Source organism: Oryctolagus cuniculus, chromosome 1 (genome assembly GCF_051225735.1).
Source record: "Oryctolagus cuniculus isolate XC-2025 breed Fujian yellow rabbit chromosome 1, ASM5122573v1, whole genome shotgun sequence".
Taxonomy (NCBI): domain Eukaryota; kingdom Metazoa; phylum Chordata; class Mammalia; order Lagomorpha; family Leporidae; genus Oryctolagus; species Oryctolagus cuniculus.
In genome coordinates this window covers 209,139,764-209,211,852 of record NC_142867.1, presented here as the reverse complement: position 1 = coordinate 209,211,852, position 72,089 = coordinate 209,139,764, and the positions used below count along the sequence as shown (strand labels likewise).

Here is a 72,089-nt window from a genome sequence, read left to right as displayed (position 1 = left end):
ATCCATGAAGTACTATTGTCCATTCTTAGCACAAATATCACAGAAGCAGCTGGGGGAAAACATCAGTCTAGTTTGTTATATAAACAACACTATGTTCGAAGGTGAAAGAACAGACACATTTCCAAAATGAGATACCTTTTCAGGACTACCACATGCATCTGATTAGAATGAGAAGGCTCCCAGGTTGTCTTAGGGTGTGTTTGTTGAAATAAGTTGAAATTAATTGAATTGGATTCATTTCTGCCCTGAATACTCAAGAGGTCAGGGCTCTTGTCTTTCAAAGTGCTGTTTTTTGCTGTATTGCTTCTACTCACTGTCCAAGAAATACTCAGCTTTGCCTCTGGGAAACCCCTCCTGCTTGTCCTTAGTTCTTGTGGCTTGAGAGAGCTTGAACTAACTCTAGACACCAGAAAGGACTATGAGCTTCAGACAAGCCTAGTTATTCCAGAGACAACCAAGAATCTCTGTAAGACATGTGTGACAGAGTCTTGCTCTTTACTCTGAAGATAGATTTGAGAGTTTTAGGGACTTGGCCTGTAGTTGTCATATTGCTACTACATAGAGCCCAGGACTGAAGCCAACATGGCAGAAGGCAGAGCCAAGAGATTTGAGAGAAATAAATCCCTATAACTTTGATTAAAGTCTGAATCCAAAAGCTTTGGAATTTTCAGTTAAGATATGAATTCTCAGTATCCATTCTTGGCATAGGTTGAGTTTTTCTTCCAGCTGTAGTCAAGAGAGTCCTAATTTGTGTGAGGACATTTCTCCTGCCACTTCTTAAGTGTTTTCCCTTGAACTGTTTTCTATAGTACAGAGCCTAGACCCCAGGCAGCAGGAAGGCAATCTGGTTCATTGTGATTCTCTCTGATTTTTCTGCCTCCTCTACCTTATCACAAGTGTGAGATCTTTAAATGCAACTTGGGCTCAGAGAGGTGTTTTATCTATGATAATACAGCTAGTAAAGTGGTAAGGCCAAGACCATGGCCTGTAATTTTTGGATCTAAATTATTTTTCCACCCTTTTATTTCACTTTTCATCATAGAGCTATGGTTGTCCCCCATTTCTGGATGTAGCCATATATATATATATATATATATATATATATTTTTAGGGCTAAATTATACTATATGTAGTGGCTAGCTTTGTGTGACTATTTACATTTGAATCAATTAACATAAAATAAAATTTAAAATTCAATTCCTCAAGCACACTAGTCCTGGTCCAAGCCACAGAGGGCTAGTGACCACCATAGACATCCAACATTTCCATCATAACAGTTTTGTTAGAAAGCATGGCTCTAGAACATATTTCCTTTTTTGTCCAATGTTAGAATCAAAAAGACTATAGAATCTTTCCTCTCTCCAAATGGCAGATAAAGCCAATAGAGAGATGACAAATGATGAGTTATTTAGTCACCTACTTATTCCATACTTTCAGAACCCGTAAAAGGGATTACCAAGGCCTACCTACTCCTCTGGGGTGGGGGTGGGGTAAAACTGGAACATGCTACTTTGCTACTTAGTAAGGGATTATTAATCTATTATCATATCAAGCTCTTTGAGTGTATTATATAAATAAATACAAAATAAAATACTTATTTCTCTCATCTTCTCTGATGCATTATGTGAATATACATTTCTTGGGATTTAGAATACAGTGCTTCATTCTGAGGGTAGTGATTCATTATGGATACATTTCTCAAAGACATTTCCATGGATCTCCAAATTGGAACTAAGTTTCTGGGGTCTCTGGGTCCATTTCCCTTCCAGATTGGAATCCTCCGGGAAAAAGATCTAAGTATTTCAATTCTAAGAGGAAGTAAGGCTCTCTCCAGCTGAAAATTTGTAGCAGATATTCAAATTGGGAAATGATAACCACGGTATGAAATAAACCTTTTTTATTGGACAGGATATACAAATGAAAGATTATATTGTCACTGAGTATCACAAGTGATTTCTTCCTCTAGAAAAAAAGGAAAAGAAGCTTGAAAGATGAACACAGACAACACACGGGACCCAGGATGACCATTTCTTTTTGGTTTGACATCAATAGCTTGCATTTGCAAACATTCCCCCAGTCACTTGTGTGAAATAATTAGAAAAAAAGCACACAATTTTCACAAAATTGGAGAAGGAAGGGGGTCAGTTTGCAGCTCTAGTGCTCCCTTGTTGGGTGGGTAATTTTGTATCAGGAGGTAGCCATGGCGACCATAAAAGTTACTCATGCGACTAACGATGCAACTAATGATGCCCACAATTACTTAATTGCAGGCATGCTCCATTTTTGGATGGCGCTTATGGTTAATTGTGGCTGCAAGTGGGTAACTACAGGTGCAATCAGATGTGTTCCTCATTTTCACATTTGTGCTGACAGCAGGAGAATACACCGCCCCTTCCAAAATGGGGAATTATAAAAGGAGGGCTGAAATTAGTTTTTGCAAGTCCAGCAATGATGGACCATCCTCTCACATGGAAGCAAATGAAAGTCATTTCATGTTTAAGTACAGGAAAGTTCTGGATTATCAGCTGATCTGCCAGACTCTACCCCTACCTGTGTATTATCCCCTCTTTCCTGAATTCTCCCTCTCGGGTTGCTGCTACCACCACTACCAAAAGAGGACTTATTTATGGTTGTAACTCTATAACTCCTGTCTTGTCAAGGAATGGGTAGTAGTATTTTTATGTTACATCATCTGTGTTTGGAGATACTTTTAATGCAAGTGAACATATACCCTGGGATAGGTAATTATCTTTTGAAGTTTTTGCATCAGGAATTAACACCCTAAAGGTGGCTACATAGAAAAATCTCACTTGAGGGTTTTTAATTAGTAAAAGAGCATTAGGAATATTTTTGAATGGATAAGATGAGAGATGGCTCAAGATACATAGTTGGTTAGAAAGATAGAAATCTATTTATTTGAAGACCAGAGTGTGGAGGGAAAGTGAGAGCAAAATCTCCCATCTGCTGCTTTACTCCCCAAATAACCAGTACATCCAGGGTTTGGCTAGGCTGAAGCCAGGAACCAGAACTCCATCAGGGTCTACAAATGGGTGGCAGGAACTCAAGTGCTTGGGTTATTATCTACTATGCCCAGGCACATTAGCATGAAGCTGAATTGGAACTGGAGTAGCCAGAACTTGAACCAACTCTCTGATATGAGATGTAGGCATCCCAAATGACAGCTTAACCCACTATGCCATAAGACCAGCCCTTATAATGGTTTTAATCCTACTCAGCCAGTCACTTAATACTGGAGATTAAGTTCAACATATGAATTTGGGCAGTACACAAACATTCAGACCACAGAACCAAGATACAAAGGAAATATGTAGTTACTGAGGGCATTAAATGCAGAGAAATGGACATAATTTCAAGGTATTGGAAATTACCAATAATCAAGGAACAGGGCTTCCTTTTCCCACATCCTGCCTGGCCTATGGCCCGCCTCAGTTCTTCCTTTCTCCAAGTATCATGTATTCATCTATTCCCTGTTTCATAAAAGATGCTGATTAATCACTGAAACTGCTTGAATTTATAACCAGCATTAAATATCCATTATATGTGTTGGACACTACCCTGGACACTGCAATGACTCAGTGGAATGAATAGGAGAGGCTCCTCACCCATGGGATAATTTTCTGTGAGTAATCCTTGTGCTCTTTTAATTGTTGACCCTTCTCATTTTGGGTGGGAAGTACAAGCTTTATCCAGAGCCAAATGGCAGGACTGTGAAGACTCACAAGAAATGAGGTGTAGAAAATGTTGGTCTACAGAACCCTCTGAGGGAAAACTCTCTATTTGACTAGAAGAAATACTTTGAAATGACATTTGGGGTGGAAGGTGAAGTCCCAAGGGCCTTCTCCATCAAGAAAAGATGTCAGCTAAACTGCTGTGCATGAAACAGGAGAGGAATGGTGTAGCGCCTAAGGGAGAGTGGAGAAGGTGGAGGGCAGAGCGGTGGAGAGAAGGGGGTGCAACCGCAGTGCCACAGCAGAAGGACACTTGTTGCACAATGTAACACTTTATTCTGATGTATGAATCTTTGGTGAAGTATAGGAAATTAAGAAGGTGTTTACAATGCATGATTATCTTACGGATATTGGTGAAGAGCTTGTTTGGTGTCTGGACTGAGGCTGAGCACTGCCTTTGGAGCTGTCAATATCATAAGCTCATATCTTAAGCCAGTTTGGCTGTCCCCTTCTCTGTCACACACACACACACACACACACACACACGTTCACCTGCCTCACATTGTGAAAGAGAAGGAGAGCTGGGTACAGGCAGGTAAAAGGGGGAATATTCTATCACATTATGACCTGACAGAAGGTGGAGGGCAATTGAGGGTACCAGTAGGCTTGGAGAAATGGGCATGGTGAAGCCATGAGTCAGAGGATGATTGGACAATGGAAATCAATAAAGTTAGAGGACAAAGGCCAGGGTGATTAAAGTCCAGGCAAGCAATCACCATTTAGGGTGTGTGTCCCTGCTTTGGGATTTGAGTGAGGCACAAGATCAAATAGTTGAGTATTTCCTCAATTCCATGATGTGCCTGGCCCAGTGACTGAGATTCCAAAAGGATTAAGATGCTGCTCCCCTTCCCACCATTGTGGGGGTACGATCTTTGGAATACAGTAACAAGAGAGATTGTGGTAGTAGGAAGCCCAGAAAAGCCTGGCTGGTTAGAAGAGTCTTCCATTAGGACATGGCCCTTGCTGTGGGCTTTGGATGATGAAGAGGGATCAAGATGTTGCTGGAAGGCTTTCTGGGCAGAGGGATTGGCCTGTGTGAAAGGACAGAGGCATGGGAGTACAGGGGAACTGAGGCTGGAAATGAGGCCCTCAGAGATGAAGATGGCTTTGCTTGCTATTTGAGGTTCATAAACCTCATCTGAAGGTACTGGAGAACCATGGAAGGATTTAAAGATGGTGAAGAGTGTGATCGAATTTGCATTTTATAGAGACCTCCTTGCTTTACATGTCCTTCTTTTGAATTCTCAAAGCATTCACCTGTGTGTGTTGCAATTGTTTACTTCTCCACCTCCACTGCATTGAAACACTATAGAGGAGGAGCTGTATCTTTCATCTTTGTAGATGAACACACAGATGAGCACATTATAAGTGCTTAATGGATTTTTAAAATGTGTTCAGGAAAGAACAATTGGAGAATGGTACAATAAGACATATGAGTGAGAAAGTTAATATTGTAATCAAGATGGAAATAGGCAAAGCCTGAAGGGAAATGTAATGGTAATAAGGGTCGAGAAAAGGGATCAAAAGTAGAGATAGTTATAAAATAGAGTTAACTGGACTTTGCGATTGATTAGTTGGTTGAAAGGACTTTTGGAGAGGAAAGTTTCAAGGATGATCTACTGTTTTCTGATTTTTGGTGATCTCTTGGACCCAGATAGGAACTGCATTGGGAAGAATAGGCTTGTTTTGAACAGTGAGAGGGAAATTATTGGTTCCATGAGCTTCAACAGTTGTGGACCATCTAAAAGAGATATGACTGGGTAGATTGTGATCAATAGATTTAGATATCTAACATGGAGAATCTGGGTTGGAGGTAATAGGTCTACAGAGGGTCTTTGAAGATGTGAACATGGATAAGGAAGACACAGAAAGAATTGCTCTTGAAGGAAGAATTGGAGTTATAGGAATAACACTAGGAGAGAAAAATTATTATAAAAATTATTACAGGGGCTAGTGTTGCAGTGCACCCGGTCGAGCTGCCGCTTGTGATGCCTGCACCCCATTTTAGAGTCCTGGTGTACGCCTGGCTGCTCTGCTTCACACCGACCTTCCTGGTAATGCGCCTTGGAAGGCAGCAGATGATGGCCCGAATCTTGGTCCCCTGCCACCCACATGGGAGACTAGGATAGAGGCCTGGGTCAGATCTGGCTGTTCTAAGCATTTGAGGAGTGAGCCAGTGGATGCAAGACTTTCTCTCTCTCTCTCTCTCTCTCTCCCCCCCCCCTCCCTTTCTGGTTTTGGCCAGAGAGCTGTAAGGGGAAGCAGCAGGTATCACTTCTGAGCTGAAATATTTAAGAACTGGTGTGTGACCATCCTGCTTTGTTTCCCTTGTTTGTCTTAACAGCTATTGAGGTCTGTTTATAACTCGGCTGAGTCACAGATGGACACAGCCTGAATTACGGAGTTAGAACATAGAAGGCCCTTGAACATCCCATTTTGACATGAGTAAGAAAGGTGCCTCTATTGTGTTGAGCTTCTGAGATTTGGAGGTGTTAATTTGCTTTTGCCACATATTGTAACCAATTCTAACTATGTTGTCAATGGGAAGAGTATCCAGAAAGGGAAGGCAAAATATGACAAGGAAATTAAGAATGATTGGGAAATGACAAGTGGCTTTAAAAATTAGGAGTTGAGACACATGATAATAATGAATATTTATTGTGAGAAGTTGAGGTTTGAATGGGAGGAAGGAGAAAGTCGGAAGAGTGAATGCAGATGGAGCCCTGAGAAAGTTTGGTTAAGAAGTACTAGAGAGCAAGAAAATAGTAACCAGAGGAAGGGGGGCCATGGGACATGTAATAAACAAAGTTGCTTTTGCCTTTAAGAGGGTTGTTTATAGGTGGGGTGAGGACGGGAGTATATATAGACAGAAAGTTTCAAAATATAAGAATGGAAAGAGGTAACAGAGAGGGCAAGTCCCTGAGGGCTTAGTGACCATTTTGTCCCCTAGGAGTCAGACATGTGAGGAGAATCTGCATCCTGTTCATCCAACACCCAGGCAAGTGTTTCTTCTCATTCTGGTCATAGGTTGTTAAGGGACCCCCTCAGCTATAAACCATAGATATCTGATAACAATAGTGCATCGAGGAGCCACATGTGTCATACTCCCACAGGCAAATGTGAATTAAGCACACCTGGGTTTACCTAGGCCCATGCCCCTTTGGTGGTGGACAGTTTGGTGAGGAGAGGGTAGAGTGTGGAATCCGGAACCAGGATACACAGGTGTTATGGAATGAACTGTGTCCTCTCAAAGTTCCTATGTTAGAGCAGGCATTTATGCAGCCTGGTAACTGGGATGCTTGTGTCCCATATCAGAATACCCAGGTTCAATTCCTAGTTCCAGCTCCTGATGCTAGCTTCCTGCCATGCAGATCCTGGAAGATAGCAGTGATGACAAATAATTGGATCTGGACACTCCTGCAAGGAATATAGGTTGAATTCTTGGCTCCTGGCTTCGGTCCTGGCTTATCTCTGGTCAGTTCAGGCATTTGGAGAGTGAACCAGCAGCAGATAGGAGTGTTCTCCTCTCTGTTCCCCGCCCCCATCACTCTGCCTTTCAAACAAATGAAAATGAATACACATTAGAAAAGATACTGTGCATTTTCACTAACTTTTTGAAGACTCTACATATTCATCTGGTGTTCAAATTTCCTTTCTCATAAATGTATAATTTTTAAATGGTTTGTTTGAATGAAGACTGAAATAGTCCTCATTTATTTAAGTAAGGTCCACACATTCAAATTGGTTAGCATTCGTGTATCTTTTAGGTCTCTTCATCTACAGGTTTCTCTTCATTTGTTGAAGAAACTTGGTACCTCTGTAGAGTTGCCCACAGTATGGATTTTGCAACCTGTGACTTTGTCACCTGCAATTTTATACTTTGGTAGTTGAAACTAGAGTCTTGATTAGGCTTAGGTTCAATGTTTTAGCCAGGCTACTTCTGATTGTCTCCTGTTTTTCATTCATCCCCTCTCAGATTTTCATATCTCATTTTTATGCTTCCGGGAAGAGGATCTGGGGTTGTGGGTCTGGGGGAGGGATTTTCAGCCTTTCTGACCCATCTTAGGGTATTGCACAGCTTTATCCCCTTGCTTTCTATCAATGCCCTAAGAATGGCTTTCCCTTCCTATGGGGACAACAAGGTGCTACCTTGTGCTGGGTGGGGAACAGACATGCTGAGAAAACCTTGAAGGGTAACATTTAACTGCTTCTGCTCTTCCACCCTAGGAAGTGTAAAGTCTGAGTGCAGCCTGGCTTGCTAGTCATTGAGATAACATACAGCTCTCAGGCAAGGGAGGGACTACTGGTTAGGAAAATAGATTAAGTACTTCCTTCTTCATCCATCCAACTACAGTTTGATGCCTAAAAATCTAATTCCATGCCTGATGCCTGAACTCCAGCCATAGTTGAACCTCATAAGAATGTTCTACATATCCTAGAACTTGGTCAACAGGGGGTTGCCATATACCAAGGGTCTGCTCATCCACCTGCTGCAAACATAGATCTAGCTTCCTTAGAGGTCTAAAAGTGTTACCAGTCATCACAGCCAGCCTTTCTACAAAATAATTTTTTTTTAAAAAAATTTAGCAGCATGTAGAGTACCTGTTTTTATGTGACCTCAATTCCTTCATCAACTAGTTCTACCTTGCTGTGAGGGTTCACCTTTTTGCATACTTATTTTAACCAGCATGCAGATTCTGTTGCTGTATCACTTGGGTCTACCTTGAACTTCCACACAACCAGAGTGGAACAATTCCTGGGCATACTGACAAGTTCCTACCTAGTATGCCTTGGTTCTCTGCCTCTCTTCCCGGGACTTTCTCCATTGCACCAGAAATTACTGCTCCAGACATTGTGGAGAAGTTGGGGATTTAAGACTCCCAGTAGTAACTTTAGCCACTGAGAGATGAGAGTAAGTAGATGAATACCCAGCTTCCTCATTGTTAGGGTGCATTCTACTTGTCCTCCTGAAGATTCCTGGCCAAATGGATTTATAATGAACTTTCTAGTCTATTGATGGATTTATTGACTTTTCTCTTTTGCCAGTCTTAATTTTTTATTTCACTTGCATTTCCTGAGATCAGTTCCCAAATATGCCACTTATACCCAATTCCTTGCAACAGAGCCTACTTTGGGGGAACACAAATCAAGTCAGGAAATAATTTTGTAAACTACATCAAAAGCTTTTGGACCAAGTGTAAATAATTAAGTATTGAGCCTTATATGCTGGGTACATTATTATCCTAACCCTATTAGTGAACTGTTACCATCCCCCTTATTTTTCAGATGAGAAAATAGAGACTAGAGGATATGTAAAGAATTGCCCAAGATCACATAACTGTAGTAAGAATGGAGATTCAAATCCATAACTACCATCAACATTGTTTGAGCTCTTGTTCTCCATTTGTTTTTGGGTGGAATATTTTCTCTAACAGTCAGTAGGGTTCTTTTACTCTTTCTTTTTTGAATTGTTCTATTTGCTTATCTACACTTTGAATGGAAGAATTTCCTGCCAGTTGAACTTCAAGTTGTAAGTAAAAAGGCCCATCTTGATGTGGTTTCCTAGCAACAATTTATGAAACACTTTAAAGCAATTATTCTTCTCAAGCACGTTTCCAAATGTTGAAGCATGTTCATTCACTTCGATCATTAAAATCCCCAAGAACATTCATTGTGCAACACACAGTTCTGATAATTACAAGCTCGTCAACAGGTTGCTTAGTGAGCCTGAGAGCAAGGACAAGACCACACTCCCCGCCGGAGTCCAGCACTTTGTTTCCAGCCTAGCAGAGCAGAGGCGACCCACTGCTCTCCAAAGAAGTCTTAATTTGTGGGTAGGGGTGTGGTGTGAAGAATATTTAAATCCAAACCAGTAATGTGCAAAATGTGGAACCCATGGCAACACACATGGTCCTAGAATGGATTTGAGTATCTAAAGTCCATGAAGCAAGCAGCTTTCTGCTCCTCCTCCTCCAGACCCACTCTGTAACCCACCCCAGATCTGGAGAGTCAGCCAGATGAACCCTCTGCCCTCTCCTTGTCCCCTAATGTAGTTCTGCCCTAAATGAGCCACTGGCCCTTCAATCTGTGCTTCTTTTCTCTGTCCTTTTCAAAGAATTCTCTTTCCGTTTTACCCCCTTTTAAATGTTTTAGGACACAAATCTGGAAGGAGTATGGATTGCTGGCAGTCATCCTGTGGATTTAGCAAATAGGAATGCCAATTTGGCAAGTGACAGAGTTGTCCATCTGGGCAGGGGCTGTGGAGTCCAACTCCACAGATGAGGAAATCACCATCAGGGTAGTGCTTGGGGACAAAAGTTAAGTACCCATGAGAAGTTTTGGACTTAATAAAGAGGGAAAGGTTGGCCTTCCTGCTAATCTGGTTAGGTTTTTCAAAGTTTTTTCTTTTGAAATCTTTTAGATTTCCAAAGGAGTTCTTGTATACCCTTCACCCTGCTGTAGCACTAACATCTTTTGAAACCACCAGAGACTCATGCAAATGAAGGACCAGTTGTATTTTCAGGTGTCCTTATGGAGGGAGGTTGTATGAATCACAAACTAGTAAAGTGGCATGCACAAGCGCACACATGCAAGACAAACACAACATATATACCTACACAGTACAACATACTATATACATGTAACACTCATGCACAAATGACATCTAAAAATACAACAGGCAGGCACACAGAGCATACAGATATGTACACATGCATGCAGTGGTACAAACATAGTTACACAGAACACACATAGATATACACAGATCAAAAACACAAATATACAAACAATACACATACATACAGAGCCATATGCCATATACAACACATGTACAAATAGACAAGTGCACTACATCTACTGTGTCTTAGAATTATGAGATCACACAATCTAAGCTGAGAATGTTTCTTAATGGCATTTGAGCTAATTGAGGAGACAAATATGATGAGAAAGAACTAAAGATGGCATTGAGGGGCAGGTGTTTGGTACAGTGGTTAAGGTGTTGCTTGGGATACCCATATCCTATATTGGAGTGCCTGGGTTGGAGGTCTGCCTCCATTTTTTTTTTTTTAAGATTTATTTATTTGAAAGTCAGAGTTACACAGAGAGAGAAGGAGGGGAAAAGAGAGAGAGGTCTTCCATCTATTTGTTCACTCCCCAAATGGCCACATGGCCAGAACTGTGCTGATCTGAAGCCAGGAGCCAGGAGCATCTTCTAGATCTCCCATGTGGGCGCAGGGGCCCAAGGACTTGGGCCATCTTTCACTGCTTTCCCAGGCCATAGCAGAGAGCTGAATCAGAAGTGGAGCAGCCAGGGCCAGTGCCGCGGCTCAATAGGCTAATCCTCCGCCTGCTGCACCGGCACACTGGGTTCTAGTCCCAGTCGGGGTGCCAGATTCTGTCCCGGTTGCTCCTCTTCCAGTCCAGCTCTCTGCTGTGGCCCAGGAGTGCAGTGGAGGATGGCCTAGGTCCTTGGGCCCTGCACCCGCATGGGAGACCAGGAGGAAGCACCTGGATCCTGGCTTCGGATTGGCTCAGCGTGCCGGCCGCAACACGCCGATTGTAGCAGCCACTTGGGGGGTGAACCAAAGGAAAAAGGAAGACCTTTCTCTCTGTCTCTCTCTCTGTCTCTCTCTCACTGTCTAATTCTGCCTGTCCAAAAAAAAAAAAAAAAAAGAGTGGAGCAGCCAGGACTTGAACCAGTGCCCATATGGGATGCTGGCACTGCAGGCGGCAACTTTATCTACTACTCTGCAGCGCCAGCCCCATGCCTCCATTTCTGATCTTGGAGGCAGCAGATGGTGTCTCAACTAGTCTGATGATCCTTGCCACCCATGTAGAAGACCTGGATTGAGTTCAGGGCTCCTGCCTTAGGCCTGTCCCAGCCCTGAATGTTGTGAGCAGTTGGAGAATGAACCAGGGAATAGAAGATTTTTCTTTCTGCTTTCCAAATCAATAAATGTCATAAATAAATGTACAATGGTGATGAAATAGGGCAAGTAGGCAAGAATGATCCTTTCTACCTGAGAATTGTTATTTCTTAGTGGATATGGGGTGGCTGGTAGTTTAGGCTGCAAAATCTGACCCACCAAGCAGTTTGAGGGAGACTCATTCAGATAAGCCTCAGTTAGAAACTGTTTAGTCTGCCTCTCCAGGCTGGGCAGGGTAGATAAAGCCAGCCTAAATTGCTTGGGTCCTGAGGTGGGGGGTAGGTAGCAGGAACTAAAGATATTTTTTTCCTGAGACTTTAGGGCAAAGGTCTGGATGAAGAATAAACGAATAATAGGAGAAAGTGGACGCCAAAGTCTGCCCCAAGCCTGTTGTAAGAGCATCACTGACCTGAAGTGAGTATTATTCCCTGCAATGTAGACATAGATTGGCTTAGATGCATAGGGAAGTGAGAAAAACAAGCAAGAGTGGACCAGAAGATGTACAGAATGATACTGTAGACAAATTCCAGGACCATGGTTTGCTTCTTGGCCAGAGTTTGTGTGGGTGGGTGGATTGTTTAAAGAAATTAAGGCTATCTGTATTAAAAGGGCTTAAGAGTTGTTAGTCAGTGAATTGAGTGAATTCTTTACTCATTACTATGTAACAACAAATTACTTCCTAAACTTAGTGGCTTCAACAATAGTAAGTATTTACTGTCTCTCATAGTTTCTAGAAGTCAAGAACTGAAGAGTGTCTTAACCAGGTAGTTTTGCCTCAAGGTCACTGATGAAATTATAGTCAAAATACTGGCCCAGATGGCAGTCCTCAGAGGACTTGCTTCCAATGAGGGAAGCACAGGTGAATGGCAAGTTGATGGTGACTGCTGGCAGGATGCCTCAGTTCCTCACTGTGTGAGTCTCTCTGTAGGGCTGCTTGAGTATTCTCTTGGCAGGGTGGCTGGCCTGTTTCAGAGCAAGTGATCCAAGAGAGCAAGGAGGAACTTCAATGTCTTTTTGACTTAGGAATCCACATTGTCATATCTAGAGTATTCTTTTGCTTAACACAGGTCATCCCTATTCAGTGCAGAAAGTGACTATCTAAGGGTGAATCAGGAACCATCTTAGAAGTTGACTGCTACATGATTTTACATTTTTATAATTTCATTCAGATTTAATAAAGCACATTTTTGACTGTACCTTGAAACCAAGTTGATAGAGTTGATGAAAGTCAAAGTTAGGTATCCCTGATGAAATGAGATGAATGGAGACTTTAAAGAATTGTAAAAGTGTTGTAGAGAGTGGTGAGGAGAGATGAGAGAATTGGGAGGGAGCATGAAGGCACAGATCACGTACAACTTGTGGGCCACTGTAAAGATAAAGAGTATTTTGTTCTTTCCATAATATCAGGAGTCTCTTTTCTTTATTTCTTTTTCAAGCTTTACTTATTTCTTATTTATTTGGAAGTTAGAGTTAGAGAGAGAGAGAGAGAAAGAAAGAGAGAGAGAGAGATAGAGAGAGAGAGTTCTTCCATCTGCTGGTCCACTCCCCAAATGGCCATGGCTAGGGCTGTGCCAAGCTGAAGCCAGGATCCCACAGCTTTTTCTGGGTCACTCAAGTGGATGCAAGGACCCAAGCATTTGGGCCATCTTCTCTTACTTTCCCAGGTGGGTTAGCAGGGAGCTGGATCAGAAGTGGAAGAGCTGGATCTTGAACGAGCACCCATACAGGATGCTGGCATTGCTGCCTGCTATGTCACAGTGCCGGACCATGATTTGTTTTCATAATGCAAAAAGAGTAATGTATGATCTTTTTCTGTTTTGGTCCATGAGCATACTTTTTGACAGTTATGTTGTGGGAAGGATGATATAGCAAGAATACTTTTGGAAAAAGATCACCTCTACTTGCACAAACCTAATAGATGTTGTTTCTAATGGTTGTCTACCTGCAATCACTATGTTTTTACTTGCCTTTAATCACATATATTTACCTTCTAAAATATTTTTACATTTACTATAATGAGCACATATTCTTAATAATTCTGTCATTTTGATTTTTACAGTAATTTCAAATGCTTTTACCCTATTCAGTGCAGCCCCCTGCCTACCATCCCAACACCACTTAATACACTCAGATTTTTATTTGTGTATTTTCACTTTTTACTATGAAAAATATTAAGAAAAAGTTTAGAAAAGTTGAAACAAAACCTACATATTCACCACCTAAATTCAGTAATGGATATTTTATATTATCCATATTTTATATATACATGCATAATTTTTTCTCAACTATTTGAAATTGAGGAAGAAATATATTATTTCACTCCTAAATACTTCGCCATGTATCTCCTAAGAATTAAACTGTTTCCCAGCATAACCATAATGCCATTTTCACACTTAAAACAACTAATTATAATCCCCTAATATCATCTAACATCCAGTCCACATTTAGATTTCTTTAATTGTTCCCCCAACGTCTTGCATAGTGGCCCTTTTGGAACCAGGATCTCATTAAGCCTTATCTATTGCATTTGGCTCATTTGTCTTTTCAATCTTCTCAAATCTGAGACAGTACCTTGACATTTTTACCCCATGACACTGGCTTTTGGCAGAGACCCGGATGAGGATGATTCTCATTATTCCATAGCTTGGGTTTGCCCTGATTATTTCCTCATGATGTCAATTGAGCCATTTGTTGTTCACTGTAGATTAAGTCTAATACTGAAATTGACTCAAGTCAGACCTAAAATGATAAAAATATTTTACCATTCACTCCTTTCAACTTTGATTCATTAGAAGTTCTTTTACATATTTAAAACAATAATCCAGGTAGCATAATAGACAAAATCTGCCTTGGAATTGGAGATTTTATAGCTAGAAATCTCAGAGAAATTATTTGTTTCAAGCCTCAGTCTCCCCATATGTGAAAAGGGGATGGTAGACACTTATTAAATGTTTGTTCTCTTCCCCTGATCTGCCGGTTCCCTGGAGCTCATGAAGCACTACCAGGGCAGGTATTTCCAGTGTGTTTGAAGAGCTTGTGTTTCCTAAGTAAGACAGTAGCAGCAAGACCACAATCATTTCTGTGGAGACAGTATCATCATAATGCAATATTAGCTACTGTGATCTTCTATCATTTCCTTCCTGGAGAGTTATGACTATGGCATTGAGGATTTAAGACCTACAGCCTGAACACTACTTACTACAAATCTCTCACAAAGCTGCTGCAATAAATCTCATAGAGGAAAGTCATTGCATAAAAAATCCCCAACTCCAGGGAGCTGGCCATTTATTTTCCTAGAAAAGGGGCTGTGATGAGAGACACTCCATGCTCCTTTAACTCTATGGATAGAACCCAACAAAGCATTCATCATGCAAAATTGAGTGATGGGCCCAATGAGACTGGCTGGGAAAGGAAGATGGAAAAGGAGCGGCCCCCATCGAAGGCTGTTACCTTCCCTACCTTCATCCCCAGTGGATCTTCTCTTGGCCCAGGGACTGGCTCTGCATAGAATCAGCATAAATGAGGGTGTAGTTTCTGAAGACAAACTTTATCATGATAGATGCTAAGCCTGGGATCTACAACTGGGCCCTATCTACTCCATAGATTTATTAAGTCTTCACAGTATTTAAAAATGATTTTTTTGGTTAGTTCCCAACATCAAAATTTGAAAATCTAATGAAGAAAGATAACATCCATATTTTTGGCTACTCTAAACTAATTGGCATATTTGGTGTTTATGGATACAGCATGAGTCCCCTCCCCCCCAAAACTCAAGCAGCAGTTTAAACTCTGATGTCTTAATGTTAATGACTGGTGGTTAAGTCTGGAAACTTGATCTAATGATTGGATCTGAGAGATGGGGCCAGTGGTAGGTCTTTGGGTCATTGGAGGTGTGCCCTTGGAGAGTGAATCTTGTGACACATTTGAGAATTTAAGTGCGATTTCCATCTAGGTTCTCTCTTTCTGCTTCATGACTCACCATGCGATTGTGCCTCTGCACCTGCCACAACCACCCTCCTTTAGATGCTGCACTGGGGAGTCAAGTGATCCTGCAACCTCAACTGTAAGTTGAAATAAATCTTTGCTTTCCCAAAGAAGCTACTCTCTGATATTTTAAAGTAATGAAAAGCAGTCCAGTAGATTTCATTCCAGTGAAATATATTCCCACATTCCTGCCTCTTTAGACAGTGTGCCATCTTCCACTTTGCTACACTACCTTACCCTTTACCTTAACTGCTCTGAGTTCGCCTCCAGAATCTGCCCTTACTCTGGGTCTGTTCTCTGACTCCTCCTTTGCTATCTCTGTCCTTGCACTAAGAGTGTACTCATTGAATAGAAAATACAATTGATCAATCCCATCCACAGTATGACCTTCAGAAGATATTTCCAAAATGGCGGAGAGGCTGCTTGAGGGAAGCCAACAGCACAAGCTTTGTGTAGAGGTGACCTCAACTCCAGTTCCTTCTCTCCCTTACTCTGGGAAATGGTCCAACATGCTCCATTTCTCTCTCTCTCTCTCTCTCTCTCTCTCTCTTTCTTATATGCATGTGTATGTGTGTGTATGTGTGTGTGTGTGGAGAGAGAGAGAGAGAGAGAGAGATTGAGAGATTGATTCCCATTCACTGTTTCACTCCCCAAATGCCCACAACAGCTGGGACTGGGACAGGCTGAAGCCAGGAGTTGGGAACTCAATCCAGGTCTCCCACATGGGTAACAGGGATCTGAGTCCACGAGTCATCACTTGCTTCCTCCCAAGAAGAACATTAGCAGGAAGCTGGAATTGGAAGTGGAGCTGGGACTGGAACCCAAGTACTATGATATGGGATATAGGTGTCCCAAGCAGCATCTTAATCTTTAGGCCAAACACCTGTTGCCTTGCTCAATCTCTTGAAATTTAGTTCGCTGAAGAAAAATGGGTGTGAACAGGATTTCCTACCAAGGACTTTGTGAGGACTTAATGTAGCAATGGCTCTAAAGTGCCTGACACCTTGGATGCAATCCCTCAGCTTCTGTGACATCATTTCCTTGGTCTATTTTTTTCACATGTCTTCTTTGATTCATCTTTTCTGTCTTCTTTGAAGATGCCTCTCCCTTCCTGGGACATCCCATAAATGTTAGGGTTCTAATTTGACTTGGTCCCCCGACCCTATCCCTTACTCTTCCTTCTGTTTACTGACAAGTTATTAAATAGATTATGCCACGATTACTTTTGCTGTTTTGTGATTTTCCTCCCACTTATCATGCCATAAACTTGTTTTCTTTGCTGTGACATGTTCTTCAAAACAAGCACTTAATGGCCACACAAAAGGATATTGTAGATTAAATTTACCTAAAAATTCCTTTAATATTGGGCATTTAAGTTGTTCTCATTTTGAAAGACAAGAATGTCATGAATGTTTTCTTGAACGTGGCATTTTCCTGCTTTGAGATTATTTCTCTGTGTAGACTAATTTTTTACAGTGTACTCTGAATTCCTTTTGGCCTTTTCTTCTTTCTCTTCTCCTTCCCTCCTCCCAAGTACTCAGGGTTCTCCTATGTCCAGGACTAGTGGCTTCTTAGGATAAGATCCTGGTAAGTAAAATCTAATAAGCTTTAATAATTAGCAGTTATGAATTTTTTTTACTTATTTGTTTATTTTTGAAAGGCAGATAGAAAGAGATTGAGAGACAGAGAGAAGTCTTCCATTGATTGATTCATTCCCCAAATGCCCACAGCAACCAAGACTGGGCCAGGATCTCAAGCCTGGTCTCCCACATGGGAGATGAGGACACAAGTACTTGAGCCCTCACTTGCTTCCTCACAGGGTATGCATTAGCAGGAAGCTGGATTTGGAAGCTGATGAGCCTCAACTCAAAGGCAAGCACTCTGAAATGGGATGTGGGTGCCCCGCTAGGCATCTTAACTGCTATGTCATAAGTCTGCCCCTAACGATTGGTAAAATTTTAAGAATTAAATAGTGGGGCCGGTGCCGTGGCTCACTTGGTTAATCCTCCGCCTGCGGTGCCAGTATCCCATATGGGTGCTGGTTTCTAGTCCTGGTTGCTCCTCTTCCAGTCTAGCTCTCTGCTGTGGCCCGGGAGGGCAGTGGAGGATGGCCCAGGTGCTTGGGCCCCTGCACCCTCATGGGAGATCAGGAAGTGGCACCTGACTCCTGGCTTCAGATTGGCACAGCACTGGCTGTGGCGGCCATTTGGGGAGTGAACCAGCAGATGGAAGTCTTTGTCTCTCCTCATCTTTCTGTAATTCTGTCTTTCAAATAAATAAAAAAGAATTAAGTAGTAATTTGTATGTAATGATGTTATTCATCGAGGAGTATTTTCTTTACTCTCTTTCCCCAGCTGAAAGGAATTCTCTGACAGCCAGTCACATTTTTTCATCTCTTCTTTTTTTCAAAAGGAATATTCATGATGAAGAGAAGCCAAATAATAAGTGAACGGGCAGAGAGAGTGGAAGAAGGGAGAAACAGCTTTTGGAAATAGGATGTTAGGTGAGTCTTATGGGATTTGGGAAGAGAAAAACACTAGAGGAGCTTGAGAAAAATGAGGTGAGGAGGTAGGATTTTGGTAAATATATGAATTTACCTCAAAGTTTTCAAAAATGGCAAATCAAAGATGGAGTTCCCAGGACTGGCATGTAGTGCGTCCATTAAGATGCTGCTTGGGATGCCCACATCTCATACTGGAGTGCCTTGGTTCAAGTTCTGGCTCTGCTTTCAATTTCAGCTTCCTGATAATGTGCATCCTGGGTTGAAGTACTTGGGTACCTGCTATCCCTGGGATATACCCAGGTTTAGTTATGGGCTCCTGGGTTTAGCTGGTGTAGTCCTGACTGTTGTGGCCACTTGGGGAGTGAACGGGTGGATGGAAGAGCTCTGTTTCTGTTTCTCTGCCCTTTGAATAGAAATAAATAAGTAAATAAAAATTGGAAAATGTTATGAGTACAGTGATTTAAAAAAATGGAATTCCCTCTAAGTATCTTTAGTTACTGTACAATAATACCTAAATGTAATATTTTGAAACTCATCTATGTAGATCCTTGAATAAGAAAAATTATATTTATATCTGCCTGCCTCTTCAAAGAATTTGTGGCAGCTTACAAATATACACTAACTATTATTAGAGTAAAAAATTTTTGGGAAAATTTGAGCAAACAGAAAGAAAAAGAGTAGCAAAATTATACTAAAGCCAGAGGTAAGACTATGAGATTCAGTACATTTAAAGGTGGGCCCCCAATTGAGCTTCCTAGCAATGAATGTAAAGAGATCATATCATAATGCACATAAGATAAAATTGAATTCCACAGATTGAGAATGGAAAGAAACTTCTGTGTAATCTTCAAGAAAATTCTTTGTGACAATCTTGACAACATGTCCAAAAGCAAACTTTTTTTATAGCCTCTTAAAAACAATCTCCCTCCCTGCAGGTTAATGTCAAAACACCAGACACACCTAGCAAAAGCCAAATCAATTTTCTTTGATGGTTGGACCTGATCCTAAGATAACATTTTGACGGCTTGGAGGAATGGGTGGACTACATATCCTTCAGGTAATTCTTCATAACAGTTATTTTTTGCCACTGGAACTTGGGTAAAGATTGCAGACATGAAGGTTTAAAGTGTTTTCTTTGGTGTCAACCTGAAGGGGAGAAGTTGTGCTGTCAATAATGAAAACAGCCCATGCTTTGACAATTTGCTTGTCAGAAAAGGCCTAAATAAGCCATTTGGAATCAAGGAGTGATAACTTAATGATCAACTATTTTTTAGGTGGGATTAAAAAGCTGAATGCCTAGGATTTTTAAAGGTATGTGACATATAGGTGACACCTAGATAGGGCAATGCCTTTGAAGATAGGGATCATATATTACTCATAGAGCTGGCTCTGGAATAGTCAGATTAAACAGCATCTTGAGGAATGGAGGGGTAAATCTCATCTAGCTGTTAATTTGCAAGTAAAGAGGAAGCATTGGATTCAGTTAATGAATGTGAAGTGCTATCCGAGCGTGGGGCATATGGTTAGAGAGTGTCCTAGGTCCAGGACAGCTTGGTTGCTGACCAGAAATACGTTGATGAGTGAAGAAGACAAAGTCAGGTCTAGAGAGAGGTAGGGGGCAGCATAACCCCTGGAGGGGCTGCCAAAAAGGAAGCAGGAGGTTACCAGCTGTTTGTGACAATTACTCGTAATCCCGTGTGTAGCGAGGTGGCTGTCTCCTGACGGAGTGCTGTCTCCCACAAAGGGTCACCAGGGTGAACTAATGAAGACAGGTGCATGAGGATGTTTGGAGAGGTTATCACTGATGTGAAGCCAGCTGACAACACAGAATAGGCAATGGAATGTCTCAAAGTCAACTCAGAGCAGGAAGCCTTTCCCTACAGTTTCTACAGGTTAATTCCCTTTTCCTTACTGTAATCTCTGTTTCACTGCCCACCACATTTAGCAGCCCCTTCCTGTTGTATATTAACAACCACATTCTTTAAGTGGGACTGTGACTGAGTGGTAGAAAGAGGAGCATTCATTATTGCTCGTTGAAGAACCTATTCACGTGTTCTTCTTCATCTGATTCTTGGTGTCTTGGATTCTAATGAGTCAGTAGAGGGCTTTGGGCCTCTTAGACATCTTGGAACCAAGCATATGATTTAAAGACACGGATTCTTCGTGAAATTTAAGCAGTAGAACCACATAAACCTTCCGTACCAAAGAAGAAAGGAAGGAAGCTCTAAAATTTTGTTTTCTTTTGCAGGACTTTATTCTTTTTTTTCTTTTTTAAAAAAGATTTATTTATTTGCTTGAAAGGCAGAGTTACAGAGAGGCAGAGGCAGAGAGAGAGAGAGAGAGAGAGAGAGAGAGAGAAAGTCTTCTATCCGCTGGTTCATGCCCCAAATGGCCTCAATGACTGGAGGTGTGCCAATTCAAAGCCAGGAGCCAGGAGCTTCCTTGTGGTCTCCCAGGCTGGATGCAGGGGCCAAAGCACCCAGGCCATCTTCCACTGCTTTCCCAGGCCATAGCAGAAAGCCAGATTGGACATAGAACAGCTGAGATTTGAACTGGCTCCCATATGGGATAGTTGCACTGCCGGCAGCAGCTTTACCTGCTATGCCACAATGCCGGCCCCTAATTTTTAGTTTATTTATTTATTTTTATGGAGGAGTGGAGAGACAGAGAGAAAGGGATCTTCCATCTGGTGGTTCACTCACTAGGTGGCCATGATAGCCACTGCAGGCCAGAATGAAGCCAGGAGCCAGGAACTTCTTCTGGGACTCCCACATGGGTGGCAGAGGCCCAAGGACTCAGGCCATCTTCCAAAATAAAGCCTTTTCACTATCGACAAAGCTGGTTTTAAGAAATGACTCCAACCAAGAGGACAGAGATCTGCCTTTAGTTGCCTGACTTCCTTCCTACCTACTTCCTTCCTTCCTTCCTTCCTTTAAAATTATTTATTTGAAAGAGATCTCATGAGAGAGATGCACAGAGAGAGGGGGCTCTCTTCTGGGTCACTCCCCCAAATGCCTGCCAGGACTTTTGCTAGGAGGTGGGATGTAGGGGCTGGGATCCAATCCAAGTCTCCCAAGTGGGTGTCAGGGACCCTTCACTACTCCCTCCCAGAGTCTGCATTAGCAGGAAACTGTAATTATGACCCACAGCTGGTAGTCTAAACCAGCCACTCCTAGGTAGGACACAAGTTCTTAGCAGGTATCTTAACTAGGCCAAATACCCACCACTGCCTCCGTTCTTTACAACTGAACATGCAGCATGTTAGAGAAAGTGAGAAGAGAGGGGCACACTTCAAATTCTCTGCCTTGTACTCTAATAGTATAACTAAATTTAGCTCTGTTTGGATGTCCTCTTTTAAGCCTAAGTAAAGTCTGTACATCTACTGCAGAAGCATTGGGAAGTGGACGCTTGGTCGTGGCTGCTTGTGCATTGGGAAGCCCTGCGAGGTTCATTTTCTTCCCGAGTACCTTGGAAAAGGGAATAAAGAACATTCCTGGGGGCGGGGGGGGTGCAGACCACAGAAGAAAACCTCTGGAAACAGGATTGTTGTTGTTGTTTGTTTGTTTGTTTTATTAAATTTAGGAAAATGTCAATGTGCTGATGAATCCAGTACAGTTCCAACTAGTCTGTCATGGGAAATGAAATTTTGATCTGAGGTAACGATTTTGGGAACACATAGGTAAGTTTGTAAATCCAGGAAAATCTCAATTCAGGTGCTCTTCAGAAACATTTCACGTCTTGTCCTTTTATGTTTTTTCTTGACGGAAGTGGCTGTGGCCCTAGAGTTCCAGTGCAAAAGGGATGCCCTGCATCACTCCTCCCAGGCAGCCACACTCCTCCCAGGCAGCCACAACTGTGAAAGCACTGAACTTCTGATCTATAAAACTGAGACCAAGGCAAGGGTGTTGTCTTAAGTCATAAAGTTAGTGGTGATTTGTTACGCAGCAATCTCAGAAAACAGCAGCAGACCCATTGCTCAGCTGCGGGCTGTAGAAAAATGGCGTCCCTGGACTAGAGCACCATACTGTCCTCTGGTGTGGATCTCTGAGAAAACAGGCATTTGTGAACACTCCCTTTCTGAGAAAGGATCTGGTTGTTTGTGAAATTGTGAAAAAACGATGCTAACCTAGTACAGGAGTCTCTCCTCTTTAGAGGAACGCAGGTGCAACAGAACAGTTCTACCACATTCAGAGCCCCCTAAAACATGCAATGAGAAATCAGTTATACACAGTAACAACAGAAACCATAACAGATGTCATAGAAGGGACTCCTTGGGAGTTCCCTCCTACCCAGTCCATGGTGCATAGAGCCCCAGCTCTGAAAACTTACTCCTCACTAATTCTCAGTCCCTTGTGTGTTGTTTGAGTCCCCTGTCCCAATAGAAGCTCTAGGGAAGAGGCTTGGCTTAGTCTCCTTAGCAGATCACCCCTCCGTGGTCCCCTCAGCTTATTCTAAGTGAAGACAGATCCCACTTGGACCCTACTCTGGCTTTACTGCCTGCTGGAAGCTGAGGCAAGACCAGCTGTTTCTTTTTCTAGCAGCATTTCTGCATATATCATAGGCCAAGAACATCATGTTCTGAGAGGGCGCCAAAATATTTCTCTGTGTTGGGGGCCTTCAAACTCCCGTCTTCTATGTCTCTATAAAGGTAATAAATTGTTATAAAGTACAGTCACCCCACTGTGCTATGGAACACTGGTTCTTATTCCTCTGATCTAACTGTATTTTGGTACCTGTTGTATGACCTTTGTCCACTGGCCCCTCTCCACCTCCCTAGCTTCTAGATGATCCCTCTTCTACTCTGTGTTTCCATGATACCAACCTTTTCAGATTCCCTATATGCAGTTGCTCCTATTAACATCTTCCATTAGTATGGAACATTAGTATTGTCACAATTCTAAAGCCAGAGTGATGCATGATGATTAATAACAGTCTGTGCTTCATCCACATTCTCTCAGTTTCTCCTTAATGTCCTTCTTTCTGTCCTAGGAGCTTATCCAGGCTACCATATTACATTCAGTTGGCTCTCCTGGGGAGGACTTGTCTTGTTTTTGATGGCCTGGAGAGCTTTGACTCTTTCTCTATTCTTTCCTTATTTTTGATGATTTTGGAAGTTTTGAGGAGTACCACTCTGGTATTTAGTAGAAAATCCCTTAATTGGGATTTGTATACTGTTTTTTCTCATGATTAATCCTGGGTTACATATTTTGGAGCGAAAAACCAGAGTTAAAAATCCATTTCATTGCACCAAATCAAGTGTTCATACTATCACTGTTGAAGTTAACCTTGATAGTCTGGCTGATTTAGTGTTTGTCCAATGTAATGTAACTCTTTTACCCCTTCTTATTCTGTCTTCCTTGGAAAAAAGTCATAATACGCAGTACACAGTTGAGGCATGCAGAGTTCTGTTCCACCAAGTTAAGGGTGGACCATCTAACATATATTATTTGAAATTCTTCCACACAGGAGATGTGTCTCTTCTCCATCATTTATCTATTGAATTGTTTATTTTATCACTATGAGTGAATGGATATCCCACATGACTTTATTTCATTGTCTATCATTTTATTTTAAATTTCTGCTGGTTACAACCTATTCCTTGTGGTCTTAATGGGATGACGTGGAGTTAGCATTTGGACAGGACCTAAGATCTTGAATATTGGGATCCTCTGCTGCCACAGCTGCTCCTCTTTCAGGCTTCCAAGGAAGCTAAATGCTAGAGAACAAGACAACACAAAGAACACCCCTTTTCCCTGGGGATCAATCTCTGGCCTTCATTAAACTACAGATTTCAAAAGTGAAGTGAAAAAATGACTCTTTTAAAACTATAGGGTAAGCATTTGTCAAAGATATTATTTAACATATTAATTAGTGGGGGAATCAGTAGTCAAGGTTATCTGGATAAACAGAACTATTAGGAAACTCACCACGACACACATACACACACACACACACACACACACACACAAAGGAACTTCAAAAGTTCACAGAAAATGGAATTCAAAGATAAATTGGGGGCTAGCATTTGACCAGCAGCTATGGCACCTGCATCCATATCAGAGTACTTGAGTTTGGTACCCAGCTCTCGCTCCTGGCTCCAACTTCCTATTAATGTGTGTAGGAGGCAACAGATGACTGGTCTAAGTGCTTGAGACATTGCCACCCATATGGGAGACCTGAGTGGAGTTCCTGGCTCCTGGCTTTAGCCTACTGCAGCCATGGCTGTTGCAGGCAACTGAGGAGTGAACCAATAGTTGGAAGATCTCTTTCACGGTGTCTCTCTCCCGCTCTCTGACCCTCTGCCTTTCAAATAAATAAACTTTAAAAAATGTTAATCTCTAAAAACACCCTCACAGACACATCCAGAATAATATTTGCCCAAATGTTTGGGCCCCATAGTCCAGTAAATCAACACATAAAATTAAACATCACAGAAGGTTTAAGGAATGGAACACTTTTAGCAATTTAAAAAAGAAACATCGGAATCATGTCACTGGGTTAGATACAAAACTTGCTAATGACCTATAGGGCAATAAAACCACAGCCTTTGGGATTATCTGCTTGTCAGAAATCATTTGCTTCTCTGCTGACAATGAATCTGCAAGATAACACACAATGTCACTGATTCTGAGCTTTAATTAATAGTAAATATCAAGGTCAGAGGTGATACCTTCTCACTGGAAATTAAATAATGCTTGGATGGGTCTTTAAAACAAGGACTCAGTATGACATTCAAAGGGCAGGTTGTGCTCCTTAAATATATCATCTTTTAGATTGTTTTTCTTACTGCCTTGTACTCCAGTGTCCATCTTCCACACCAATGTTGTCTCCTAACTACAGGAAAGCATTTCAGCAGCCTAGGTAGACCCAGTGCCCTCCCTCTAAGTGCCACTCTGGTTCCATGCAAAGAAGCAGAAGGTCCTTCTGAAGAGGGAGGTAGCCTCAGTCTTCTAGTAGTCTAGGGAGAAAGAAGATTGTGAGGAGAAAATAGCAAAAAGGATACCAAAGCGGAGGTCAGAAAGAACTACAGGGAAGCTTAGAACTTTAGCTTCTGTTCTTTTCACATTTCAAAAGCTCCATTTCCTGCCGTAAGGGTCCGATATATGCTAAACTTAATCAATTCATATCAAGAGTTATTTTCTTTTAGATTTATTTATTTATTTGAAGGTCAGAGTTAAAGAGAGAGGGAGGGAGAGAGAGAGAGAGAGATACACACACACACACACACACACACACACACACACAGATCTTCCAACTGCTGGTTTACTTCCCAGATGGCCACAACTGCTAGGACTGAGCCAGGAGCAAGGAGCTTCTTCCAGGTCCCCGACTTGGGTGGCAGGGGCCCACACAATTGGGCCATCTTCCACTGCTTTTCCCAGGCCATTAGCAGGAAACTGGATCAGAAGTGCCGCAGTCAGGACATGAACCATAAAGAGGCAGCTTTACCCACTAAGCCACAAAATTGGCCCCAACAGCGATTTTGATGGTGAGGTAGAATGAAGCTTGTCATAGTGGATATATCCTTGATTTCCTTTGAGAAAGTGAAATATCCTACATGGCTTCTCAATGTTGACATCACATAATAGCATGGATTTTTATTTACTGTCCTTTAGACTGAATGTTAAGAGCAGGACTATGCGTTGTAAAACTTTGCACCTGCTCTGGCATCTGGCACCAGGCCTGGCACATTGTAGAGTTTTCTAACTGGCAGCTGCTTGCATAAGACAGTGTTGTGACTTGGGGCATTTGTTGGAAATGTGATCAGACAGGAGAACCTGCTTTAAGAAGGCTACATTGGGGCCACAGCTATGGTGCAGAAGATTAAGCAAAGGCCTGTAGCACCAGCATCCCGTATAGGTACTGGTTCAAGTCCCAGCTGCTCCATTTCTGGTCCAGCTCTCTGTTAATGTACCTGGGAAAGCAGCAAAGGATCCTGGCCCAGGCCCTAATCATTGCAGCCATTTGGGGAGTGAACCAGCAAATGAGAGATCTCTTTCCCTCTCTCTGTAACTCTGCCTTATAGATAAATAAATCCTGCCCCCCCCCCCCCGCACTTTTTAAAGAAGGCTACACAAATAACTTACTGTTGTTTGTGAGGCCATGCTGTGAGGGGTGTCTTGAGAATACAGGATCCTGGATGCATTAGCTTCTAGAAGCACAAGAAGCTTTTAATTGTTTAAAATGCGACCCAGAAGGCAATGCCAACTAATGACAATTAGGATGACTTTTTTTTTTTTAATTTTAAAGAGCCTGGGCCTGACAACATTTGTCTTTAGATTATAAATTGGCTCATTATCAGGCAAAAATATTTATTGAAACAGAGTGATGATCAATGGACTCATTACCCTAGTCAGGAGCAAGGAGCTTCTTCCAGGTCTCCCACTTGGGTGGCAGGGGCCCAGCATCCCATATAGGATGGCAGCCAAGGAATCCTGACATAAGCCTGTTGTAAAAATCAGGCAATTATTTGGACAAGTGGTATTTGGTGTATTGCTCCTCAACAGGGATAGTTCTGCTCCAAGATCAGGACCAGGGATAGGAAGCTGGCTTCAGGGTCCAGAAGTGATCAACTGGAAAACAGGGCTAATTGGGTGCCTCCTAGGGAGTTTTGCTTCGCTAATGCTTGATTGGGAGCTCAGAATGCTTTGAATCAAAGACTCCTGAGTCCTGGGCTTGGCCTTACTATTTAAACACAAAACTTCAACTACTTAGATTTTTTAAAAGATTATTTTATTTATTTGAAAGACAGAGTTACAGAGAGAGGTAGAGACAGAGAGGTCTTCCATCTGCTGATTTACTCCCCAGATAGTCACAATGGCCTGAGCTGTGCTGATCCAAAGCCAGGAGCCAGGAGCTTTTCCCGGTCTCCCATGTGGGTGCAGGGGCTTAAGCACTTGGGCCATCTTCTACTGCTTTAGCCCTTGGGCCATAGCAGAGAAGAGGATCAGAAGAGGAGCAGGCTAGGACTAGAACCGGCACCCACATGAGATGTCGGCGCTTCAGGCCAGGGCTTTAACCTGCTGCGCCACGGCACCGGCCCCTCAAACTTAGTTTGCTATACTTCTTTTTCAAGCCTCTGTTTTTGTTACTTTTAAAAAACATTTTATTTATGTATTTGAAAGACAGATTTAGAGAGAAGGAGAGATTATCTATCCACTGGTTCTTTCCTCCAAATGGCTGTACTTGCTAGATTTGTGACAGGCCGTAGTCAGGAGCCTGGAACTACATCCAGGTCTCCCAGGTGGTGGCAGGGGCCCAAGCAATTGGATCATTTGCTGCTGCTTTCTCAGGCACGTTAGCAGGGAACTGGATCAGAAGCAGGGCAGGGGCCAGCAATGTGGCCTAGGGGGTAAAGCTGCCACCAGCAGTGCTGGCACCCCATATGGGCGTCCGTTCAAGTCCTGGCTCCTGCATTTCTGCTCCAGCTCTCTTCTATGGCCTGGGAAAGCAGAAGATGGTCCAAGTCCTTGGGCCTCTGAACCCATGTGGGAAATCCAGAAGAAGATCCTGGCTCCTGGCTCCTGGCTTCAGATCGGTGCAGCTCCGGCCATTGTGGCTATTTGGGGAGTGAACCAGTGGATGGAAGACCTCTCTCTCTCTCTCTGCATCTGCCTCTTTGTTACTCTTCCTTTCAAATAAATAAATAAATATTTTTTAAAAAGACTACATGGAAGCCGGCGCCGTGGCTCACTAGGCTAATCCTCCACCTGCGGCGCCAGCACCCCGGGTTCTAGTCCTGGTCGGGGCGCTGGATTCTGTCCCGGTTGCCCCTCTTCCAGGCCAGCTCTCTGCTGTGGCCAGGGAGTGCAGTGGAGGATGGCCCAGGTCCTTGGGCCCTGCACCCCATGGGAGACCAGGATAAGTACCTGGCTCCTGCCATTGGATCAGTGCGGTGTGCCAGCCATTGGAGGGTGAACCAACAGCAAAAGGAAGACCTTTCTGTCTGTCTCTCTCTCACTGTCCACTCTGCCTGTCAAAAAAAAAAAAAAAAAAAAAAAAAGTACATGGAAATATAAAACAAAAGAACATTTTTAAAAAATCTGCCTAAATTCAGCTCATTGCCTCTCTGTTTCCTTCTTTAACAGTCTCTGTGTCTATTGGAGCATTTTAAATATTATTTAGCATAGACTGTACAGAAAGACTCAAACTACTTCCAGGGTTCCAAATGTTAAGAGAATGCACCTGGAGACCAGCAGGGGTGCAGCTTTCTACAAATAGCACCTTGAAGGAAAGAGTATAGGCTATCAGGTCAGAAGTCTCTGAAATAGAATCAGGAGCCTGAACCTACTGGATATGTGACCTTAGACATGATGTTTTGTATTATTGGGCCTCAGTTTCCTCCTCAAGAAAAATGGGAACAATACCTGCTTTGTAATACAGCTTTAAGAGTTAGAAATTGCATTGTGTAGTGTTGGAGCACAGCAAATACTTATAAATTATAGCAATGATCATCATTGCTTCCCTCAAACACAAAGGTAGGAGGCCTGGTGAAGAGAAGAGGAGGTTCGGGAATTCTGTCCTTCTTGAGCTAGGAACATAGAGAGTGAGGACCTCTGGCTGCACACATGTTGGGGCATCCCTAGGCAGCCGGGAAGCCTAACTAGCATCAGCTGTGAAATACAGGTGCCTGATGGGTTTGCAGCTAAAAAGAAAGCAGGCAGTGGAATGAGTGAAAATCAGATGGAGGGGAATGAAGGAAACACTGCATCATTGCCTTTACCTGGGGTCCACATTACCTCCCTTCACAAACAGGAAACTGGGTCTCACAGAGGTGATGTACAAGGGTACTTTGAAAAGTTCATGGAAAATGGAATGGAAAGAAGTTTGTTTTGGTGCAAATTTTTAAAAGTTTGTACATATGGAGAGCCTTCAAGTAGTTCAATAGAATAATGTGTATCATGGAAAAAACTATGCATGAATTTCAAAGCTTTTTGCATCAAAATAAATTTATCTTTTAAGCTGTATTTCCCATGAGCTTTTTGAAGTGTCCTCACTGAGCAGTGGTTTGGAGCTCAGACACTGGAACTGGACTGCTAGACGTAATCTAAAGGAGCTTCAGTTTCTTCGCTTGAAAGTGGGAATATAGCTGTCAGACTAGGTTATTCTGCAGTAACAAATGGCTCTAAAAATCTCAATGATGGACAACAGTAAGCATTTAGAACTTTTTTAAAAGATTTATTTATTTGAAAGAGTTACAGAGAGAGGTAGAGCCAGAGAGAGAGAAAGTCTTCCATCCACTGGTTTACTTCCCAAATGACCGCAACGGCCAGAGATGGACGGATCCAAAGCCAGGAGCCAGGAGCTTTTTCTGGGTCTCCCACGTAAGTTCAGGGGCTCAAGCACTTGGGCCATCTTCTCCTGCCTTCCTGGGCCATAGCAGAGAATAGGATCGGAAGTGCAGCAGCTGGGATTCAAGCGGGCGTTCATGGGATGCTGGCACTGCAGGCCGGGGCTTTAACCCACTGCGCTACAGCACTGGCCCCTGCATTTACTTCTCATTTATACTTTCTGTCCTTGTTGAGTTGGTGACGGCTGTGCTCCATTCCACCTTTATCTTCCGGCCCAGACTGACAGAGCAGCCACTACCTGGGACATTGCCAGGCAACATGGCACAGAGCAAGGGGGACATCATGATGCTTTTTAAGAACTTTTTCCTGGAAGTGTCACATGACACTTTGTTGGGCAAAGAAAGTCACTACTTAGTTTAATAGGATGATTAAACTTCCTACAGGTGGGAGTACTAAGAAGGAAACCAGAAATATTTGGTGAAGAGTTAGCTGGTTTACCACAGGTGATGATAGTGATGATAAAAGGCTCTACCTCGTGGGTTGCCCTGACAACTAAGTGAGTTAATTTTATATGTAAAGCATACAGAAGAGTGCGCCAGCTGGTATTATTGCTGACTGTCATACAATGGCCTAGTGATGAGGCGAGTGAAATAGATGCCAGGTGAAATAGATCCCCGAGCTAGCGAAATAGATTCTAATTGAAAGGCAAAAAAACAAATTTGTGTGTGTGTGCCAAGAACTATGGATCCATAGTCAACCAAGAGCTAAACATATTTCAACCTCATAGGTAGTTGATTTTTAAAAAACAAGAGGGAATGGGAGCTGAGGAAGAAGGTATAGAGAGAAGATTGAAGGAGAAAAAAGGGAGAGAGAGGGAAGAGATAAGGAGAAAGCACCCTATCTGTGAAAACAGAGGGACAGAAAGAAAGCTACATGGAGATGGGAGACTCAATAACTCTTGTAAAAATTAACTAATTTATGTGGGAGGTAGAGAGTGTCTCACACACACACACTCCCCTCCCCCCATCTGCCATTTCAATTCTCAAATGCCCACAGTGTCTGGGGCTGGATTGGAGCCAAAACCAGGAGCCAGAACTCAATACAGGTCTCCTAATGGGTGGCAGGCACCCAAGTACTTGCATTAACATTGCTACCTCCCATGGTCTGCATTGACAGGAAGCTGGATTTGATGTACTGTAACTAGGAAGCTAGCTTGGCTCTATGGGACCTGGAAGACCCTGTAAACCTAAAATGCAATGCTCTCCCTTGATCTATGAATCAAAGCACTCTCTTTCCTAGGATGCACCTGCTTCATCCAGGGCCTAAAGGGGAATGCTCCATGAAAAGATGGCTATTAAACTCCAGGTGGAACTTGTGGAGGCATCATAAAATTCCCAGCTGGCTTCACGCACATAGAGACACCAACTTCTTCCTCATAAAAGAAGCCAACAAATATAGAGAGGGGTAAGGAAGCTTCCTCTTTTGTTGCTGGCAGTGGCTTGAGGTGCTACTTAGGTATTCTCTCCCTTTCCCACCCCTTCTCCCTTAAGGCAATTCTCTTGTCCACTCTGGATGGGTATTTTTTGGTATGTGGCAGAGCATATTCACAGGAGAATGCGTTTTCTATTTTTTTAAAGACTTATTTATTTATTTGAAAGTCAGAGTTACACAGAGGAGAGGCAGAGAGAGAGAGAGGTCTTCCAACTGCTGGTTCATTCCCCAATTGGCCACAGTGACTGGAGCTGTGCTGATCTGAGGCCAGGAGCCAGGAGCTTCCTCCAGGTATCCCACGTGGGTGCAGAAACCTAAGGATTTGAGCCATCTTCCACTACTTTCTCAGGCCATGGCAGAGAGCTGGATTGAAAGAGGAGCAGCTGGGACTCGAACCAGTGCCCGTATGGGATGCTGGCACTGCAGGCAACGCCTTTACCCACTATGCCACAGCGCCAGCCCCAAGTGTTTTCTCTCTCTGTTAAATAAATCTTGTTTGTGTTTGTCCATCTTATACATATCTGCACTTAGGAATCTTTTGTGGGTTGAGAACCTGGAGAAAATGTGTTCATGCCCACATCAGAGTTAGGAACTTGAACCTAGCTACTCAGATATGGGATGTTGGTATCTTAACCACTAGGCTAACTGCTCACCGCTCAACAGCTCTTGAAGTGCTGTGCCAAAGGAGAAATGCTGCCCTTTTGAAACTCTTCCTCTCCCTTGGATAGAAGTCATCTTAGTAGATTTGCTAAGTCTTTCATTAAAATGCTGATTTCCTGCTGCTGCTAGTAACTTTTATAGTTCTTGGATTGTTCTCATCAGCCTTTGGTCAGTGCAGGATGGAACAGTTGGAGAACTCACTAAGAAGTGAAATTTCCCCAACTTCAGCCTTGGGTGATGATAGCAATAGTGTTTCAGAGTTGCTCAGGGCTGGGTTGTGCTGAGATTCAGGTAAAATCTTGGCTCAAGTTGAAGACAAAAATTCTCTCTAAGCCTCATCTGTCCGGATGTGTAAAGGGGATAAGAACTAACCTTTAAATATCGATGACTATGTGCCTAACATGCTGTTAAGTGTTCACACCTGTTAATGCGTTAAATTCACCACTTCTGTTTTACACATGGGAAAACCAAGGGCAGAGTGAAATAACTTGCCTGAATTCACATAGTTAGTAACAGCTGGGCTGGGATTTGAATCTGGGCAGTTTGCTCCAAATCCATGCTCTTTTTTTTTTTTTGACAGGCAGAGTTAGACAGTGAGAGAGAGAGAGAAAGGTCTTCCTTTTTCCGTTGGTTCACCCCCCAAGTGGCTGCTACTGCTGGCGCGTTGCAGCTGGTGCACTGTGCTGATCCGAAGCGAGGAGCCAGGTGCTTCCTCCTGGTCTCCCATGCAGGTGCAGGGCCCAAGGATCTGGGCCATCCTCCACTGCACTCCCAGGCCACAGCAGAGAGCTGGCCTGGAAGAAGAGCAACCAGGACAGAATCGGACACCCCAACCGGGACAAGAACCCGGGGTGCCGGCGCCGCAGGTGGAGGATTAGCCTAGTGAGCCATGGCGCTGGCCAAATCCATGCTCTTAACAACTATTATATAACATGTGTCTTTCCAATGCCTACTTGCAGTGTATTTCTAATTTTTTGTGGCCTAATCAAGTAGGTGAGTCTTGATTTTAGGGTCTAGACATACAAAACTTAGAACTTAGTTTGAGAAGCTCAGCTGAGAGCAAACTGCCCCTATAAAACCTGCAACACATCCAAGAGGAACGCCTACTGAGATCTGTCTGAGGAGTGTCCAGACAGCTATTAAGCCTATCCACCAGGTCAGTTTGACTCCGGTGATGTGCACATAGGGTCTGTTTCATTGTAGCCATCTGGAGCAACCGTGTGCCATCTTTTGCTCTTCATACAGTCCTTATCTATTGCCAGAAATGTCCTTAAAATTAATCAGCAGTCTTCTTTTTTCAGAGACAATGTCTGTAACCAATCACATTCTAAAGAAAGCCATTTCCAACCTGTGAAGCATTTGCCCCTCACTTACCTAAAACCCACCTCTTTGAGCCAATTCTACACATGTTCACTGTGTGATTAAAAATTTACTGCCATGGAGTACAGACTAGGATTTGAGCACTTTGGCACACTTCCCAAGACTCACTAAAAGTTGCTGGACCTGTGCCGCCTGTGCCTAGGTCACTCATATTCCAGCTTGAATGACCCTTCTATTAACCTTTTTTTTTTTTTTTTTTTTTTACAGAACTGCTTATTTTTGTTGACAGTCCTCTTCCCTGAGTAGGAAGGATTCTTTGCACATAAAATTATGGTTTTTTGCATTTTTAAAAATTGCTGTCGATTATTACATTGGTTCATTTGGCATTAATTTGCTTCCAGAAACTGCAGCAACATTAAGAGCTTCCTTAGATCCTGCCAGGAAGTGTGGGTCTCACTCCAAGGTTTCCTTTTGGGAGGTGACTTCCTAGAGTACGTGGGCACAGAACCCATTTCCTAGTCCTCTAAGGGTCAGTCTCTGCTCTGATTGCCTGCTCTCGGCTCCCACCAGCAACTGCTGCCTCTTGACTGTCATTAACTGTCACAGCCTAATTTTACTGCTGAGTCAGACAATCAGTCTTAATTGCCCATTTCCACCTCCAGCTGTGTCTTTTCCTTGTGTAAAGAAAAGCCTCTCTCGTGTATTGGTTAGGTGTACTGCTCATCCCCCAGCATCAGATGCCCAGGGTGGTAGTGCAGGCTGTCTGTAGGACATCTGACAGCTTCTAAGCCTACAATGTACCCAATGCCCTAGGCTGTCCCTGGAGGAAGATGAAGGTTTTGTTCAAGTGCTAAGCCTTTCCTCTTTATTAGCCTGCCCACTCACCTCTACTTTGTCCTCCTCTAGTAGCTGTTGGCTGCTGTGTTCCCTATCCTCTGTCCCTCCTGACTCACTCTCACTGTTCTCCATACTGCAGCCACCCTAGGAGGCTGGCCTTTGTGGATCCAATCAAAGGGATCCTTTGCTTTGTCTCCTGGCTGAGCTCAGTGGGTGAGCATCCCATGCAGAAGACCTGAGAGAAATCAGGGCATTTGTTACCCTGGATCTCTGCCGATTCCTTCAGATGCCAGGTCGAGCCCCTCTTATGGTTCTCTCTGGTTTCTCCTAAAGGCTCCCTCCCTTTGTTCTAGGAAAGTTCTATAGATGGAATGAATGGTCCGAATTCTTCGCTGCTCCTGGTACCCGTTGTTCCATGCCTGCATACGAGTTTGTAGTTACTCTCACACATAGGTATGCACTATTCCGTGCCTTTGGATTTGGCATTATGACTTGCTTTGGCCAATGGAGTATGAATGCTCCAGAGCTTCAAGTAGCATGGCATGCTTTCGTGTGTCCTTTGTGCTTCTGTCATCTCTATGGAGGAGCTTCCCCTGCACAATTGCTGCCTCTTTAGTCTGGGCCCCAGAATGAACACATGTGCAATAGACCAGAACTTCATCTGCAAAGAGGAGCCAAGTCCAGCTGGGTACCAACCAGAAGTAGAGCCCAGCTGACCTCTACTCAACCCAGATACCAATAAGAAATAGATGTGATGTCTGTATTCCACCAACAGCATGTGATAAAGGGTGGTAACATCCCATTGTTGCTAGTGCTAGCTAGCAGCTAGCATTACCACAGCATTCCTTGTGCTTTGTCTATAGACTGCTCCTTCACCATAAATACTCCTTTTATTGAACCCTCAGGGAACCAACCTAATTGGTGTCATCTGTTTCTGGTACTGACATTGAATGAATGATACAAGCCCTGAACCCAGTTCCTCCTCACCAACTGTCAGGTTGCCAGTAAAGTTCACAACATGACTCTTGATACCACCTGCCCCCTCTCTTTTTTTTCCTCCACTTACTATTCAATATTCAGCTGAAACTCTGATCTTAGAAGCCATAATTTAGATCTTATTTCAGTTTTCTTGCGTACTGATTTGTTTTTAGAATTTCAGTCTTTTTTTGGAGTCAGGCATTTATGCTAGCATTTAAAATGCTGTTTAAGATATCTGTGTACCATGTCACAGTGCCAGGATTCCATATGTGGCTTCAACCCCCGATTCCAGCTAACTGCCAATGCAGACTCTGGGAGGCAGCAGGGATGGTGCAAATGATTGGGTTCTTGCCACTACAGGGGACCTGGATTGAACTCCCAGCTCCAGGCTTTGAACATACCCAATCCTGCTGTTGTTGGCTTATAGGGAATGAACCAGTTGATGGGAGCCTTCACTTTTTAAAATATATTTTAAAATTTTTCATTTTTTATTTGAAAGAGATCGAGATGTTTCAATTGTGCTGTTTCCCCAAATGCCTACAATAGTCAGGGCAGGGCCAGGCTGAAGCCAAGAGCCTTAAACTCCATCTGGATCTCCCATATGTGTGGAGGAGACTTGGGCCAGCACCTTCTGCCTCTCAGGACATGCATTAGCAGGAATCTGGAATAGGGAGTGCAGTCAGGACCTGAACCCAGGTCCTGATATGGGATATATACATCCCAGGCAGTATCTTAACCTCTGTGCAGAAATGCCCATCCTGGAGCCTTCTCTCTCTGCTGTTTGTCTCTCTTTCTGTATCTCTCAAATAAATTAAAATTTTTCAAAAAGGAATTTCAACCTTTTATTTGAAAGATTTTTCATACACATGCACAAATAGGAATACTATTATAAAGAACACTCATGTACCCATGACCCAGCTTCAACAATGATTGATATTGTGCCAGACTCATTTCATCTATTCCCCTCTTTTATTTTCTCTGTCAACTTAACGACCTTTCAATTTCCAGAGGAACCCAGAGATTCCATCATAGTTGTAATCCTCTGTGATCTGTCTGCAACATTTGCTACTATCACTCACTCTTGTCACTGCGGTTGCTATCTCTTGATTCTCCTTTTATGTCTTGTGACTGCTCTCTGTTTCTTGTTTTTGATTCCTGATCTGGCTGTTAAATGTTGGTGTTCCTGAGGGGCTTGCCCTTAACCAGTTTTCCTTTCCTCTGTGCTGTCTTCTAGTCTCATCTATTCCCACGGCTTTATCTCTAGGCTTGCTCCACTTACCTGGGCTATGCTCTGCCTGTTAAGTATCTGTGCTTGAAGGGCTCTGTGTGTTTCATACTGAGTGTGTCCATTCTAAACCAAACCCAGCAGCTTCTCCTAGAGCCTGCCACTTCTCTGCCTTTTTTTTTTCTAGGTTCTTCATCTCTATTCACACCTTCCACTGTACCCAGTCTCATAATTAGAGATCTCAGGCCTGTCTTTGACTGTTCTGCTTCTGATTGGTCTTCCCACTGCTTCCTGTTTCCATTTCTACCTCCTTGGTTCAGGCCTTTAGCATCTTTCCCTCAGAACATTCTAGTATCTGCTTGGCTGCTGTTTCTCCTACTAAGTACCAGCATCACTATTCAAAGTCACCTATCTAATCATGCTAAAGCCCGACTTACAAGTCTCTCATTACTCCAGGATATCATCTAAGTGTGGGGAGCAGCCCGGACTAGACTGAGTTACTGGAATTAAGACTTATTCTATGCATCTGCTCTCCCACAATATGGCGCTGGGAGAGAAGTAAACAGCTTCCGCACAGCTGCCTCCAGTTCAGCTAATAAACTGTAGGACTTGCTCCTGATTGGAGGAGAGCAGCGTACTCGGCGTGTGGGCAGCCGAGTTGGGATTGGCAGAGGAGGACTATAAAGGAGGAGAGAGACGGCATGCACCGGGAACATCTATGGGTAACATCTAAGAGGAACACCTGTGCAGCCCCCGAGACGAGCCGGCCGGCGATGTGCCGCTCCCCTGCGGAAGTGGGGAATGTGGCCAGGGGGAACTGCCCTTCCACGGAGGTGGAAGGGATAGTAGCCAACCCGGGAAGAACCAGCAGCAAACCCGGGGAGGGCCGAGCAGACGAAAGAACAGCGCAGGGTCCTGTGTCGTTCCTCCACGAAGAGGGGGAGCGACATAATGGTGCCGTGACTCGGATATGAAGCCTAGGCAGGGTTTTGTGTCGTTCCTCCATGAAGAGGGGGAGCGACATCTAAGCATGTTGGTATGATTCTGAAACCTCTCAACCATTCTTCTTTCCAATCTTACCTCTTGGCACTGCCCTCCATAACCTCTATCCTCCAAAGATACAGTCCTCCTTTGTTCTCGAATATACCACCTGCTTTCGGGTGACCTTTGAAATGCTTGTCACATCCTTTTTTTTAAAAAATTTATTTATTTGAGAGGTAGAATTCCAGTCAGTGAGAGGGAGAGACCCAAAGATTCACTCCCCAAATGGCTGCAATGGCCAGAGCTGGACTGATCTGAAGCCAGGAGCTTCATCTGGATCTCCCATGTGGATGCAGGGGCCCGAGCACTTAGGCTGTATTCTACTGTTTTCCCAGGCCACAGAAGAGAGCTGGATCAGAAGAGGAGCAGCTGGGACTAGAACCGGTGCCCATGTGGGATGCTGGTGCCACAGGTGGAGGATTAACCTGTGCCACAGCCCCAGCCCCACATTTTTTTTTTAAGATGAAAAAATAAGGTTCTGGTTCTCAAATACAAATTTTCCCCAAATGCCCCCTCACTCCCCTTAGCTTTTACATCTCCTTAGCTCTTCTGAAATTCTTACTGGCATTTGAATTTGTTCCTACCAAAGGAAATAGTCAATGTGGTATTTAATGTCTTTGTCGCTCCCCCTCTTCGTGGAGGAACGACACAGGACCCTGCGCTGTTCTATCGTCTGCTCGGCCCTCCCCGGGTTTGCTGCTGGTTCTTCCCGGGTTGGCTACTATCCCTTCCACCTCCGTGGAAGGGCAGTTCCCCCTGGCCACATTCCCCACTTCTGCAGGGGAGCGGCACATCGCCGGCCGGCTCTCTCGGGGGCTGCACAGGTGTTCCTTCAGATGTTCCCCTTAGATGTTCCCGGTGCATGCCGTCTCTCTCCTCCTTTATAGTCCTCCTCTGCCAATCCCAACTCGGCTGCCTACACGCCGAGTACGCTGCTCTCCTCCAATCAGGAGCAAGTCCTACAGTTTATTAGCTGAACTGGAGGCAGCTGTGCGGAAGCTGTTTACTTCTCTCCCAGCGCCATATTGTGGGAGAGCAGATGCATAGAATAAGTCTTAATTCCAGTAACTCAGTCCAGTCCGGGCTGCTCCCCACATGTCTTGAGCAATCTCATTAGATTTTCTGTGTTCAAAGGGGGCCCATTTGCCATGGTAATGGATGTTGCCGCCATAGAAATTTTGGCAGTGTGAAGTCACTAACTTTTCTGTAGGACTTTGAGAGCCCCCAAGGCAGGAATGGTATGTTACTCATCTTTTTATATATCCCAAGTGCCTGGCACATAGGAAACACTTGGTTAGTGTTTGTTCGAATTGCATCTAAATTAGTATTGGGACCAGAGAATAAGATGTGGAGAGGGCACAAATGTTTCAGCCAATTGCAGAGAAAGCTGCCAAACATATAATCTATGAGCTGAGGCCCTGGGGTCACCCCATGCCCTGTGGCCGGGGCCTCCAAATCTGTCAGATGTCAGTTGCATTTGCAAAGCCAGGAGTTCAGGTGGAAGGTTGGATTTTTCTTCATTAAACTTGTCATTCCCCAAGGTGGGACTCTGACAGGAACCCAGTGAGATGTCAAACTGAGACAGCTGTTGCCAAGCTTGGTGGAGGCATTTCAGACAGCTGGGGATACAGCTGCTGCCCCAGACTTCATGTATAATAGCCTTTTCTTCTTCAAGGAGGTCAACATGCTTAATAGGTAAATAGCAATAGTGAAGCGGCCATGGTATCGATGGAGACAGAATTGGATCTGAGTTCACACGGATTTGAGTATCAATTCTGCTCCTTACTAGCTGTGTGACTTTGAGCAAGTTTTTAGTGCCCCTCTGAGCCTCATTGTGTTCACTCATAATATTGGTTATTCTAAAGACTATATGGAAATGTTTTATAAACTACAGTGCTCAAATGTTAAGTATAATTAGAATTTTTATTTTCTTTGTTTTTAAAGATTTTATTTATTTGAAAGGTGGAGTTGGGGGGTGGAGAGGGGAGAGGGGGAGGAGGGGAGAAAGAGAGAGAGAGAATCTTCCAACTGCTGGTTCATTCCCCAAATGGCTACAATAGCTGGGGCTAGGCCAGGCTGAAACCAGGAGCCAGGAGCTTCTTTTGGGTCTTCCAAGTGGGTCCAGGGGCCCAAGGACTTGGGCCATCTCCCACTGCTTTTCTATGTCATTAGCAGGGAACTGGATCAAAAGTGGAGCAACTGGGACTCGAATCAGGCACCCATGTGGGATGTGGGTGCTGTGGGTGGCAGCTTAACCCATTACTCCACAGCACCTGCCCCAGAATATATATATATATATATATATATATATATAATATATTTAATTTTTTTTACTTGGGGCTTGGTGCTATGGCCTAGTAGGTTAAGTCTCTGCCTGTGGTGCTGGCATCCCATATGAGTACAAGTTCCATTCCCAGCTGCTTCTCTTCTGATCCAGCTCCCTTCTTATGGCCTGGGAAAGCAGTGGAAGATGGTCCAAGTGCTTAGGCTTGTGCACCTATGTGGGAGACCCAGAAGAAGCTTCTGGCTCCTGGCTCTGGATTGGCTAAGCTCCAGCCATTGTGGCCATTTGGGGGAGTGATCCAGTGGATGGAAGACCTTTCTCTCTGTCTCTCCCTCTATAACTCTGCCCCTCAAATAAATAATTTTTTTTAAATTTATTTGAGAGAACAACAGAGAATGAGAATCTTCTGTCTAGCCTCCAAATACTACCTACAACAGCCAGGACTAGGCCAGGCCAAAGCCAGGCTCCTAGAGCTCTACCCAGGTCTCCCACGTGGGTGGCATGGACTGGAGTACTTGGGGCATTACCTATTGCCTCCCAGGGTGAGCAATAGAAGGAAGCTGGATTGGAAGCAGAACTGGGACTTAAATCCAGGCATTCTGATATGAAATGTGGGTGTTCCAAGCCGTATCTTAACAGCTGTGCCAAATGTCTGTCCCATAATTAGACTATATTGATGCTCCATTTTGTCTTCAAGACACATGCATGTGTGTGCACACACATGCACTAAGTATAAAATGGGTGACTGTTAATCAAATGTGTTAGTTTGACTAGGCTGTGGGGTTCCCAGACATTTGGTCAGACATTATCCTGGGCATATCTGTGAGGATATCTGGATGAAACTAACATTTGAATTGGTAGACTGAATAAAATATATTGTCCTCCCTAATGTGGGTCTCATCCAACCAATCAAAGATGTGGGATAGATGTGCAAAGGCTGAATAAGAATGAACTCCTGGGACAGATATTTGACCACATATTAGAGTGCTTGGATTCCATTCCTAGCTCCACACCTTTTTTTTTTTTTAAAGATTTATTTATTTATTTGAAAGTCAGAGTTACACAGAGAAAAAAGAAGCAGAGAGAGAGAGAGAGGTCTTCCATCCAATGGTGCAGGGGCCCAAGGACTTGGGCCATCTTCTTACTGCTTTCTCAGGCCATAGCAGAGAGCTGGATCAGAAGTGGAGCAACTGGGTCTCGAACCGGCACCCATATGGGATGTTAGCGCTTTAGGCCAGGGCGTTAACCCTCTGTGCCACAGTGCCAGGCCCTCCCAGCTCCATTCCTAACTTCAGCTTCCTGCTAATGCAAAATTTGGGAGGCAGTAGTGATGAATCAAGTGATTGGGTTCCTGCCATCTACATGAGAAACTTAGATCAAGTTCCTGGTTCCTGGCTTCAGCCCCAGTCAGAGGTTGTGAGCATTTGGGGAATGAAACAGTTGATGGGAACTTTTTCTCTGTCTCTTGCATGCTTGCTCGCTTGCACGCTCTTTCCCTCTCTCCCTCTCTATCTCCCTCCCTCCCTTATCTGATGCTCAAGTAAATAAATAAAAGAAGGAACACTTCCTGCCTGTCTGAGCTGATGTAAGTTCTTTCCTGCCTTAGCACTCAAATTAAAATTGACTCTTTTTAGATATTGAGCCTGGTGGCTTTTGGACTGGAACTTACACCATTGGCTCTCCTGGTTCTCGGGCCTTTCCGCTTAAATTGGAACTACATCGTTGGATCTTCTCAGTCTCCAACTGCTAACTGCAGATCTCAATATTTCTCAGCCTCCACAGTTGTGTGATTTGGAGTGGTGAGTTCCACTAGAGAAATAACAACTTATCCATCCACTCATCCTCTCTCTACCTCTCTATATCGGTTCTGTTTGTCTGGAGAACCCTGATACAAATGGTCACACTGATACATATTTTTTATTGATATGAGTTTTGATATTTATTGGCTGTCTATTATGTGTCCAGTTCTCTGCTTGGAACTGTGATTGGTGCAGAAGCTTATATAAGTCAGTTTGCTGACTTTAAGAAGTTTACCGTCTATTTGGGAGATAAGGCAAATTTATTTCTCATTCCTTTTTCTTCGATAGAAGGGAAGAAATTTCTACACTACAATCAAGGTGTGTTTCTTTCTCTTTGGAAGGGAGGAAGTGTGACTTACATGACTGGGGAGCTTAGACAAGTGTAACTCAGCGCCTTTAGGGTTTTCTATTCCAGAAATATAGATTATTGGAAATGGCATGTTTCTCTAATCTTTACCAGTTCTCTGTGACTGACTGATCAGGTTAAATTCTGAGGGAAAGTATCGTTACCAGGGATCTGTTGCCTGGGGGGTTCTTGTCTTTATGCAAGAAAGAATTCAGACGTGAGATGGAGAGTAGTGGCCAGCATGCTAGCAAAGCTCAGTGATGAGAAATAATGAAGAGAGTACACCTGACTGACCAGGTAGGCATCTCGGTAAAGAACTGAGGGCCCAGTCTGCATTCACACTGGAGTTCTTATGGATCTTGGGTATAGGCCCTCTATTTTTCCCCCTCCCTACACCCTTCTGGGATATTACTGGGTGGAGGGCTTTCTGAATATGGAATCCCACCCCAGAGCTTCATAATAGCTCCCTTGGTGAAGGGCAGATGAGATTCCCCTATGCTGCTCCCAGGGAGAGGGCTGGAACCCACCCAAACAAGTTATTGAACAATGGCAGCACTTTCCATTAATAAAGGCTAGTTTGCTTCTACATTCTTCCTCATTCCACCCCATAGAGATTCCCATTTTTCTTCTGCCCATCACACGCACACACATGGGCTCATGTCTCCTTAGCCACCTTAGTGTTATTGAGACATGCACTGTTCATTGGCACTTTATATCAGTTCCTAGCATTGACCTTGTTTCTACATAAGTTTCCTTCTTTAAATCTTTACCATATAAATCTCTAATTTTTGAGAAGCATTTGACACTTTACCACAGAACCAGGATCCAATTACTTCCCCAGGTCAGGATTATTTAAACTGGACCAATGCCTTCGGTGGGCTTGCCACTCCACATCCTGTAGCACACTTCAGAATGTGCTCCAGGTCAGATGCTCTTCTTGGTGTCCCCACCAGGGTGAGTTGCTGAGGTGCTTCTTTGTTTTTGGTTTTGAACACTGTTAGATGTCAATTTCTTCACGTTTATCCTACTTGAGGTTTGTTGAGTTTCTTGGATTTACAATCTTTCACTAAATTAAGTTTTGGCTATTATCTTCAAATATTTTTCTGCCTGTGTTAGTCATGGTTTCACCTGAGAAACATACAGAAACACAACCACATAATGTGATGTGTTTTTGTGCGTGTATGTGAAAGGATTTATTGAAAGAATTGGCTTCTATGATTGCAGGGCTAGCTAGGCAAGTCTGAAATCCACAGGGCAGGCTGTCAGGAAAGTCAGCCTGGAATCTTTGACAGGAGCTGATATATAATCCATAGATGAAACATCTTCATCAGGGAAACTCAGCTCTGTTCTGAAGCCCTTTCAGCTAACTGGATAAGACCCTCCAAGATTACCCAAGTAATCTCCTTTATATAAAGCCAGTTGCTTAAAGATGTTAATTACACCTGCAATATACCTTCATAGCAACACCTTGATTTCATGTTTGAATGTTTGGCTACTATACTCTAGATGAGTTGGCACATGAAACTGATCATGTCATGCCTCTTTCCCCACTTTCTCAGACTCTAATTACATGTATATTGAAACACTTAACTTTATTCCACAAATTTCAGAGGCTCTGATAAATTTTTCTTCATTTTTTTCTCTTAGATCTTCAGCTTGGATATTTTCTTTCTTAGCTCATTCAGGTCTGTAAAACAAAATACCATAACCTAGGTGGCTTAGAAACAGAAATTTATTTCTTACAGTTCTGGAGGCTGGTAAGCCAAGATCAAGGCACTAACAGATTTCGTGTCTAGTGAGGGTCTCCTCACAGCTGTCTTCTCACAGTAACCCCATATGGCAGAAAGACCATTGGTCTCTCTTGGCTTCTGTAAGAATACTTCTATCAATCATGAGGGCTCTGACCCATGACATTCTCACCTTCCAAATACCCCGTCTCTTAACATCATCACCTTAGCATGAGGAGTTCATCATGTAAATTTTGGGGTAACATAAACTTTCAGACTGTAGCAATTTCTATTGATCTTTGAATTGATTAGTCCTGCCATCTCAGATTGGTATTGATCGATCCCATCTGGTAAAGGTTTTGTTACAGTTATTGTAACTTAACTTTAGACTGTAATTTGATTCTTTTTTTATTTTATCGGTTGAAATTCCCAATTTGCATACATACCATTTTATATTTGTGTAATTAGCATGTTTTCTTTTAGTTCCTTAAATATATTTTTCCTTAGATCCTTGAACATATTTGTAATACCTGCTCTGAGTTCTTTGTCTTTTACAATGTGAGTCCATTGAGAGCCAATTTCTGTTTACTTTGTTTCTCTGCATGTGAGTCACATTTTCTGGTTTCCTTACATGTCTAGATTGTCAGTTGAAAAGAGGATATTGTAGATAGTATATTGTAGATAGCCCATTGTAAGCTACAAGTTCTATTCTTCTGAATGTTTTTGTTTTTATTGTTTGCTGGGCAATTAATTTTACTGAACCCAAACTGTGAAATATCTCTTCCCTGTAGCATAGCCACTGTGGTCTCTGCTCATTTTTTAAAATCTGGATCCCTAGTGATCTCCACAGTGCCTGTGTACTTTAGCAGTCTCAGCCAATGAGCTGGGCAAAGCTAATTCCTAGACACTTCGAGTCAGTAATGCTTTCACCCTCTGCTGTCAGACCTGTGTGTGCATTGAAGAATTATTGAAAAGCACAGCAAACTCACAAGTCATCCCAGCCTTTCAATATTTACCCAGTGCTGTGAATCCTCTGTGTGCATATGTAATTTAGCAGACAGCTAGAGAAACCCCTTGAATTTATAGCTGCTCTGCCACCTTCTCTGAGCTGATGTCACTACCCCTGGCTGTTAAAAGTGTGTCTGGAAGAGGCCAGGAAAACTTGAGGTGGAGGGAAGGGGAACATTTCCAAGTTAGAAAGCCACAAACTCATCATTCTTACTTCATCCAGAGCAAAGTGTTTTTTTTAAATGAGTATCCACTTTTTTTTTTAAAGAATTATTTTATTTATTTGAAAGAGTTACAGAGAGATGTAGAGCCAGAGAGAGAGAGAGAAAGAGAGAGAGAGAGAGATCTTCTGTTCTGCTGGTTCGCTCCCCAAATGACCTCAACGGCCAGAGCTGAGCTGGTCTGAAGCCAGGACCAGGAGCTTCTTCCAGGTCTCCCATGCGGGTGCAGGGGCCCAAGGACTTGTGCCATCTTCTACTGCTTTCCTAGGCCATAGCAGAGAGCTGGATCAGAAGTGGAGCCTCTGGGACTTGAACCAGACCTCATATGGGATGCCGGCACTGCAGGCTGGGGCTTTAACCTGCTGCGCCACAGCGCCGGCCCCAGTAACCCCTTCTTGAGTCATTGCTTACTTCTAGCTGTTTTCAGTGTCTTGAGTGATTGATTTTAAATGATTTTGTCCAGTTTTACATTTGCTATGAAAGCAAATTGTTTGCATTCTTCATCTTGTCATTACTGAAAGGAATCCTCCTGAAATGCTTCTTTATCTTCCTGAGGGTTTAATCCAGGGATTCTCATCTGTTTTGTTCCAATGCTCCCTTCTTAAAAACATTTGCAATGTAGCCTTCAGTATCCTGAAATGAAATTCATAGGCAATGTAATTTAACTATAGAGATAATTTAAAAATAGCAATGTAATGCCTTAGGTTTAATATAATGGAATTATGAAAAAATAATTTAGGGGTGAACATTTATTCTAGCAATTGAGATGCCTGTTAAGATGCTTGTACCCTGGTATTGGAGTACTTGGGTCCAATTTCTAGCTCCACCTCCTCATTCTAGCTTCTTACCAACACAGACCCTGAGAGGAAGTGGTGATGGCTCAAGTATTTGTGCTCCTGCCATGATTGTGGGAGACCTGGATTGGGTTCATGGCTCTTGGGTTCAGCCCAGCCCCAGCCATTGTGGGCATTTGGGAAGGAAACAATAAATGGTAGCTGTCTGCCTGTCTCTCTCCCTGTGTCTCTCTAGTAAATAAAACAAAGATAGTTTTACATAAAATTATATATGAAATTTGTATTCCCGAAGGTCATGCTAGAAGGCAAAACAAACAAACAAATAACATTATTTCTGATTTCCAGAACTTCTCATGGGGGCGCCACCACCACCTCCTTTGGGGGACATAAACATACACTCTGTTATCAAAAAGAGAAATATTGATTTTCAGATAAGGTACGTTTCAACCCTGCAAAAAGAGGAGTGCCACCTTTTACCAACCATTTTACAATTTGCAAGTCCACCACTGCCCACAGTGCCCTGATCTTTCCTTATTATGAAGGGGAATGTTTGTGTCTCATTTAGTCTCCTCCTGCTTTCAAATTTTCCATGTCTTCAAGCTGCACAGAAATCATAAATCGGTCTATTAGAGAAACCCATCTAACTGCCTGATGGCTGCTATGAAGGCTACCCAAAAACCAGATCAGAGCCTTGAATTTGCTCAGAGACTGATTAAGCCCTTGGATAAGGCTCTGTCCTGTCGTCCTGCTGGGTCTAGGCTGGAGTAGAGGAGTGGGGAGGTGAAGAGGAAACTACAATTCTTTATTCTTTGAGTGGTTTTGTTTGGATTATTTTATTCTGCTAATTTTTAAAGTCTTACCTTTAATTTGACAAGTAGCATTTAAGTGGCAGATAGTATGTCCATCTGGGCAGCAGTTGGGAATAGAGTGTACATTCTAAGGGGGCCTGGATGATACTTTTCTTCTCTAATGTTGTAACACTTCTGGCTCATATCAAGGTCAATGTTTTATATTTGCTTGTTGTTTTGTCCAACATATCATTTTAGTAACAACTCCTATTTCCTGGCCACAAGGATGGATATGTGATTCTTATTAATTAATCTAGCAATTTTTCCACCCTTCTAGGCACAGTTATCGACTTAAGGGGTGGCAGCATATCCATGCCAGTCCAATGAGTGATCTAAAAATTTTTCAACAGAATTTTTTTTTTACTAGAACATATTATTTGCATTATATTTAAGATTCTCTAAGAATTTTAAGATTGGGACCAGTGTCGTTGTGTAGCTGGCTAAGCTGCTGCTTGTAAGCCAGCAGCCTGGGTTGAGTCCCAGCTGCTGTGCTTCAGATCCAGCTTCTTCCTAATGCATCTGGGGAGCAGTGGAAAATGGCCCAAGTAGTTGGGGCCCTTCCACTCACGTGGGAGACCAGGATGGAGCTCCTGGCTCCTGGCGTCCACCTGGCCTGGGTGTTGTGACTGTTTGGGGAATGAATCAGAGCATGAAGATCTCTGTTTCCCTCCCTTTCTCTCCCTCTCCGTCTTTCTCTGCCTTTCAAATAAATAAGTAATAAATCTTAAAAACATTAAGATGATTATACATATAAAATACTATATGGAAGTGCATATGCTGTATACCCTCACACATACACACACGGACACACACACGTATTGTCCAGTTTAAGAAAGAGTAGTTAGTGTTTGAAGGCTTGTAAGCTTTTTTTTCACTTGTATTCCCCCTCCTGCTATATATAAAGTCTAAAACATAAAAAATATTGTATGTTATACAAAAGTTTTAAAACACGTATAAAATGATAAACACCAAATTCAACACTGAAGCTTATCTCTAGGAACAGAAATAGGGTTGTAAGGAGTATACAGGCATTGCAACTATATTTGTAAAGTTTTCTTTTTTTTTTTTTTTTTTTTTTAAGATTTATTTATCCGGGGGCTGATGTTGTGGCCTGATGGACTAAGCCTCTGCCTGCATTGCTGGAATCCCATATGGGTGCCGGTTCATATCCCAGCTGCTCCTCTTTTGATCCAGCTCTCTGTTATTGCCTGGTAAAGCAGTAGAAGATGGCCCAAGCCCTTGGCCCCTGCACTCACATGGGAGACCCAGGAGAAGCTCCTGGCTAGAGATCAGCTCAGCTCTGGCCATGGCAGCCATCTGGGAGAGTGAATCAGCAAATGGAAGACTTTTCTCTCTGTCCTTCTCTCTGTCTGTAACTCCACCTCTCAAATAAAGAAAATCTTTAAAAAATATTTTTTTGAAAGAGAACATGAGCAAGTTAGCTTCCATCTGCTGGTTCACTCTTCAAATGGCCTCAATGGCTGGGGCTGGGCCAGGCTGAATCCAGGTCTTGCATGTGGGTGGCAGAGACTGAAGTACTTGATCCATCTTCCACTGCTTTTCCAGGTGCATTAGCAGGAAGCTGAATCAGAAGTGGAGCAGTGGGTACACAAATAGGAGCCCATATGGGATGCTGGCATTGCAGGCTGTGGCTTAACCCATTACACCACACTGCCAGCCTTATGAAGTTTTACTTTTATAAATGAAGTCAAAGAAATGAAGCATTTGACTGGGTGTTTACTATATTACTCCTAAAGGGCACAAAAACCCAAACATCACAATGAGTTGATTACACATGTTCTAGGGTCAGTAGGATTTAGATGCAATTTTGGCTAGGTGAATTGTTAACTCTGGAAACTGTGCAACTTCTCCATGATGCAGCTTTTTTTCATCAGTGACATGGAGATCATAATAATACTTCATAGGAAGTGTGAGATTGCAGATTGTATTAGTATAGGAAAGCAGTAGAACAATGGCACTAAATAAGCACTTGATAAGTATTAGTAATAGTGAACCCAAGAATGTAGGATTTAAACAAAAAAGGGGTTCCTGGGACACAGGCTGAGAATCTGAATCAATAAACTTATTTTGCAATATTGTACTGAGAGGGGCCAGACCACCATGCATAAGAAACTGTTGAACCTGTCATAAGCTAGCTGGACTCAGAGTGGTTTTTTTTTTTTTTTTTTTTTTGACATGCAGAGTGGACAGTGAGAGAGAGAGACAGAGAGAAAGGTCTTCCTTTTCGTTAGTTCGCTCCCCAGTGGCTGCTGTGGCCAGCGCACCGAGCTGATCTGAAGCCAGGAGCCAGGTGCTTCTCCTGGTTTCCCATGAGGGTGCAGGGCCCAAGGACTTGGGCCATCCTCCACTGCACTCCCGGGCCACAGCAGAGAGCTGGACTGGAAGAAGAGCAACCGGTACAGAATCCGGCGCCCCAACTGGGACTAGAACCTGGTGTGCCAGCGCCGCAGGCGGAAGTTTAGCCTATTGAGCCATGGCGCCAGCTGAACTCAGAGTTTTGAACATACAACGTAGAAAGATATAAACTGCAAGCAGGTGTGGGCCTCCTCCTCCTGCTGTTTCACATCCTGGATACTTCCCTAATCTTGCTATGAAAGCCCTGGCAAAATGCTTCTTGGGAGACAGTTTCCTTTAGGGAGCTATACCTTCCTACCACCTGTCTCATTTACTTGTCACAAGTAAATAAAGCTTTCCTCTGGGCTTGAGGATGATTATTGGTGACATCCTAAGCAAAAGGATCCTTTGTGTCTGCTAACAGTGGTAAGTTTTACATACTTTGTAAACTTTTCTTAAATTGTCAGTGCACACACACACACACACACACAAACTGTAGGTAGATAATCATCTATTTAAAATTCTTGGGGGCAGATTCCTATCATAATTTAGAAATTTTGGTTGTATATTATGAAATTTCACTAGTTGGGGTTGGGAAAAAGCACTCTAATCAAGCACATTATTATTACTGCATTGAAAATTGTGAATATGCAGTAAGTGGGATAGAGACTCTAAAATGCTTCATGCCAGTTCAGGTTATATTTTACTACCAAATGGGTGTGCTGAGAACTTAAAAAAGCTTCCAGTTTTCAGGATATTTTGAATTCTGGAGTTTTGTATAAAATAAAGGAAAATAGACATATTTTATAATGCACCAACCATATGAATACTGGCTTGTCTTTAAAAAGAATGAGGTGGTTCTATACTGAAATGGAAAGTTAAGATACATTATTAAAAATAATATCACATATGTTACAGTATTTTAGTTTTATTTATTTGAAAGGCAGAATGATGGATGGGGATGAGAGGAAGGGAGAGATAGACACAGAGAAATCTTCCATTTTCTTGTTCATTCCCCAAGTGGCTGAATGGCTGGGCCTGGGTCTGGCCCAAGATCCAGGAACTCCATCTAGTGGCAGGGGCCCAAGTGCTTGAGCCATCATCTGCTACCTTCCCAGGTGCTACCTATCCAGGGAGCTGGATCAGAAGCAGAGCAGCCAGGACTCAAACTAGCACTCTGATATGGGATGCCAGCTTCACAAGTAGAGTTTAACCCACTGAGCCACAATGCTGGCCCCAAATGTTATAGTATTTAGTAATTAACAATGCATGTTACATGATCTGTTACATTTATAAAAAGAAACTTCCGCATTTCCCTGGATATGCATTATATTGAAAGTAGATCAGACAGCACCTGTTAAACTGATGAGAGTGGCTGCCTCTGGAGAGGGGAGAGTGGGAGACTAAAGGGGAGCTGTCACTGCTTTCTCCATTTATTTATGAACTTGAGTCTTCTATGAGAAGGTTTTCACATGTATTTGGGTATTAAAAATAGGAAAACTTCTTGGAAAAGTAATTCAAGACAGTCTTGGGGAGAACTTGGGAAGTGTGTATTTAACTCAATGAGCTCAAGGAACTACGGATATTTCTTAGCAGAGTAAGAAGGTTCAAGAGAAAAGTAGACTAGAGCTGTCTGGTTAGAATTTAGATGTGGAAAGATGATATATCCAGGATCAGGCTGAGCAAATTTTCCACTTGAGTTCTACTCTCAGGATCAGAATAGCAATATTCTAAACTACTGGTTCCTAGTGTGTGCAGCTCATGAAGTATCCAAGAGATGTTCTGTGATAACAATAGCAATGAATCTAATGAGCTTCTTAGCCTCAGCCAGAGACCTGTGATATTTCTGTGTCATAGCAGGCAAGAGAAGAGAGGGTTTCATGAAGGAATTGGCCAACAGGGTGTCGCTCCCCCTCTTCACGGAGGAACGACACAGGACCCTGCACTGTTCTTTTGTCTGCTCGGCCCTCCCCGGGTTTGCTGCTGGTTCTTCCCGGGTTGGCTGCTGTCCTTTCACCTCCGTGGAAGGGCGGTTCCCCCTGCCACTTTCCCCACTTCCGCGGGGGAGCGGCACACCGCCGGCCAGCTCTCTTGGGGGCTGCTCAGGTGTTCCTTCAGATAGATGTTCCTGGTGCATGTTGTCTCTCTCCTCCTTTATAGTCCTCTTCCACCAACCCCAACTCTGCTATCCACATGCCGAGTACGCTGCTCTCCTCCAATCAGGAGCAGGTCCTGCTGTTTATTGGTTGAACTGGAGGCAGCTGTGTAGAAGCTGTTTCCTCCTCTCCCAGCGCCATATTGTGGGAGAGCAGATGCATAGAATAAGTCTTAATTCCAGTAACTTAGTCTAGTCCGAGTTGCTCCCCACACTTAGGGCTCCCTGGGGCCATGTTTCCCTTACATTTCCCTATTAGAAGAAGCCAGCTTGAGAAGGAGATGCTGGGATACAGATGAAAAACAGAGGAAATGGTGGCTAAGAGGAGGGCACCAGTACTGAAGATCCAGATCTGGTCTCACCGGAAAGCCCAGTCCACCACAGCTCTTTCTGAATTTTGGTTACAATTGGTTTTTGACCACGCTGGATTTCTTTCTTTAGGAACTTAAAGAATCCCCTGACTAATATCTACCCCTTCAGTATGGGATTCCCTAGAATGTTTAACTGGCATTCAGATTTTATCTGTGTTTATGAGCTTTTTATGGGATCAAAAGTCCTTAGTCCCTGCAAAGAGATTTTTACAAAGAATGCTACATAGTGGAAATGTAAGCAGTGGGAAGAGACTCAAGGAGTCATCACACTTAAATCTTAATTATATCTTCATTGTCATTGTGATATGATGTAACTAGGCAGTTAGTTAAAGTTTAGGTGAGCTGGAACTCTTCTATCCCTGCAAATTGCTGTCTCTTTAACTATCAGTTTGATATGCTCACCTCCTCACCTCCCCAGAATGTATTTGTCACATCTGGGATCAGGGCACATGCTCACATCCCACCCTGTTCGTATATTCAATTGGGATACCATCCTGTTCCTTACAAAAAGAGGGAGAAGGCAGGAAAGAACTCTCTTTCCACTGCAGCATGCACCTGGATATATTGCTCTCGTTTTCCCTTTCTGCCACAGACGCTCTGAAACAGACCTCTCCCATACTCACAGGTAACTATTTTTAGGTTTTTCCTTTCTTTCTTTATGGGCAACTCTTTGGAACTCTCATGTTGGGTATTTCTCTATGTGGGGTGTCCCCCCCCCCCAAGAATGCATGTTTATTCCCTGTTAAATAAGTGCCGTTCCTGTTTGCACACAATGCTAGTCTCTGCTTAGTGTTATTACCTCTGTAGGTGGGTAAGAACCTGGATTGGAAATTAATATATTCATTGCTCACATCAATTGTGGTAGTCATTAGAACTGCTTTCTGTGATTGTAGTTCCCTTGTCAGTCATCTTTCTCTTTGACATGGGACATAACCATTTTACATTCCTTTGACAAATAGAAAGGAAGTGGAAGTGACATGTGCCACTTTCAGACAGAATCTTTGAGAGCTGATGTGCGACTCTGGTGTTTCCTTCTTGCTGCTCTACACATTGTGGAAGCACACATTAGATGAAGTCTCTGAGTAATTATGATGAACTGAGACCACCTCCAACCCCACCTACCTACTGTTTTTCATGTAATTGGGGAAAAAGCTTTGTTAAGACACAGAAATGTTGAGGTGTTTGTTACTACCATAAAACCTCCCCCACTCTAAATGATACAGCCATTGAAAATAGAGTATCTTGAGTTCTAGAATCTTTGAATTTGGACTTGAATCTATAATGAACATAATTATGGGGATGTTAAAGATTTCAACTGATGCCTAGAAGAATCATTCCTCTTAACTATCTCAGCGTTTCTAGAACCTACATTAATTTTTTGGCAAAGTCTGGTAGTTATTCCTTTTAAATCCTTCTTAAGGCTGGTGCCGTGGCTCAATAGACTAATCCTCCGCCTTGCGGCGCTGGCACACAGGGTTCTAGTCCCAGTCGGGGCACCGGATTCTGTCCCGGTTGCCCCTCTTCCAGGCCAGCTCTCTGCTGTGGCCCGGGAGTGCAGTGGAGGATGGCCCAAGTGCTTGGGTCCTGCACCCCATGGGAGACCAGGAGAGGCACCTGGCTCCTGGCTTCAGATCAGCTCCGTGCGCCGGCCGCGGCGGCCATTGGAGGGTGAACCAACGGCAAAGGAAGACCTTTCTCTCTGTCTCTCTCTCTCATTGTCCACTCTGCCTGTCAAAAAAAAAAAAAAAAAAAATCCTTTTTAAAGCTCTGTATAAAGTTTTACTTTCTGTGTTTTTCCAAGTCTGTTGTTGGTGGTGATTTCTGATTCTTATCAAATTTCTTCATTTTTAAAAATAAAGGTTTAGTTATTTATTTGAAAGGCAGAGTTATGGAGAGAGAGATTGAGAGAGAGAGAGAGAGAGATTGATTGATTGATTGATTTTGGATTGCTGGTTCACTCCCCAAATGGCTGCAATGGCTGTGGCTGGGCCAGGCTAAAGCCAGGAAGTGTGAACTTCATCTGGGTCTCCCCTGTGGGTGTCAGGGATCCAAGTATTTGGGCTATATTTTGCTGCTTTTTTTCAGGTATATTAGCAGGGAGCTGGGTCAGAAGTAGAGCATCTTGGACACAAACTGGCACCCATTTGGGATGCCAGCATCACGGGTGGCAGCCTAACCCCAATGTGCCACAACACAGGCCCCAAACTTTTTCATTATTAACTCCTCAAATACAATTCAATTTGCATATACTAAAAAAAAAGCCAGGGCAAGTGTTCAGCTTAGTAGTTGGGTTGCCTGCAACCCATATCAAAGTGCCTGGGTTAGAGACCCAGCACTTCCTGCTGGTGTGTACCCTGGGAGTTAGCAAGTCATGGCTCAAGCAGTTTAGTTCTTGCCATTCATGTGGAGACCTGTGTTAAAATATCAGCTCCAGGCTTTTGCCTAGCATACATTTGGCCATTGTAGATATTTGGACAGTGAATCAGTGGATGCCAGTGCTCTTTCTCTCTTCAAGGAAATAAATATTTAAAAATTCTGTATAAAAAAGCCAACTCCACTAGATTTTTATGAAGGGAAACCTCAAGTCCTCAAAACTCCATTTTTATTTCTGTGGTTTGCTGTATTTGTCTTCAGGCTTTGTAACAACCTCGTTCTAAAGAAACTGCTTGCCTGAGATTTTAGGCCATGATTTTACATATACAAAAGTGAATTTTAGGCATATTTACCATATTATTTGTTGGAGGTGAGATACATAAAACTTTCTAAAGGATTTTGGGTGAATTGTACTCAGTTTAAGAAACAGAAGTTTGCAATTATATCCCAACCCACAGAACATTTATAACTTTATATTCTCTCTCTGTGTATATATGACATTAATGCATAAAGTTACCCTATATTAATTAGAATTTCTCTGTATCTGGTAGTTGCACTAAGTAATTCAATTTGACATTCTTTAATTTCCAAAAATTTGAGATACAGATTTTGGTATTCACTGTTGCTCACTATTAAACATATTTAAGTAATACCTAACGCCAACACAGAGAACACCAAGTTCCAATTGGGTAATTTTACAATGTTTATAAATATTAATAACAGGCTGCAATATGCCAAGATCTCACAAGAATGTAAATAATTAGATGAGATCCTCAAAAATTAGTACCTGGAGCCTGCTAGAAAAGCTCAAATCTGTAGATGATGCTGTGTGTGTGTGTGTGTGTGTGTATCTTGAATTTAAACTTGGGTTTGAGAGGTCACATTGTCAATTACATGACACGAGGGGCTCTCACAAAGTTGAAAAAATTATTATGATTCTGTGAGCCAGATTGTTTTTGTCTCTTATTATGCAGGAAACTCAAGGGATGCCACACTAGCAAAGGGAAAGAAAATCCCAGAAGTGGTAATGCTATTGATCACTGTGCAGAATGATCTTTGCAGAAATCTGATGAGAACAATATGACTGTAGACTTTATTGATCCTTTATTGGCTTGTGCTGCTAAGTAGCACAAACTCAATAAAGATACTACATCATCAATTCTCCAACAAAACTTGCATTTTAATACCCTTCAAGAACTTAGGATTGATGTAAATAGTTTCATTTCCTAAGGATCTCAAACTGTAAGTAAAAATAGACGGTTGCCCATCCAGAACAGGAGGATAAGTGTTCTCCTGGGTTCCAGTGTTGTGGTTTCAATGTCATGGCCCAAGAATGGCCTCGCTAATTGGTTCTGAGTAGTTAGCCTTTGTCAGTGCCTTTTTTCTTTACTATTTTCTTTTTATTTTTTATTTTGACAGGTAGAGTAATAGACAGTGAGAGAGAGAGAGAGAGATAGAGAAAGGTCCTCCTTCCATTGTGTTCATTTCCCAAATGGTTGCCATGGCCAGCACTGCACCAGCCCAAAGCCAGGAGCCAGGAGCCAGGTGCTTTCTCCTAGTCTCCCATGTGGGTGCAGGGGCCCAAGCACCTGGGCCATCCTCCACTGCCCTCCCGGGCCACAGCAGAGAGCTGGACTGGAAGAGGAGCAACCGGGACTAGAACCTGGCGCCCATATGGGATGCTGGCACCGCAGGCACAGGATTAGCCAAGTGAGCCACAGTGCTGGCCCCCAGTGCTTTTTTTCTTTAAAGATTTATTTATTTATTTGAAAGGCAGAGTTACAGAGAGGCAGAGGCAGAGAGAGAGAAAGGGAGAGAAGTCTTCCATCCGATGGTTCATTCCCCAGGTGGCTGCAACAGCCGGAGCTGAGCCCACCTGAAGCAAGGAGCTTCTTCTGGATCTCTCACCTGGGTGCAGGGACCCAAGGACCTGGGCCATCATCTACTGCTTTCCCAGGCCTCGGAGAGAGCTGGATTGGAAGTGGAGCAGCCAGGACTTGTACTGGTGCTCATATGGGATGCTGGTACTGCACCACAGCACCAGACCCTGTCAGTGCTTTTTATACAAATTTTTCCAAAGCTAACGTCACGATCATTGGTAGATATTTTCCCAAATTCAACTGATTTGAATAAATAATGAAATAAAATAAAAATGACAATTACAATGAAACAGAACCCAAATCTTACTAGTAAGTATAGTCATTTAGTTTTCCTGGGATTAATTAATCTTGTCATACCTATTGAAAAAAACATGTGATTCACTGATATATTATTGAGTGTTTTTAACAAGCATTGAGATTACTGTTGACATCTGCTTTGGCTGTTTTCTAGTTCAGAATAGTTTCAACCCTACTTTGTGGTACATCACTTTGTGTAGAGAGATACAGGCTACTTTCTGAAGAGAAAAACAGCTTTGGCAATAGGTTTACTTCTATGTGGGCCCCAGATTGGCCATTTGGGTAGTGAACCATGGAAGATTTTTTTTCTGTGTCTGTCCCTCTCTCTCCTTCTCTAACTCTGCCTTTGAAATAAATAAATAAATCTTAAAAAAAAAAAAATCCCACTTCACAGGAAGGACATCTCTGTGTTTACTCTTCTTTCTGCTTGCAGTGAAACTTTCGGATTAAAATGTTCAGTGACAGCTGTGCTCTTTTTTAATCTTGCTATTTCCCCTGGAATCTCTTAGCAATGGACAAGAGGTAGCAAAGGGGCTGGTGGACTGTGCTGAGTTGCAGAGCATGGGATGTCTTGGCCACACAGTGAACAGCTCTGTGGCTTTGGACCATATTTACAATGTCCCCTAGAATTGGGAGCAGAAGCAGAGAGGATCACGCTTGTTCCGGAGTGGTCAGGCGTGACTGTGGTGTTCAGGTGGTGGAGGACAGCCCTCTCTGCTGTTGGAGCCTGGCTAAGCAAGTATGTTAATGTTCCCTTGTCACTAGGTGGCAGAATATAATTAAGATGGCAGAATTTCTTCCTTAGCGATGGAAGACCTTTCTACCTTCTTGTTAATGGCCTCCTTCATTACTTTGCAATATTTGCTAATGACATTTAGGGCCAAGACAATGCAATAAAATGTCTTTCTGCAAACACTTCCTGTATTTATCCAGGATTTTGCTTTTTGAGTTTAACTGGCTTGCCTCTTAGGGGGAAGCCTTGTTAATGTAAAGCACATTCTCTCCTTAAGGACTACCTTGGACAATCCACGCTTTTTCTTTTTACACATCATTACTCTTTGGAGGGTAGAAATAAATGCCTTCCTGTCACCTGTAAAATTTCAAATTTTATTGTAATGCATCATGACATAATCCATTTTATAAAATAAAACCTCATGAGTTCATATTGCTAATAAATATATTTCTTTTCCAAATCATAAAGTGGATGCTCATCCAAAAACTTCTGAAAATATAGAATAGCGTAAAGAAAAAAAAAAAAAACAAACAGTAATCACATTATCCAGAAAGACCAATAAAATAGAGGATATAGTGTCCCAGAATAATTTATCTTAACATGTTGATGATGCAAAATTCTGAAAAATCATGTGGATTAACATAAATTCCATAAAATACAATCTTTGGTTACTTGAAGTACTGAGTCAATGCTTAAAACAATAAGTGCTTTTTTTTTTAACTAACATTTTAACAAGATTTGCTTATTTGTTTGAAAGGCAGAGTGACAGAAAGAAGAGAGAGATCTTTCATCCAATGATTCACTCTTTAAATACCTGCAATAGACAGAGGTAGGCCAGGCTGAAGCCAGGAGCCAGGAACTCCATCAAGGTCTCCTGCATGGGTGACAGGAACCCAAGTACTTGGGCCCACATCCACTGCTCCCCAGACACATTAGCAGAAAGCAGGCTCAAAAGCATGGAGTATCTAGGATTCAAACCAGGTGCTGGGATATGGGATGCAGGTATTCCAAGCATAGCTTAATCTGCATCACAGTGCCTGCCTCTGTTAACATTTCAGGCATACTGATATACAAAAATGTAGAGAAAACTTTGTGATAAACCTGATGTAGCCACATATGGCTTCAAAAGTTATCCACACAATACCAATCTTATTTTATCACACATGCCATCCTTCTCTCCTCCTTCTAGGTTATTTTAAAGTAAATCCCAACATTATTTCATGTCAATTAAATCTGATCTGGTATGAATCTCTAAAATACGAACTATTGAATCTGGGCAGTTTTGATGATAGACACAATGGAATAATGAATGATCTTCCTGTGAGTCATAGTAAGGATAGCCTCACTGTCCACAGAAGCACAGCTTTGTAAAGGGTGGGATGATCTGACTGGAGAGGGACGAGTCACCTGCGTATGGATTCCAGCACTTACCCTGCTGGGGAAAACACACCCCTGACCCAGTGTGGTTCTTCCTCCAGCTCTCAGATGAGTGAGTACAGAATTTAAAGGAACAGAAAGCAACAGACCAGATGCGTGCCTGGCCTATGCTATCTGTGAGTCTCCTCCAATGCTGATGTTTCCTGTGCCCTTGCTCCATTTTCAGTAGTCAGAGGGTGGAGCATCTTTGGGTGAATCTCCTGGGCTGGCAGCAGTGCCTTCTGGGGGTCTTAGTTGCATGTTCTGTTTCTTGCCCTCCCAGGGCCAGGCACACTTGTCAGCATTTCCTCAGCCCTGTGTTCCCCTTCCGTCATTACCCCTGATTAGCACTGGCCCTGGAACCCTCGTTCCCCTTTTGCCTTAGTTGGGTTGAAGACACCTTTTCTGCACGAGTTGTTGTATTTTCCTACCTCTTCACTTCCTCTTCAAACTCCCACTATTACATGAAAGGCCCAGTCAATTCCTCTTTGCAGAGCATCTAGTACTACTAAATGTGGCTGGTCTGCACCACTTCTCTTTTGCCTCATTACTTCTTGGTGCGCGGCCAGGGACTGCACTTTGTGCTAGAGATACAGGAGTGGGGGAAGTCAAGAAACATTTGCTTAGGACAATAATTTGCTTTTTGCTTTTGCATTTTTTTTTTGACAGGCAGAGTTAGACAGTGAGAGAGAGAGACAGAGAGAAAGGTCTTCCTTCCATTGGTTCACCCCCCAAGTGGCTGCTACGGCCGGTGCGCTGACCCAAAGCCAGGAGTCAGGTGCTTCCTCCTGGTCTCCCCTGTGGGTACAGGGCCCAAGGACTTGGGCCATCCTCCACTGCCTTCCTGGGCCACAGCAGAGAGCTGGACTGGAAGAGGAGCAGCCAGGACAGAATCCAGCACCCCGACCAGGACTAGAACCTGGGGCGCTGGTGCTGCAGGCAGAGGATTAGCCTAGTGAGCCACGGCGCCGGCCTGCTTTTGCATTTTAATTTTAGGTCTCATTAATATAGTACATATATGTTTCATACATATACTTTAACCCCCATTACTCATTTGCTCATCCTGTGTTCTCCCAATGTAACTACTGCTATTAGTTTCTTGAATGCCCTTCTGGAATTTCCGTATGCATATACAAGCAAGCATAAATTTTAAATTTCTTTCCAAACATAGCATATTATACTTATTAGTGTGCACATTGTATTTTTTTGGAAAGATTTATTTATTTTGAAAGAGTTAGGGGCCGGCGCTGTGGCACAGCAGGTTAATGCCTTGGCCTGAACCGCCAGCATCCCATATGGGCGCCGGTTTGAGCCCCCGATGCTCCACTTCTGCTCCAGCTTTCTGCTATGGCCTGGGAAAGCAGTAGAAGATGGCCAAGTCTTTGGGCCCCTGCACCTGCATGGGAGACCTGGAGGAAGCTCTTGGCTCCTGGCTTCGGATCGGCACAGCTCCGGCCGTTACAACCAAATGGGGAGTGAACCATCCAATGGAAGACCTCTCTCTCTCTCTCTGCCTCTCCTCCTTTGTGTAACTTTGATTATCAAATAAATAAATAAATCTTAAAAAAAAAAAAGAGTTAGAGGGAGAGACAGGGGGCTCTTCCATTTGCTGGCTCACTCCTCAGGAGGCCACAATGGCTAGGTCAAAGCCAGGAGCTTCATCCAGTTCTCCCATGTGAGTGTCAGGGGTCTAAACACCCGGGGCATATTCCAATGCTTTCCCTAGGCCATTAGCAGAGAGCTGGATCAGGAGTGAAACAACTGGGACTCCAACTGACACACTTATGGAATACAGACAATGGCTTAACTTTACACCACAATGCTGGCCCTCCATTTAAAACTTAATATTATCATTTGGTGGCTGATAAAAAGAACTCTGGAATCAGAATCTTATATCCAAAGCACAGTTCTGTAATTTAATGCTGTGAATTTGGCAAGTTACTTAACCTCTCCTAGTCTTAATTTCTGCATCTATATTTGAGGTTTTCAAAATCTTGTTACTTTATCATATATGAGTATCAAACTTCATATCATTATCAGATGTTTTATGCATATATGTATGCAACTTTGTCATATACTAAAATCTCTTATGCTTGCTCTATTCTGATCTATTGGTCTATCTATTCATGTACCTATACCACTCTGCTTTAATTTTTGAGATTTTACATTATGTTTACTATCTGAGAGGGCTGTTCCCTAGATGTGCACTTGAAAGGTAAATGGAATTCTCCAGTAAGAGATGACAACATTAACATTGAGGACTAGTGTAATCGGTACAAACTGTTCACCAACATTTTACTGTATGCCTACTACAAGAAAGATGCTGTAGCTCATTCCTTGCTTATTCTACTTTTAAATATTTTTTTATTTTTTTAAAAATTTTTAAAAGATTTTATTTATTTATTCATTTGACAGGTAGAGTTACAGACAATGAGAAACAGTTACAGACAGTGAGAGAGAGAGAGACAGAGAGAAAGGTCTTCCTTCCATTGGTTCACTCCCCATGTGGCTGCAGTGGCTGGAGCTGTGTTTATCCAAAGCCGGGAGCCAGGTGCTTCTTCCTAGTCTCCCACGTGGGTGCAGGGGCCCAAGCACTTGGGCTATCTGCCACTGCTTTCCCAGGCAAAAGCAGAGAGCTGGACTGGAAGAGGAGCAGCCGGGCCTAGAACTGGCGCCCATATGGGATGCTGGTGCCGCAGGCGGAGGAGGATTAACCTACTGCTGGCCCCTAAATATCTTCTGTTTCTTTTTGCACTGAAATTTTTGTCTCTTTATTTTAAACTCCCTTACTTCATTGTAGGCAACTTTTTAAGCCACTTTAAATCCTTTTGGAAACAAGGAGAGGCATATACAGAAAAGAAACCAGGAATTATATGAAGTACTTTGCATAATAAATCCCTAATCCTCATAACAACCTTCATCCATTCCTGCTGCTTATAACAAAATACCTTAGCTTGGGTAATTTATAAGCAAAAGAAATTTATTGCACACTGTTCTGGAGTCTGGGAAGTCTAGGATTGAGCTACCAGCAGATTCAGACTCTGGGGAGGCCCCTTCTACATGGATGGTGTTTGCTGTGTGTACCCCTTGACAGTTGACAGAAGGGCTGATGGGGCTTCTTTTGGCTACTTTTATAAGGGCACTAATCCATGCAGGAGAGCTCTGCTCACCAGGCACCTCTTAGAGGTCTCATGTGATCCCACATTGGGGTTTGCAACATGAATTTTTGGGGGACACAAATATTGAAATGATAGAAAAGCCATACAAAGTAGATATTATCATCTTCTTTTTACAAATGAAGATACTGAAGCTTGCAGAGGTCCCATAATTTTCTCCAGGCTCTAAAGCAAAGAAGTGTGGAGTAGCAAAGTGAGGTCTGTTCATTTTATTTTCTCTGTGGTTCCTGGTGTTTCTTTAAATCATACTGGATGAGGGTCCTTATAGAAATAGTAGGAAAAATAGCTGAAAATAAGCTGAAGGGGCCAGTACTGTGGCATAGTGGGTTAAGCCACCATCTGCAGTGCTGGCATCCCATAAGGATACTGATTTGAGTCCCGGCTGTTCCACTTCCAATCCAGCTCCCTACAAATGTGCTTCAAAAAGCAGCAGATTATGGTCCAAGTGTTTGAATCCCTGTATCCATGTGGGAGACCCTGAAGAAGCTCCAGGTTCATGACTTCAGATTGGCTCAGCTCCAGCTGTTGTGGCCATTTGGGGAGTGAATTAGCAGATGGAAGACCTCTCTCTCTCTCTCTCTCTCTCTCTCTCTCTCTCTCTCTTCTTTCTCTCTCTAATTCTCTAACTCTTTCAAATAAATAAATGCTAAAAAAAACCCATAAGAGGGAATTATTACATACAATTTTTAAAAAAGATTTATTTATTTATTCCCTCCCCAGTTGGCTGCAATGACCAGTTCTGGGCCAGACTGAAGCCAGGAGTTCGTCTGGGTCTCCCATGTGGGTATTAGGGGCCTGAACATTTGAGCCATCTTCCTCTGCTTTTTCCAGGCCATTAGGAGGGAACTGGATGGGAACTAGAGTAGTGGGTCCATGAATTGGCACCCACGTGGAATACCAGCCCAGGTAGGCAGCAGCTTTACCTGCTGCACCACAACACCAGCCCCACATACAACTGTCTTAATAGCTAATATACTTGTGTAGTAACTACGGAGTGTGTAAAAGCATCCCTACCATGTGACTTGGCTGTTAATTCATTTATTCACCAAATATATGCAGCATCAGCCATCTCTCAGACACTGTGCTAGATGCTGGGGATCCAATGACATACCAGCTCCACTCCCTAGCCCTTAATTCCTCGTCTAGAAGGGAGCAGATCTTTCTGTTTTGTAATCGTTTTTATCTGTTGTGTCCTGAGAAATATCCAGCTTACATATTTACCCTCTGCATGTTTATTGAAGCCGTTTTCTGTTTCAAAGCTGATAATGTATTTATGATTAACCAGTAGTAGCCTTTTAGGGTGCTGTTTTAAAAACTGTGATGCTGGCGTCAGTGGCAAAGAGGGCAGTGATTCGTCATGCTTGCCCCAGAGGCAAGAGGTAGAAATGAAGACAAACATGCCATGTTATTTGTCATACCAGAACTAGTGGTCTAGAATGATCAGTTTCTCTCTGCAGTGTTACAGATGACATCAAATGTGTTTTATTGCTAGAACTCGCCATTTCTTAAAATTGCTGTATAAGCTATTCCCCTCTTGGGAAATCCTGGAATAAAGAAGTCCATTTAACTTGGTTGAGTCAGAGTTTCTTAAATATCTTTTTGTCCCTTCATTGCTAACTCTGCAAACTCATATTGAAGGTAGAGGTATCACATGGCTCCAGTTCTGTAAAAATGTCCACCATCACTGCTCATGGGTGTCCTGGATTTCCCAATGTTGCTGAAGTGACTTTTTTTGGGGAAGAGAAACTCTTGGGCTGAGTGCTAACCTGCTCTCAGGAGACTATATCTGATAATTTCTTTCTTTATCTTTTCTCTTAAATTCTTCTTGTGGGGTAGGCATTTAGCCTAGTGGTTAAGGTGTCCTTCTATCAGGGTGCTGACTTCGATTCCTGGCTCTAGCTCCTGATTCCAGCCTCCTGCTAATGCAGACCCTGGGAAGTAATGATGATGTTTCAAGTAATTAGAGTCCAGCTACCTATGTAGGATTGAATTCTTATCTCCCAGCTTCCACCAAGGCCCTAGCTATGTGGGCATTTAGGGAGTGAACCAACAAATGGGAATTCTGTCCCTCGAATAAATCAATAAAATAATAAAAATAAATTATTTTTGTTGTCACAGCTGGAGTTAAAAATGGTTACTGGTTCCCTATCTGGAATTTTACTTTTTAACTTCTTCATGGCCACACACAAATGCATTCTTGCATCTCTGGAGTGTTCTAGAGGTAGTTTTGTTTGCCCTATTTGTTGGCTGAAAGCCACACTCATTAATAAAATACAGTCCTCAGATGGTTGTTAACTCATGCATGTGGGCTGTGGAGCATATTTCTCTCCACTCACAGTTGCCTCTCTGGCCACCAAGGATAGGGAGGTGATGGAGTTTGCTCTATAGTTTGATAGGGTCAGGCAGAGTATTGCATTTGAAGTTACCAGCTCGGTGCACAAGTCTTTGTATTGTTGCTTAGTGGCTCTGTAAACTTGAGTCAATCATTTAAACTCTGAACATCAGTTGACTCAACTATAAAATGAAATTATAATAATAACTCTGCCCTTCCTACTTTAGGGAGTTGTTGAGAGGGCTACATGGGATGATATATGGAAAGCATCTTGGCTTTATTGTTTGCGTTTCTTCCTGCTGGTTTCCCTATTACTCTTGTCTTAACCAGATGCAGTGTGTGAAATACAGTCTTTCTTCCAGTATCCAGATGTGATTTTTATGAAAAGTGAATAAACCAAGCACCTGACACTAAACAGTAATGTTTTTCCCTCACTACTCTTCTTGATGATTCTATAGATCTTAAACATACTATGGACCCTAATTCATAAATTATACCTTAACATCTTTGAATATATTTGTGAAGAGGAGGACAAAGGTAGTGTTCTTTTCTCCTAAACCTTTACAAAGGATTTTGTTGCATAACCACTCCAGCTATTAGAAGCTCTGGGAGAAATGAGAGCCTAAAAGGTAACAGGTGGAGTGTTGAAACAGAATTACTGATTTGGACAAAATGTGGAGAGTCTGCACTCTGTGCCTTAACGTGAGTGAAGATGGGGAGTTATTTGAGGTGGGTCCCAGGACACAATGTGCAGCTTCCTAGCTTCTTCTGGGCTCTGTCTCTTGTGCTCTAATTTTCTCCTGTCAACTTCTCTTTCCTTTCAGGAACACTGTCACATTCCTTGCCTAGTGGTCCTCAGGATATTTAAATGTACATCCCCATTTAAGAAGGACTTGTTGCCTATCTGCAGGGAGTGGGTCAGCAGGTAGCCTCCAGTTGTCAGTTCCTTCAGGGTCTGTTCAAGCAGCAAAGGTGGCCATGCCTGAGGTCATATCGTTTCTGGGGCAGCCCTCCTCCAATGACTGAGCAGGATGGAGACACAGAGGCTGAGCCACTTTGGCCTAAATGAGCCCCTCTGACAGGTGCTGCTTGCTTCGGAGCTCCTAGCCTGGTTAACTGAGGCTTTGTTATGCCTCTACTCAATTCCTCCTCTTTTCACAGATACTTATGCCTGACAAACACCTTTTAAAATGTTTTTTTTTATAACAGTTTTATTGAGATATAATTTTATACCACAAAATATCCCCCTTTAAAGTTTACAGCTGAGAGGTTTTTAACATAATCAAGAAGTTGGACCTCCATCACCACCATCCAATTCCAGAATATTTGCTCTGCCCATCAAAGAAACCACGTACCCATTAGTAGTCACTCCCTTCCTTCCTCCCCCAGCCTCTTAATCTATCTGTCTCTAGATTTGCCTAGTATGGGTGTTTCATATAAATGTAGTCATATAATATGGGGTTACTTTTGACTACTTCCTTTCACTTAGCATAGTGGTTTCAAGGTTTATCCATGTGTAGTATATATCAGTACTTCATTCCTTTACATGGGTGAATTATGTTCCAAAATATGGTAAAAATTCAGATTCCAGTTTATTCATTTATCAGTTAATAATAATTAATAATGAAAATAATTGATAATAAACATCTTGGGCCTGGGGTTGTGGCTCAGTTAGTTAAACTGCTGCCTACAACACCAGCATACCATATCGAAGTGCCAATTCAAGTACTGGCTGTTCCATTTTCAATCCAGCTCCTTGCTAATGTGCGGGGGAAAGCAATAGAAGATGGCCCAATTGCTGGGCTCCCACCATCCATGTGTGAGGCCAAGATGGAATTCCTGGCTCCTGGCTTCTGCTGGCCCAGTGCAGACCATTGTAGCCATTTAGGGAGTGATCCAGCAGATGGCAGATCAATCTCTCTCTGCAACTCTGCGTTTCTAATAGATAATTTTTTTTGAAGTAAACATCTTGCTCTACACTTCATCTCAGCCTCTACTTCTGTAGAGCCCTGCTGCAAACTCCCCACACTTGCGATGTTTAAGACTTCACTTTCTGCACTGATTTGAAAAACTTATTGTTTGATGGTTTGGGAGAGAGAAAGAGACTGAGAGATCAAGACCTCATTGGCTACTTTATTCCCCAGATACCCACAGCAGCCAGGGCTGGGCCAGGAGTCATGAACTCAGTCTGGGTCTCCAATGTGAGCGGCAGCAAGGACCCACGTCCTTGAGCCATATCTGCTACTTCTCATGGGTGCATTATCAGGAAGCTGAAATCAGGCGAGGAGTTGGGACTTGAATCAAGGTACTCTGATGTGGGATGTGAACATACCAAGTGGTGTTAACTGGCAGGCCAAATGCCTTCTCCCCAGTGGGGATTTTTAAGGAATTTCTCAGTGAATATGGTCCTGTCCAGAAAAAAAATTTTAGCACCAGACACCAACTTAATAAAAAGTCTCCATATTATTACAATAAATACTGTAGGTCAATTTGTTGGCTACTTAGTCTTGGAGAAGGCTTGTTCAGGGAAGAGATTTAGTGTGGCTGAAACATGCTAAAAGAAGGAGAAAATAGGAAGGCTAGGTGAGCTATGTGCCCAGAGGCACTTGTACAGGCTGCACTTTAGGGCATTCGGGTCATGTGGAGGTATTTGAATCCTTTCTTGTATCCATAGAGACCCATGAAGGGCAGGTGAGGTGAGAGCAGGAGAATTCTCACCTCATTTATTGATTCCAAGTGGTTGGCAGCTCTTCTAGTAGAGGAGGCATTTTGAGCTGGTTGGAGTCTGGGAGAAGGGAGCTTGCTGGAGGTGATGGAATGAACTGTAGGCTGAAGTAGGAGTCAGAATGAATATCAGGGGTGGGGCCTCAACTAATGAGACTCAAGAAGAGGTGGAAAGGAATCATAGAGAGGCAGTGTAGCATGTTGGAGAGCGTGGACTTTGGAGTCTGACCCATCCGGGTTTTAATTCTGCTTTCATCCCTTAGTAGCTCTGTGACTTGATGCAAATGACACAACTTCTGGTTCACCATTTCCTCATCTTTCGTAGGAGAATAACAATCCTTACCTCATAGCATTTTATTGTGAGGTTGAACTGAGGGAGACTGTAATGCTACCGCTCTTCTTAGCTCATTTTCCCTGTTCCCCATTCCGGGGGCTGGCAGAGAGACAGGATCCCGGCTGGAAATGAGTTGTGTCACAAGGTAACCAAGCACAAGGGGCAGGAGAGGACACGGGAGCTCAGGAACAAGGAGCAGGAACAGAGAGGGAGAGGAGGGCCAGAACCCGAGCAGATGCATGTCGCATGGATAGAATTTCTCTGGTGTTTTTTCCCTTCAGAACATTCTGAACAACCTGTCCCTTGTATAACAACTCGGACCTCTCTGCAGCTCCAAGCAGTGGTCACTGGGGTCCAGTGGCCAGTGGACCTGGCAAACCTTGCACTTAATTTTAGCACTGTTACAGCAGGCCAGATCAAGAGCAGCCCAAAGCCATTTGGCAGGTGCACCTGTGTAGTGCTGGAGTCTGGAACCAGCTATCTCCTTCCTTTCTCTTTATGTTTTAAGGCTCTCTTCTGGACACACCTTGTGATTTTTTAGAATGTTTTGCATATACTAATTTTCAGTTCCAAGTGATAGATGGTTGAGATCTGTGACCTCTGTGGTTCCTTGCCATCCAGAGATGCTGGGACTGAAAGACAGAGCTCAACAGCTGCTTCTGAGCCATCCTGGACACCTGCCATCCCAGAAGTTAATCTCATTCATCCCAGAGTCTGCCACTCATCAGTTGCATGAGGATACTGCCAGCCTCTGAAAACACTAAAAAGAAACTAATACATTTGACCTGTTGGGTGCATTTGACCTGTTTGGGTCACTCATCTTCCCTGTGAAGAGACTGCCAACCTCCAGAAACAGGAAAATGGTATGACAGCTATGCATTTTGTGGGGAGCAACTGGGACTAGACTGTTACTCGAATTATGACTTATTTTATGCATCTGCTCTCCCACAATATGGCGCTGGGAGAGGAGGAAACAGCTTCTACGCAGCTGCCTCCAGTTCAACCAATAAACAGCAGGACCTGCTCCTGATTGGAGGAGAGCAGCGTACTCGGTGTGTGGGTAGCAGAGTTGGGATTGGTGGAAGAGGACTATAAAAGAGGAGAGAGACAACATGCACCAGGAACATCTATCTTAAGGAACACCTGTGCAGCCCCTGAGAGAGCCGGCCGGCGGTGTGCTGCTCCCCCGCGGAAGTGGGGAAAGTGGCAGGGGGAACCGCCCTTCCACGGAGGTGGAAGGGTCGGTAGCCAACCCGGGAAGAACCAGCAGCAAACCCGGGGAGGGCCGAGCCGACAAAAGAACAGCGCAGGGTTTAGTGTCGTTCCTCTGTGAAGAGGGGGAGCGACATAATGGTGCCGTGACTCGGATATGAAGCTTAGGAGGGATAATGGGGCCGTGATTCGGATAGGAAACCTAGGCAGGGTTTAGTGTCGTTCCTCCACGAAGAGGGGGAGCGACATAATGGTGCCGAAACCCGGGAAGAACCAGCAGCAAACCCGGGGAGGGCTGAGCAGACAAAAGAACAGCGCAGGGTCCTGTGTCGTTCCTCTGTGAAGAGGGGGAGCGACACATTTCACCTCTTGGGGAGCACTCATGGTGCCTCTACATTTAAGAGTACAAAGATAATTGAGGCAAGTTATCAGAAACCTGATAGATCTAATGTGTTTTTTTTTTAATACTTAACCAGAATTTGTAGGTATTTGATTGTCTTATATTCAATTATTTGGCCAGTATTTGCCTAGAGCTTCACATTACTCTAAAATTTATAAAACTGCCTCCCCCACCCCAGATCAAAGAAAATAAAATTGTGACCCTTTCACATGATTTGACCTAACATATGACTGGCACTGTGCCAGGAGCTGGTGATGCAGAAAGATGAGCATGGCCTCTGGCCTGAAGCCACTCACTGAGTCCAGGGAGGAGGTGGACACAAATAATTGGGAGCACAAGTGATGCAGATTCTGTTACAGATGAGCCAGGACTCCCCCAGAGGCGCTAAAGCAAAGACTCCTCCAGGAGGCTCCCTGGGCTTTCACATACGGAGCAAGAATTTTTTTGATGAAGTTCTCAAAACTCATCAGCCATGCTAGGAATACAAAGCATGGTGGCTTTGTGCTGCGCCCATTTAGCTTAAGGTCTAATCTCTGCAATAAATTCTTTATTCTACATCATTCTTCATGGCTCTGCTTTTCTGATCAACCCCTGACTGATGCACACAGTTGGTCTCAGATTACCCTGGCTTTGATTGAGTCCATTTCATATTGGATGACCACATTAGCAGCAAACAAGAATATATTTCCAATGCCAGTATTTATGAAGACACTCCTGGGAATCTTCCTAAGGAGAATTTCTATTGTTGTTTCCTGAAATTTGTCACTTCTCCCGATTCTATCTTCTCCTGATCCAGCTCATCTGGACAATACCCCATGAGGTACAAGGGTACTTCAAAAACCTTGTGAAAAATGGAATTAAAGCTAAATCTGTTTTGGTGCAAAATTTTTAATTTAATTTAATTTATTTAAGAGGTAGTTACAGACAGAGGGAGAGACAGAGAGAAAGGTCTTTCATCTGTTGGTTCATTCCCCAAATGGCCGCTATAGCCGGAGCTGCGCCAATCCGAAGCCAGGAGCCAGGTGCTTCCTCCCAGTCTCCCATGGGGGTGCAGGGACACAAGGACTTGGGCCATGTTCTACTGCTTTCCCATGCCACAGCAGGGAGCTGGATCATAAGAGGAGCATCTGGGGCCAGAACTGGGACCCACATGGGATGCCAGCACCGCAGGTAGAGGATTAACCTGTGCCGTGGCGCCAGCCCCTGGTGCAAAAATTTAAAAAATCTATGACATTTTTTATAATGTACATTTTCATGAATCTTTTGAAAACTTCTTGTATTCATGAATCTAAAAAAAAATTCACCAAAATAAACTTATTTTTAAATTCCATTATCTGAACTTTTTGAAGTCCCTTTGCATAGTAGGAGAATTTGTTTCTAAGCCTAGTCATTTTGTTGTTTGTAGGCCTCAGTTCCTCACTGACTGTTGGTGGGAGTCTCCCTCACGGCATGTGCCTCTCCCTAGAGCACTTTACAGCATTGCAACTGGCTTCCTGCAAAGTGAACGGTATGAGAAAGAGAGCCCAAGCTGGCAGCTATAGCCGTTTACGATCTAATCTCAGAAGTGCCATATCATCACTTCTGCCACATGTTATTGATCACACAGGCCAACCTTGACAGTGTGGGAGGGGACTGCACAGGAATACGAACACCAGGAGACTGGGGTCGTTGGAGATCAACAGCCCAGCTCCCCACTCAGCAAACTACGCCTGCAACTCCTGCGTGATGATAGAAGTAATTGTTTAATTCAGGGTAGTGCCTTCTAGGGAGCTAGTAGGATGTAAGCACTGTTTTTTTTTTTTTTTATTATTATTTTTTGACAGGCAGAGTGGACAGAGAGAGAGACAGAGAGAAAGGTCTTCCTTTGCCGTTGGTTCACCCTCCAATAGCCGCCGCGGCTGGCGCGCTGCGGCCGGCGCACCGCGCTGATCCGATGGCAGGAGCCAGGAGCCAGGTGCTTTTCCTGGTCTCCCATGGGGTGCAGGGCCCAAGCACCTGGGCCATCCTCCACTGCACTCCCGGGCCACAGCAGAGAGCTGGCCTGGAAGAGGGGCAACCGGGACAGAATCCGGCGCCCTGACCGGGACTAGAACCTGGTGTGCCGGCGCCGCTAGGCAGAGGATTAGCCTAGTGAGCCGCGGCGCCGGCCCAGGATGTAAGCACTGTTCCAAGAGCTGTGCATGCATTCATTCAGGTTGGTACAAGGGTTACCCCCATTTTGTGGTTCAGAAAACGGAGGCACAAAGTGGTTAAATAACCATAGCTCTGTACTGTGTCTCAGAATGTGGGAGGCACTGCCAGAGACTTCCGTTTTCCATCATTTTCTCATTTGGAAACAGGGATCTTGATCTGCTTCCATTTAACTGCAAGCCATCCCTTCTACCTTCCCTGCTCAGAGATAGTTCTTTAGAGAACTCAAGGCTCTGACTCTTCAAAGGACTCTGGAGAGAACTTGGACTTGCACACAGCCCTGGCCAAGGATCTTCCTTGGCCTGCTGTCCCCTTCTCTGCTGGCACCTTACAAATGCAGCCGTTGCCGGTCTGGCCCAGGGGAAGGAGGAACTTTAGCTTTCAGTAAGCGATGGTGCCTTTAGAGTAGAGAGCTGGGGAGACACAGAGCTGTGCTCCAGTCTGAGGCTCACGCTTCTCCCCAGCTGCCTTCCCAGGTCGTTTCCTGTCTCTCACTCCCAGAAACAACAAATGACTCACAGTTAATGAGGACATTGTCATCGTCTTTGCCCTTGTGCCCTTGTTTTCTGGTTCCTTCTGCTCCCTCCCACCCCTTTCTGCCGACTGCCTCCTCCTGTCTTCAAGACGCAGTGGTCAATCTCTCCGTGATGCCTCTTGTTCTAGGCCCCTGCACCTCAGACTTCAGTGTGCATGAGGTCCACGTGCAAGGATTCACTTTGGGTCCTGTGAAATTACAGATTTTAATTTTTTATGTGTAAGTTTATTTGAAAGGCAGGACTACAGAGGCAGGGTGGGGGAGAGAGAGAGAGAGAGAGAGAGAGAATCCTCCATCTGCTGATTCACTCCCTGAATGGCTGCAATGACCAGGCTAAAGCCAGGAGCCAGGAACTTCCTCTAGGTCTCCCACATGGGTGCAGGGGCCCAAGTACTTGGATCACCTACTGTTGCTTTCCCAGATGAGTTAGCAGGAACTGGATCAAATGTGAAGCAGCTAGGGATCCAACCAGTGCCCACTTGGGATGCCGGCATGGCAGATGCCAGTTTAACCTACTCTGCCAGCATCTGCAGGTTTTAATTTAATTTAGGTGAGGTGAAGCCTGAGAGTCTACATTTGTAATAAGCTCCTGGGTTATGTAGATAATGTTTTTCTGTGACCACACTTTGAGTGTGAGGTGCTAGATCTCATTTTCCTTTAGTTCTTCATGGAAGAAGAAGCTGTTTTTCTGAGACATATTTTGCATAGACTCTCCCTGACTTGGCATTCAGGAATTGTTAAATTCTTTCAGTAGACATAGAGGATGACTAGGGTTCCGATTTGCCAGGCACTCTGCCGTTTGCTGAGACATGGGATTTTTAGGGCTACCACTGGGATAATCCCAAAAGACCCAGGATGAGCTGATCACTCTACTTCCAGTGGTTGGAGATGAGTAAGGGCTACACATCCCCTGCCTTAAAAAACCTTTATACCAGCTGAGATCTTGCCAACATTCTGCTAAAGCTATGAATGTTTATTAGGCAGCAACAAAAGAACAATGCTCCAGTTGGTTTTTGGTGCTTTGGGGAGGATCCATTCCCTGCTTCAGACAGTACAAGCACAGTAGGTTCTCTGTCAAGGAGACACAAGTTAATTATGGTGACAGGACGAACTGATCTTGTGGTAGGATCAAGTGAGTGCCACTAAGGAGAGTGACACAGGATCAAGGAAACACTAGACATCAGGCAGTGCACTAAAACTATTAGACTGCATATTACATTTGTGTACTTTATTCAAACATGAGCCGTGGGTTTGGCTGTGCAGTCAGTGAAGGAAGGGCCTGAGCATTTCAGAGCAGAGTACCTGTCTCACGGGGTGTTGGATTCAATCAGAGAAGCAGTGTTGTGTTTTTCTCAGACTTAATTAGATTCAGGTTTGGATGGCCTTTGTGATATTTTGCCAGGAGGATGGGTGGAAGGTCATCGCAAGAAGTAACCACAGGGGCAGGCATTTGGCACAGCAGTTAAGCCACTGTTTGGCACGTCCATATCCCATACTGGAGTGCCTGGGTTTGTCTTGACTCTGCTGCCTGTTCTGTTGTTTTGCTAATGCGCATCCTGGGAAGCCGCAAGTGCT

The 72,089-nt window shown here is 43.4% G+C and overlaps 1 long non-coding RNA gene across 1 annotated transcript; it reads left to right on the top strand.

The window, feature by feature from the left end:
* Positions 1 to 30,766: 30,766 nt before the first annotated feature.
* LOC149128843 (uncharacterized) lies at positions 30,767 to 67,785 on the top strand. The gene is made up of 3 exons (XR_016224586.1): positions 30,767 to 30,916; positions 40,923 to 41,087; positions 66,799 to 67,785. It is a non-coding gene; the product is annotated as an uncharacterized LOC149128843 (long non-coding RNA).
* Positions 67,786 to 72,089: the final 4,304 nt, after the last annotated feature.